At 39.5% G+C, this 72,089-nt stretch overlaps 3 protein-coding genes and 1 pseudogene across 7 annotated transcripts; 3 read left to right on the top strand and 1 right to left on the bottom strand.

Annotated features, from left to right (window-relative positions):
* Positions 1–22,969: 22,969 nt before the first annotated feature.
* LOC122023228 lies at positions 22,970–29,864 on the bottom strand (annotated as a pseudogene).
* Positions 29,483–46,084, top strand: LOC122023426 (SPX and EXS domain-containing protein 1-like). 5 transcript variants are annotated; one of them, XM_042581525.1, is made up of 14 exons: positions 29,483–29,748; positions 30,177–30,303; positions 30,447–30,529; positions 31,218–31,256; positions 31,357–31,449; positions 31,542–31,658; positions 33,471–33,566; positions 41,209–41,322; positions 42,708–42,761; positions 43,150–43,197; positions 43,913–44,063; positions 44,336–44,501; positions 45,448–45,517; positions 45,587–46,084. In XM_042581525.1, the coding sequence occupies exons 2-14, from the start codon at positions 30,225–30,227 to the stop codon at positions 45,842–45,844; spliced, it is 1,368 nt and encodes a 455-aa protein (XP_042437459.1). In that variant the 5' UTR covers positions 29,483–29,748; positions 30,177–30,224; the 3' UTR covers positions 45,845–46,084. The 5 variants fall into 5 exon arrangements, with proteins under 5 accessions (XP_042437459.1, XP_042437460.1, XP_042437461.1 ...); XM_042581526.1 differs by lacking the exon at positions 30,177–30,303 and having other exon boundaries at positions 29,484–29,748; XM_042581527.1 differs by lacking the exon at positions 29,483–29,748 and having other exon boundaries at positions 30,177–30,363.
* A 1,538-nt stretch (positions 46,085–47,622) lies between these two features.
* LOC122024841 (transcription factor TCP20-like) lies at positions 47,623–49,176 on the top strand. The gene is made up of 2 exons (XM_042583561.1): positions 47,623–48,982; positions 49,078–49,176. The coding sequence occupies exon 1, from the start codon at positions 47,905–47,907 to the stop codon at positions 48,829–48,831; it is 927 nt and encodes a 308-aa protein (XP_042439495.1). The 5' UTR covers positions 47,623–47,904; the 3' UTR covers positions 48,832–48,982; positions 49,078–49,176.
* A 17,691-nt stretch (positions 49,177–66,867) lies between these two features.
* Positions 66,868–67,318, top strand: LOC122023227 (zinc finger BED domain-containing protein RICESLEEPER 3-like). The gene is made up of 2 exons (XM_042581301.1): positions 66,868–67,127; positions 67,246–67,318. The coding sequence occupies exons 1-2, from the start codon at positions 66,868–66,870 to the stop codon at positions 67,316–67,318; spliced, it is 333 nt and encodes a 110-aa protein (XP_042437235.1).
* The last annotated feature ends 4,771 nt before the right edge of the window (positions 67,319–72,089 follow it).

Genomic DNA, 72,089 nt, shown 5'->3' with positions numbered 1-72,089 from the left:
AAGTGCAACAAACACAAGCAATAAATGTATATGATGCCAATAACATGTCCTGTTCACCCCTGACGCCAGTCAGCCATCTCACACACGATGGTGAGACTGAGTGGGTAGGACTGTGACAACCGTGCACTCTGCTATCACTGCTCCTGATGAGTGACCGAGTGGACGAGATGCTGTCAGAGTACACCTATCCTCCTACCTCAAACATAGTGAGGGAGCGCAATGCTCTCATCTCCTGGTACACGATGACGGGGAGGGATCCCTGCCGGCTACCACACTACGTCACACTACCCATGAGCGGACCAACGGAGCCAAACAGAGCAACCTGTTGAACACACCCTGCCTGAATAAAAAAAAACCACTAACCCATGAGTGGTTGTGTGTAGACCCATGTAACTAGCGATGCGCTCAACAATAATGGAGTCATCTATCGCACAGCATGCAATCATGCGAGATGGTGCATGACACTAAGCATAGAAATATCCTGATCCTATCTACCCTCCATATAATGTGTACCAAATACGTGGATCAAATAATACGATCTAGGTACACAAGTCAGGTATGGTATCTAACTAGTCCGGTATATCATAAAGCAGGGCATGTCACTACCTCTATAACATAAATAATAAACAGGTAACAAACAATACATGTTCGGAAATAAATAGTGACATGCTGATGCAGATATAAACATAATTACTACTACTTGTTAAAATCTACTAAACATATCAACAAGACGTATCAATTAGATAGGTCAAGGTACCCACCTCCAATAGAAAGGTCCAATCCAGTCCAAATCCGACGTCGAGACGCCTGTCTCGAATCAAAGTCATGTAATTTCAAACATATTATTTTAGCTAATTCCAAATGTAACTAGCTAAACTAAATCCTATTTGCATTAGGAACCTTAATTTAGATTGTCCTAAATAATCCAACCCAATTTAGCGAAACCCAAATTGGATCCATCATACTCATAAATGAAACTCAACATTTCCATTAAACACACCTAATCTAATACAAATTCGATTTCACAAATTCATTCAACAACTACTACACTTACATCAACAACTAAGCATTCAAATAAGCTATTAATCTTTTACTGCTAGTACCCTCACCTCCTCTTCAGCAGCTAGCAAGTGCCAAGGATCAAGCAGAGACAGCAGCAAGCTATCGACGCTGTGATAGCCGGAACCAAAATAGGTCACTGCCTTCCAAAAATCAATCCATAATACCAACCAATTAGGAATCCTAATTATAATTTTCCCTACATCCAGATTACTATTGAAGTTAATAAAAATCCTTACCTAACTGTTGGATCGTGATCGTTCGATAGAGGGGGGGTGAATATCGATTATAAAAATTTTAAAAAGAGTAAGCGCAGCGGAAAAGACAAAGTCAGAACAATGCTAACACAAGAACCAATTTTACTTTGTTCGGAGCCTTTAGCGACTCCTACTCCAAGGCCCGCACACAAGGGTGCTTTCGTTGGGCAATCCACTAGCAATTCGAATATTCGATTACAAACAGTTAACTACAGAAATGCTAGAAAAATAAATACCGACAATAAAAAGAAATAGAGCAGAGAAAGAAAACTTGTCGGAGATCGCGGCGTTGCAAGAGCACAAGAGAGCAGTTCTTTAGTTCTAAGTTGTTGTATTGAGCTCTGCCTTTGACCCTCCTTATATAGGAGGCTCGGGGCGCCCCGGATCCCTTCCGGGCGCCCTGGTGTGACGTGGTAGTCCCAACCAGCGAGCTCCACGTGTCAACGTTGTGCCCTGGATAATTTTTGCCTCCGGGCGCCCGGATCCCTTCAGGGCGCCCGGACAACCTTTCTTCAGAAAGAGTCCTTCTCTTGCAAGACAAGGTTAGTCCAAGGCAAATATAATGAATTTCCTGCAAAACAAAGTGTTAACACAGTTTATAAGTTCAACATAAAGAGTATGACTTATATTCCGTCTTTCCGAGACTGGAATCTATTCACGATCTCGACTTAGATATCCGAAATGGATCTAAGTCGGATCGACGCCTAATGTTCCCTTCCCGGGAACGCGTCCTCACAGTCACTCCCCTCCAGTAACTTACCTTAACTTACCCGCCAGACGTCCGGTCAACCCTTTGACCCGTCTGGACTTCTCGCCAGCTATCCGGTCAGCCCGTTGACCTAGCTGGACTTCTTGCCAGCTATCCGGTCAGCCTGTCGACCTAGTTGGACTTCGTGCCAAGTGTCCGGTTAGCCCGTCGACCCGCTTGGACTTCGTGCCAGCTATCCAGTCGGCCCGTTGACCTAGCTGGGCTTCGTGCCAGACATCCGGTCAGCCCGTCGACCTGTCTGGACTTCGCCTGCACACTCGGTCAGAGTGTTAGATAACGACAAACCTAACTTAACCTAATTTGTCATTCATCAAAACTTGGGTTGAACCGTTAGTACTAACCGCACCAACACTAACCTCCTCTTCTTCGGTGATGGCAACACAACAAGAAATCAAATGCTGGTGGTGGATCAGAACTAGGGCACAGTGTTGGTGCAGGGGGGATCGGGAGTAAGGGAGTCTCGGCCGATGTTGCTTGGCGCGAGGAGATGAACGGATCGGAGGGGGCAATCATCGAACAGAACTCAAAATCCAAAGAAGAGAAGGTTGCTCGGTTGGCTGGCAACCGGAGCGTGCAGTGGAGACACGATGAAAAGGGCTCGGGCTCCTTGTTCAGGCCGATAGCACCACTTCCTACGACGACCGCTGCGTTGTTGGTGAGTCTCACATGAAGTGGTGATGATGCCCAGGTGATCGGATGGAGCGGCCGGCGGCAGTGGCGAAAGGGTGACGGCGGTGGCAGACTGCAAAGAGGCTAGGGCACAACCTCGGCAAGAGATGGCTCGACGACGCTCGACGCTGCGATGGGAAGGAGCAGAGGCGAAGAGGAATTGAATCTGTTAGAGTATATACTAAAAGCTTAGCTTTTGTATAAACATTTATTTAGAAATAAGAATCACATTGGTCAAGTATCTACATTTATATATACTGAGTGTAGTCGTTCAATTAATTTATATTGTAGATAACACGGTGTGTGGTGTCACACACAGGAGATCGTGTTATCGGTTCTTTATAAATTATAATCAGTAGCTCACGACTAAGATGGAAAGGAACAAACCATTGGAATAGTCGTAGTGTAATTACGTATTAGTTTATCTTGACTAATAAATTACACTAGTACACTCTAAGTGTATTGAGCAGGACCATTTAAGGAAAGTTCTTTTTATACTGACTTAATAAAATAACAAGTCCTTAGTTATTATGGAAGTGTGTACTCTTAATCCTAATATAATAACAAGCACATATATTTAGTATTCATTTCTTTAACTTATCAAAGGGTGAGATTTAGCTTGATAAATCAAAAGACCCGATAAGTTGGGAAATGATATTACTTATAGTTTGTGTTGTTGATTATAGAAGGAAACTGTGTCCTAGTAATCTAGGTTGATAATGTCCCCAAGAGGAGCTCATAAGGATTGTCATGTTAAACCCTGTAGGTGGACTTAGTCCGACATGACGATAAGGTTGAGTGGTACTACTCTTGGACTAAGATATTAATTAAAGAGAGTTGTCGGTAACTCAATTAATTAGTGGGCATTCGACATCTTAAACACAGCGAGACTAACACACTCATAATAAGAAGGAGCCCAAAATGTAATTTGGAATTGGTGCGGTAGTTCAATAATAATTCTTTAGTGGTATGAATTATTATTGATGAAGTTAAGTTGTGTGTTCGGGGTGAACATGGGAAGCTTAATTTCATCGGGAGACCAAAACCAATTCCTCCTCTCGGTCCCTATCGTAACCTCTTGTATATAGAGATTTATACCCACCGCATACCCACTCCTTACCCAACCCAAAGGGGCCGGCCAAGCAAGCTTGGAGATAGGCCGACCAAGCAAAGGGTTGAGCAATGATGGAGGGGTCAGCCAATGCTTGGAGCCCAAGCATGATGTGGCCGGTCCTAATAAAATCAAAAGGATTTTATTTAAAATCTTTTCTTATGTAGATAACATGGTTTTATAAAAGAGAGTTTAAAATTTAAATCTTTCCTTTTATAGTGTCTACAAAAAATTAAGAAAAGATTTGAAATCTTTCCTTATTTGTAGATTGAAAGAAAATTTTAATTTTGATAAAACTTTCCTTTTTTGTAATCATGTTCATGATTTAAAAAGAGAGTTTTAAAATTAAAAATTTTCTTTTATAAGTATCTACAAAAGATTAAGAGAAGATTTGATATCTTTCCTTATTTGTAGATTGAAAGGAGATTTTAATTTTAGATAAAACTTTTCTTTTTGGAAATCATCCACATGTTTAAAAGAAAGATTTTAATTTATAAAATTTCCTTTTATAACCTACCATGAAGGGAAAAATTATTGGAGAATTTTTTTTTATAAATTTTCGGAAACAAATTAGGAAGTTTTAATTCTTGTGTTAATTAAAACTCTCCTTGTTTAGAGCTTATAGGTGACCGACCATTATAATTAAGAAGAGGAAATTGTTTTTAATTAAAAAAGTTTTCCTTTTCATGGAAAAGGAATTAAGGAAGTTTTTATTTAAATTTCCTTATTTGCAAGGCCAAGGATTATAAAAGAGAGGGTAGAGGTGCCTTCAAGGGGAACAACTCTATTCTATTTCTCTCCCTCTCTTCCTTGGTGTGGCCAGCCCTTCAAGTTCTTCCCTCTCCTTTTTCTTTCTTCTCCTTGGCCAAATCTCTTCAACCTTTGGAGCTTGGAAGGTGGTCGGATCTTGCTTGGAGAAGAAGGAGGAAAAGGATGCTTTATTTCTAGCATCCCTTGGAGCTTGGTGGTGGTGGCCGAATCTCATCTATTCTTGGAGTACTTGTGGTAGCCGAATCTTGCAAGGAGAAGAAGGAGCTTGGGTGGTTCTCATCTCGGTAGATCGTTGCCCACACAATGTCCGGGATAAGAAGAGGAATACAGTAGAAGATCAAGAGGTTGTTGCATACAAAGGAAGGTATAACTAGTAATTATTTTTTGTATCATACTAGTTATTTTTCTTTGTAAGAATTCCAAATATAAGAGGTATTAGATTCTAGTTTTTTGAATTTGTTATTCGAGTTTGTGTTTTTTTTTTGTTTTTTCAAATTTGTGATTCGACTGTTCCTCTTGGTTAAACCTAGAGTTATATAAGGAAATTAAATATTAGTTTTCCTTAAAAGGCTTTGTCTAGGCGATGGTGGATGCTCCCATACCCAAGAAGGTCATGTGCCTCGCCATGCAGTCCTAGAAGCAAATTTTAGAAATTAATATTTAATTGAATTTATAACATAGGTGGATTTGGATCAATAGTGTTAAGTTCCACTTGCGACCCAAGTCTAAACCATTAAGAACAGATAAGTTAAAATTGGAATCAATGATGTTAAGTTCCGTTTGCGATTCTTAATTTAACTTCTAAAGAACACAATAGGTTATTAGGAAAGGTTCAATACTTGTACAAAATTTTTATACAGTGGAACTGGTACGATCTTCCTAGGACTAACCAACAGAATTGACATAGGGAAATGCTCGAAGATTTTGTACTGGAGGAGAAGAGAGGAACCGACGCGAGGGCGGCGTCGGCGCGGGCGCGTCCGTTGGGGAAGAGAAGAGAAACGGCTGGCGCCGCGTGAGGCTTGGGGGAAGAAAAGAATCGGTTTGCGTTTAGGGGAGAAAGAAAAGAAAATGAAAAGAAAATAAATAAATATTTTCCTCATTTAAATGGGGTAGCCTAAACAGGCTTTCCCGAGACCCCGTTTTATCCCCGTAACCTAAGCCATACGAGCTCTGAAAAATTCCCAGAAAATTTCTAAAAATTCAAGAAATTTCTCTTATGGTTATTTGCCATTTTCGATATTTTACATTCTCCCCCACTAATAAAAATTTGGTCCATAAATTTTGTTATCTATTATCAGCAAGTATTAACAACAGATAGATAGTATAAATGCCGAACAGAAAATAACTCACATACCTCATGTGAAAAGATGGGGGTATCGAGCTCGGATAGTATCCTCGAACTCCCAGGTAGCCTCCTCGTCAGAATGATGCCGCCATCCGACTTTAACCAGTCGGATAGTCTTATTCCGCAGCTGACGCTCCTTCTGGCCCAGAATCCATACCGAAACCTCCTCATAAGTGACATCAGGCTGAATGAGAACTGAGATATCTGTCAGCACATGTGTCGGGTCGGATATGTATCTCCTCAGCATAGATACATGAAATACTTCGTGCAGACCTGCTAGAGCCGGTGGTAGCGCCAGGCGATAAGCTACTGCTCCAATCCTCTCTAAGATCTGGAAAGGTCCAATGTATCTTGGAGCTAGCTTACCTCAGAGGCCAAATCTCTTCACCCCTTTTGGTGGGTGAGACTCGCAGAAAAACATGGTCGCCAGTAGAGAACTCCAATGGTCTGCGTCTCCGATCAGCATAACTCTTTTGGTGATCCTGTGCCTCGGACATCCTCCGTCTAATAGTACGGACCAACTCTGCCTCCTGCTGAGCTCTCTGAGGTCCTAACAGCTGGGCCTCCCCAACCTCCTCTCAGAAGGCGGGTGTCCGATAAAGCCTATCATACAACGCTTCAAACGGTGCCATCTGGATAACCGAATGAAAACTGTTGTTGTAGGCGAACTCTACCAATGACAAATGGTTCTCCCTACTGCCTCTGAAATCCAATACCCAAGATCTCAGCAAGTCCTCTAGAGTCTGAATGGTCCGCTCTGACTGTCCATCTGTCTGCGGATGGAAAGCTGTACTGAAACAGAGCTGAGTGCCCAAGGTCTGTTGCAGACTCTGCCAGAATCGAGACGTGAACCGAGGGTCTCTATCCGAAATAAGACTCAATGGGACACCATGCAATTTGATGATCTCCCGACAATACAGATTTGCCCATCGATCCAGGGAATCAGTCTTCTGGATCGCTAAGAAATGCGCGGATTTAGTTAATCGATCAACGATTACCCAAATCACGTCATGACCTTGTCGTGTCCTCGGCAAACCCACCACAAAGTCCATGGTAATATATTCCCATTTCCACTCAGGAATATGAATCCGCTGAAGTAACCTGATAGGCCTCTGGTGCTCCGCCTTCACCTACTGACAGATAAGACATCTAGCTACAAATTCCACGATGTCTTTCTTCGTGCCGTTCCACTAGTAGGAACGCCTCAAATCTCGATACATATGGGTCCCGCCTAGGTGAATCACAAATCGAGAGTGATGAGCCTCCTGAAGTAGCTCCTGTAAGACCGGGTGAGACTGAGGTACGCATAATCTGCTTCGGAAGTATATAATACCCTCCTCATCTCGTGTGAACTCAGTCTGCTGCCCGGAAGCTATCTGGCTGCCAATAAACTGCAAGTATTTATCACTGGCCTGGGCCTCTCGTAGGGATGGCAATTTTCCCCGCGGGTTTGGGGCCCCGCGGGGAAAACCCGAAATGGGGATGGGGATCCCTAATTTTTCGGGGATGGGGCGGGTATGGGAATACTATCCCCATCCCCGAACCCGCCCCGAATATTATTATTATTAATATTAATAAATAATAATATGATTTTTTAAAAAAATATTAATAATAGTGTTAATATTAATATTAAAATTTTTGAAAATATTATTAATAATAATATTATTGATATTGATATTAATATTAATATTATCATTAATAATTATTATTACATAATAATAATAATAATATAAATTAAATTTAGAAATGGGGCGGGGATGGGGAATCCCCGAACCCGAAAAAATGAGAATGGGGCGGGGATGGGAATGGCAAACCCGCCCCCGCCCCGCCCCATTGCCATCCCTAGCCTCTTGGATCCTCGTCTTGATCGACGACTGAGCAACCATGGTAACCAACATACCCTGCTCTGTCCGTCCCTGCTCCTGAAGGCCCAACTCTAAAAATCCCTGAATCAAGTCCGCGACTGAAGCTCGATAGCAAGCCAAAGTCCCTCTGGACTTCCTGCTGAGTGCATCGACAACCACATTAGCTTTCCCCGGGTGGTAGCTAATGGTACAATCATAATCCTTCAGGAACTCCATCCATCTCCTCTATATGAGATTAAGCTCCTTCTGGGTGAACAGATATTTGAGACTCTTATGGTCAGTGAGAATCTCAAAGGTGATGTCGTACAGATGATGCCGTCAAATCTTCAGAGCAAATACAATGGTGGCCAACTCCAGATCATGTACTGGGTAGTTCTTCTCATGCTCCTTCAACTGTCGAGAAGCATGGGAGACTTCCCTGCCGTGCTGCATCAGAACAGCGCTCAAATCCTGTAGAGATGCGTCGGTGTAGAGAACGAATCCGTCCTCTCCGGAGGGTAAAACCAAAACCGGAGCCGACACTAATCTCCGCTTCAGCTCCTGAAAGCTGGTCTCGTAATCCTTGGACCACGTAAACTTCACGCCTTACCTGGTCAGGCGTGTCAGCGGCATAGCAATCCGGGAGAAACCCCAGACGAAACATCTATAATATCCTGCTAGTCCCAAGAAACTACGGATCTCCTGTACTGATTTCGGCTGCTCCCAACTGGTGACAACCTCGATCTTATGAGGGTCTACTGAAATACCTCTGCTAGAAACCACGTGCTCCAAAAAGCCGACTGAGGCTAGCCAGAAAGCACACTTGCTGAACTTTGCATATAGCCGGTGTCGTTGAAGAGTCTCCAAGACTATGCGAAGATGTTGTGCATGCTCCTCCTCGGAACGTGAGTAGATCAAAATGTCATCAATGAAAATGATAACAAACTGATCAAGATAATCCAGGAAGACGCGGTTCATCAAATCCATAAATACCGCTGGAGCATTGGTAAGCCCAAATGACATTACCAGAAACTCATAATGGTCGTATCTGGTACGGAAAGTTGTCTTCTGAATATCAGATTCCTTGACTCTCACCTGATGATATCCAGACCGCAGATCAATCTTAGAATACACTGAGGTACCTCTTGTTAGAGTGTATACTAAAAGCCTAGCTTTTATATAAACATTTATTTAGAAATAAAGAATCACAATGGTCAAATACCTACATTTATTTGTTAAGTGTAGTTGTTCAATTAATTTATATTGTAGATAACATGGTGTGTCGTGTCACACACAGAAGATCATGTTATTAGTTCTTTATAAATTATAAACAGTTGTTCACGACTAAGATAGAAAGGAACAAACCATTGGAATAGTCGTAGTGTAATTAGTTATTAGTTTATCTTGACTAATAAATTACACTAGTACACTCTAAGTGTATTGAGTAGGACCATTTTACTTTTTATACATACTTGATAAAAGAACTAAACCTTAGTTATTATGGAAGTGTGTGCTCTTAATCCTAATATAATAACAAACACATATATTTAGTATTTATTTCTTTGACTTATCAATGGGTGAGATTTAGCTCAATAAATCAATAAGCCTGATAAGTTGGGAAATGATATTACTTATAGTGTGTGTTGTTGATTATAGAAGGAAACTGTGTCCTAGTAATCTAGGTTGAGAATGACCCCAAGAGGAGCTCATAAGGATTGTCATGTTAAACCCTGCAGGTGGACTTAGTCCGATATGACGATAAGGTTGAGTGGTACTACTTTTGGACTAAGATATTAATTAAGTGAGTTGTTAGTAACTCATTTAATTAGTGGTCATTTGACATCTTAAACACAGGGAGACTAACACACTCATAATAAGAAGGAGCCCAAAATGTAATTTGGGATTGGTGCGGTAGTTCAATAATAATTCTTTAGTGGTATGAATTATTATTGATGAAATTAAGTTGTGTGTTCGGGGCGAATACGGGAAGTTTAGTTTCATCGGGTGACCAAAACTAATTTCTCCTCTCGGTCCATATCATAGCCTCTTGTATATAGAGATTTATACCCACCTATACCCACCTTTTTACCCAACCTATAGGGGTCGGCCAAGCCAAGCTTGAAGCTCAAGCTTAGGGCCGACCAAGCCTAAAGGTTGAGCCTTAAAGTGGCCGGCCAATTGCTTGGAGCCCAAGCTTAGGTGGCCGACCACATCATATTAAAAAGGGATTTTTATTAAAATTATTTCTTATGTAGATATCATGGTTTTAAAGAGAGTTTGAAATTTAAATCTTTCCTTTTATAGCTTTCTACAAAAGATTAAGAAAAGATTTGAAATCTTTCCTTATTTGTAGATTGAAAGGTAGATTTTAATTTTGAGAAAATTTTCCTTTTTTAACCATATTCATGATTTAAAAGAGAGTTTAAAAATTAAATATTTCTTTTATAAAGCTTCTACAAAAGATTAAGAAAAGATTTGATATCTTTCCTTATTTGTAGATTAAAAGAGATTTTAATTTTTAGAGATAACTTTCTTTTTATCCACATATTTAAAAGAAAGATTTTAATTTATAAAATTTCCTTTTTACAAACCACCATGAAGGGAAAAATTATTGGAGAAATTTTTATAAATTTTCGGAGACAAATTAGGAAGTTTTAATTAATTAAAACTCTTCTTGTTTATAGCTTTAATATGGCCGGCCATGTAATGTGAGAAGAGAAAATTATTTTTAATAAAATAAATTTTCCTTTTCATGGCAAAAGAATTAAGGAAGTTTTTTATTTAAATTTTCTTATTTGCCAAGACCAAGGATTATAAAAGAGGGGGTAGAGGTGCCTTCATAGCTAACGACTCTATTCTATTCTTCCTCTCTTTTCCTCCTTGGTGGCCGACCCTAGCTTCTCCCTCTTCTCTTCTTCTTATGGCCGGCGGCAACTTCTCTAGGAGCTTGGTTGGTGGCCGGATTTTACTTGAGTAAGAAGGAGAAGAAGGAGGCTTTGTTTCCTAGCATCCCTTGGAGATTGGTTGATGGTCTAAGTTCTTCATCCTTTGAAGAAAAGAAGGTGGCCGAAACTTGGAAGAAAGGTGAAGGCTTGGGTGGTTCTCATCTCGGTAGATTGTTGCCCACACAACGTCCGAGATAAGAAGAGGAATACGGTAGAATATCAAGAGGTTATTTGCTTACAAAGAAAGGTATATCTAGTAATTATTTTCTGCATCATACTAGTTTTCTTTGTATAGTTATTTTTGGAAATACAAAACACAAGAGGCATTAGATCTAGTTTTTCGAGTTTGTGTTTTCTTATTTTTCGAATTTGTGATTCGATTGTTCTTTTTGGTTAACCTAGAGTTATTTAAGGAAATTAAATATTAGCTTTCCTTAAAAGGCTTTGTCTAGGCGGTGGTGGTTGCTCCCATATCCAAGAAGGCCATGTGCCTCACCATGCAGTCCTGGAAGCCAATTTTGGAAATTAATATTTAATGAAATTAATAACATAGGTAGATTTGAATCAATAGTGTTAAGTTCCGCTTGCGATTCAAATCTAAACCATTAAGAACAGATAAGTTAAATTTGGAATAAATGATGTTAAGTTCCGTCTACGATTCCTAATTTAACTTCTAAAGAACACAATAGGTTATTTAAGGAAAGGTTCGACACTTGTAAAAAAAATTTTGTACAGTGGAACTGGTACATTTTCCTAGGACTAACCAACACCTCTGAGTTGATCAAATAAATCATCGATCCACGGTAAGGGGTACTTATTTCTGACGATCACTGTATTCAACTGTCTATAATCTATGCACAACCTCAAAGTACCATCCTTTTTCTTGACAAATAATACCGGAGAACCCCATGGAGAAGCACTAGGGCGTATAAATCCCCGGTCTAAAAGCTCATGGAGTTGAACCTTCAGTTCATTTAACTCTTTTGGTGTCATACGGTAGGGAGCAATCGATAGTGGCATGATATCCTAACAAACAATCCATGTCAAGAATAATATCAAAGTCGACCATTTCCAATATTAAAAGATCTATCTTGAGTATCATGTTGCCAAAGTCTAACGGGCAACCTCTGACCTCCTGGGTGACGTCCAAGGTATCACCGGACGATAGAGAGACGGTCAATCGTTGTAGTTGAAGAGTCAGTAGTCTACCTATGTCCCTCATAAAAGCACGGGAAATAAAAGAATGCGAGCTACCAGTATCTATCAGCATATCAGCGGATAATGCGTAAAGGAAAACCATACCGCGGAAAATGAATCCGTCGACCCGCTGTGCATCCTCTCTGGTAACCGTGTGAATATGTCCGGTCTCTGGTGGTGGTGGAGGTGGTAGTGCTGCCAAAGGCTGTTGCGCCTGAGTTTGAGCCTGCCACTGTGACAATGTCGGGTACTGAGCCAGAGACGAATAGGTAGACTGAGACTGATACTGGATCGACGGTTGGGGCTGTGACTGGTACTAGACCAGTGGTTGTGGTTGATACTGCCCCTGAGTCAGATATTGTGGTCCCGGAATAAAGCTCTATGGTACTATGAGGACACTGGAGTGCTCCTGTCCATGCATGTCATAAGCAGCTGCTGTCGGGGGAGCTGTCCTCTGTTGACATTGCGAAGATTAGGCTCTGTGCCCTCCTCGCTGAGTCCCTGTCTTACTGAGCTGAACTCCATGACTTGAAACTCCGGAAGCAACATGTTGAGCCTTCAGCGAACAGTCTCGGCTCAGGTGCTCGGGCAGTTTGCAATAATAACAAACCGACTATCTCAGGGAGCAGGTTGTGGTGACGTGGTCTCTAGACCCACATCTGGTGTAGTGAGTGTCATTGGCAGACTGTTTCCGGTTCTGCTGAGAAGACTGAGAACGTCCTAATAAAGATTGCCCTGACTTCTGAGGCTGACCAGATGCCCCAGAAGTACCCTGACCTAGTCGACCGTGACCACTCTGTTGTTGTCCGATAGCCTGTGCCTGCTGGATCTGTCCTGATGTCTGACCCGTCTGCTTCCTCTTCCTGTAAGGAAACGCTCTTTGCTGAGCTGACTCAATCATGAGGGCTCTGTCCAATGTCTCTAAATTGGATGAACTCCCTAAACCAGCAAGCTTTACTTATAGATGTCTATCCAGTCCCTGGATAAACTGAAGCATACGGGACCTGTCCTCAGCAACGAGTTCTGGACAAAATCTGGCCAACCGATTAAACTCAGCATTGTACTCTGTCATCGAGCGGTTGTTCTATCGCAGACTCAAAAAATCCTGCCGGCGAGTCATCTGATATGCCCGTGGGAAGTAGCGGCTCTCACAAGTCTATCTGAATCGGGTCCAGGTGATGTTCTGCTCACCTATGATGGAACGCTGTGTATCCCACCAGGAGTCGGCCTCATCCCGCAGATGGAAAGCATCTAGCTCTGCTTTCTCCCACTCGGAGTAAGCCATGTAGAAGAAGGTTCGCTCCATGGTCTCTATCCAGGACTGAGCCACACTCGGATCAGTCTCTCCTCGGAAGAGTGTGAATCAACTCTTCATCGACTCTGCCAAGGTTGGGATCCGGGCTCGTGCCGCGACAATATCTGTGAGGTGGGTAGGGACCGACGCGGAAACTAGCGAAACCACTGGAGCTGATACTATAGGTGGTACCACTGGATAGACCGGGGGTGGTATCCTGGTGCTGCCGCATAAGCTGGGGCAGGTGCCGCTGGTGGCAATGTAATTACGGTAGGGGTAGTTACAGTGGGTGCAGCCGAGGTGTGTACCTCTAAAGGAGCCATCGGCGCGCCCGCATCACCTTGAGTTTGTCCCTGACCGACAAGCTCAAACCTAGTAAGGATCTCTGGAGAGTCCGCTGCCAGAGATTCCAAAGTCCTCTTATGTGGTCGTCCAGTACCACGTCTAGACACGGAAGCACGTGCACCTCGCCTCATATCTGTTAAGTTATATTGCAAACATTACTACAAATATCACGCTATAAAATTAAACATCATACCTATATGCCGTCTGGAGATGTTCCGTGCTATCCAACCCCCCTTTATGACCTCGGAACTCTGAACGAGAAAATCAAGGGAAATCCATACAAATTAGAAAATAAATACCCAAGTTTATTAGCAGACTTGGGTAACCCAAAAATCCAGAACACCAAAATCAGGTATCGTAACTTGGCTCTGATAATAAAATATTGTCACGCCCTAGGTAGTCCCTGCCAGAGAAAATTTCGGCAACATCTCCCCTGTATGAGTGACAATATGCAACTTTCTACATCAATCTAGATACCTCGGCCAACACGGCCGGAACATATGTATAATAAAACAATACAACAAACGAGCATCCACGCAGTTTAATAGTAAGCAAACTAAACTAAGCCAAAATAAGGAAATCAAGTCAACAATCCTACTCAACTACACCCATAAAGCATAAAACCGAAATCCTATTCAACTAAACCCATAAAGCACAAAACTCCAGCATACTTCCAAATGAAAATCCATCGCCAAATAACCAAAATGTACAAGATCCACATGTCAAAAGCTATAAGTTTGGAAACATAGTCTAACATAATAAGAAAACTCAAACTGTGCGAACTCGTCACGATGCGCAGTGATGGGGGACTAGCGACTGGAATCACCTGAACAACCTCAACCTAAAAATAGTAATAATGGGCTGTGAGTCCAACACTCAGAGGATACCTAGTTGACATGTATAGTAAATAATAACCAACAGTAATTTCTATGCGTACAATCTCCTATATATAACATATGGAAAGTGCAAAACTGTAAGATAAAGAGTAAATGTACTAACCAGAACCTGGGTATAGGGATATCAAGGCCGTTAGACCCAGAGTATCATGAATCCTGTATGCATGTTAAACAATGCATCCATCCAATATGCAGCATATAAAGTGCAACAAACACAAGCAATAAATGCAAATAATGCATATGATGTCAATAACATGTCCTGGTCACCCCTGACGCCAGTCAGCCTTCTCACATACGATGGTGAGACCGAGTGGGTAGGGCTGTGACAACCGTGCACTCTATCGTCACTGCTCCTGATGAGTGACCGAGTGGACGGGATGCTGTCGGAGTACACCTATCCTCTTACCTCAAACATAGTGAGGGAGCGCAATGCTCTCATTTCCCGGTACACGATGACGGGGAGGGATCCCTGCCGACTACCACGCTGCGTCACACTACCCATGAATAGACCAATGGAGTCAAACAGAGCAACCTGCTGCACACACCCTGCTTGAATAAAAAAAACCACTAACCTATGAGTGGTTGTGTGTGTAGACCCATGTAACTGGTGATACACTCAACAATAATGGAGCCGTCTATCGCACAACATGCAATCATGCGAGATGGTGCATGACACTAAGCATAGAAATATCTTGATCCTATCTACCTCCATATAATGTGCACCAAATACGTGGATCAAATAATATGATCTAGGTACACAAGTCAGGTATGGTATCTAACCAGTCCAGTATATCATAAAGCAGGGCATGTCACTACCTCTATAACATAAATAATAAACAGGTAACAAACAATACATGCTCGGAAATAAATAGTGACATGTCGATGCAGATATAAATATAATTATTACTACTTGTTAAAATCTACTCAACATATCAACAAGACGTATCAAATAGATAGGTCAAGGTACCCGCCTCCAATAAGAAAGGTCCAATCCAGTCCAAATCCGACGCCGAGATGTCTGTCTCGAATCAAAGTCCTGTAATATCAAACATATTATTTTAGCTAATTCCAAATGTAACTAGCAAAACTAAATCCTATTTACATTAGGAACCTTAATTTAGATTGTCCTAAACAATCCAACCCAATTTAGCGAAACCCAAATTGGTTCCATCATACTCATAAATGAAACTCAACATTTCCAGTAAACACACCTAATCTAATACAAATTCGATTCCACAAATTCATTCAACAACTACTACACTTACATCAACAACTAAGCATTCAAATAAGTTATTAATCTTTTACTGCTAGTATACCCTCACCTCCTCTTTAGCAGCTAGCAAGTGCCAAGGATCAAGCAGAGACAACAGCAAGCTACTGACGCTGTGATAGCCGGAACCAAAATAGGTCACTGCCTTCCAATAATCAATCTATAATACCAACCAGTTAGGAATCCTAACCATAATTTTCCCTACATCCAGATTGCTATTGAAGTTAACAAAAATCCTTACCTAACCCCCTCTTCTTCGGCGATGGCAGCATAACAAGAAATCAAATGCTGGTGGTGGATCAGAACTAGGCACAGTGTTGGTGTAGGGGAGATCGGGAGTAAGGGAGTCTCGGCCGATGTTGCTTGTCGCAAGGAGATGAACGGATCGGAGGGGGCAACCGCCGAACATAACTCGACAATCCAAAGAAGAGAAGGTTGCTCGGTTGGTTGGCAATCGGAGCATGCAGTGGAGACACGATGAAAAGGACTCGGGCTCCTTGTTCAGGCCGACAACACCACTTCCTACGACGACCGCTGCGTTGTTGGTGAGTCTCACACGAAGTGGTGACGACGCCCAGGTGATCGGCTAGAGCGGGCAGCGGTAGTGGCGAGAGGGAGACGACGGTGGTGGGCTGCGAAGAGGCTAGGGCACATCCTCGACAAGAGATGGCTCGGCGATGCTTGGCGCTGCGATGGGAAGGAGCAAAGGCGAAGAGGAATTGAATTGACGCAGGGAAAGGCTCGAAGCTTTTGTATTGGAGGAGAAGAGAGGAACCGACGCGAGGGTGGCGTCGGCGTGGGCGCGTTTGTTGGGGAAGAGAAGAGAAACTGCCAGCGCTGCGTCAGGCTTGGGGGAAGAAAAGAATCGCCGTGTGTTTAGGGGAGAAAGAAAAGAAAATAAATAAGGGGGCGTTTGGTACGCGCGTTTTCCATTTTCATTTTCTGGAAAACGCGCGTTTTCTGAAAAACGGTGTTTGGTTTGCGTTTTTCGCCCGCGTTTTCTAAAAAATTGGCTATCGTTTTCTAGAAAAACAGAGAATGACAAAAAGTCGTTTTCTGTTTTCTAGAAAACGCGCGTTTTCCAAAAAATGAAAATGAAAACGGTGAAAACCAAACGCACCCTAAATTTTTTCTTCATTTAAATGGAGTAGCCTAAATAGGATTTCCCGGGACCCCGTTTTATCCCCATAACCTAAGTCATACGAGCTTCGAAAAATTCTCAGAAATTTTTTAAAAATTTAGAAAAATTTAGAAAAATTCCCTTATGGTTATCCGCCATTTTCAGTATTTTACAGCTTTGGTTGGCAGCCAAGCCACTGTCATCATCAGTCGTTGCTCCAACTGATGGGCCACTGCCACCAAGCCTTTGCCGTCTGCTGTGCTGTTGTGCTGCTAAAGAAGAAGCTGTGAATCCGCTTGTAGGGCAGTGATCACCCATTGGGAAGAGGAGAAAGGGGTAACAAATATCTTGAACTAAGCTTGTTTGACTTACGTTACTTCCGATTGGAAGTTGGAATTTAGATATGGAGATATTAATTATGTTTTAGGATTTGTTTGGAGATCCATGGTTGCACTGTAGCTCTGACCATGAATCCTCGACAGCAAGTTCTTCGGCTGAATTAACGACGAAGTCTTTGGATTTGGGTAAGTTTGGATAAAGTTTTATACTTAGATATAATGCTATTTATTTGTATTTTGATTAGGAACGTTTTCATTTGAAGGGTTGTATAGTCACGTAGTTCCGACCATCTTGTTCCTATAATGAACATCCCCGACTGTGAGTCGATGAAAGAGCAATTCGAAATGAGGTAAGTTGTGTATGGAGATTGGTTTGTATTTTATGATGGATTGGTTAATTTGGATTGATGGTGTTAGGTTGATATAGCTTTGTATCAGTTTGGGACTTTAATATGTTCTATCGTGGTTAATGAGTAATTAGTTGTGTTGGTTGGATTATCAGAGGTGGTGGTTAGCAACTGATTATGTGGATGAATTATGGATGTTTAATTCGTAATGTTTAGTTGTTGATGGAATTAAACATGATTGGATAAGTTGGATTGTTAGTTCAGGTTTTGTTGGATTTGAAGCATGTTAATAAGAAGGGTTAACTAATTGAATTGGATTAAGTCATAAGAAGATTAGCTATGAAGGAAGTGTTGGATTATAAAATGGAATTTAAGTACAATTTCCTAATTAGATTAGGATTAGGTTTAGCTATTTGGTTTATGATAAAACTTAGCTATGTTGTATATGCTATGTGCAGGACTTTGATTTGAGATGAGCGCCTCGATGTAGGAATTGTATTGGCATGATTTTTGCAATGAAGGCGGGTACTTTTTGCTTTATATCTTTAGTACATTGATCTTAGTGCATGAGCTAAATATTCAGATAGTTACTGTGTTTATCTTAACTCCACCCGTATTTTTCTTGTGCTTGATGCTTATCCACTCGATCTTTGAGCTACTCGTTTCTATATCTATACAATCTTTCATTGCTATCTATGATATTTAGCAGATACTAGATACCATGCTTACTTGCTTGAATGTTGTTTGTTTACACATCTTACTGAGTATGCTAGCTTCATGTAACATACCTGATTTCTATTTATATACATATGATGACTGCTACATTTTACACTTCATGTCATTGCATGCATGCCGACGACCATGTCTCCCTTGTGGTTGAGAGGGTCGTTGGCCAGGGGTCGTACGCTCGACCACTCATGGGTAGTGATAGCTGGAGCGTGCCACTTGTCCTATCGTGCTCCCACTCGCTCACTTATGAGTAGTAATTGCTGGAGTTACGAGTAACAGGGACCCCGTCACAAATGTAGCTAGTTAGCTACTATATAATTGCCCCCTTAGCCACTCGAGAGTAGTGGTAGCTGGAGTGGTGTACAGTCTGTCATTGACCCGACCTCTCGACCATACAGGGGTCATGGTACAGAGGGGTGGGCGGGAGTGACCATCTGTGCATACACAGTTATTATTATACTTGTTGATATTGTTGCTTACTTATGCTGATGTTGCTAGTTTATACTGTTGTTGCTTACTTATGTTGATATGCTTACATAGGTTGAGATATATACCTGTGATATGTGTGTAGACACTGGCTTACTTATTGTTAATATGTATATACCTCATATGTTACTCATGTAGTTATGAGTAATACAGTAGCAGGTCTTTGCTACACCTGACCTTCTATTACTAGCCTACGATATGGTTTCAGGTATGAACACTTAATATGATATCACTGTAGTATCTGTTATTTTCCCTACGAAACTGTATACCTTTGTATCTCTAGTTCTTTACTATACTCATGCACTATCTGTCTATTACCCGCTGAGTCTTAGTACTCACCACCCCATGAAATGGTTTATTTCGCCAGGTAGCAGGTAAAGAATTTATCGAGTCGCCTGAAGATCCTGTCTGCCAATCCCATGTCACATCGAGCTTCTCCTTCTGTTAGTGTTTCCATTCACATTATTGGTTTTGTACTTGTTCTTGTATTTGTATCTTTTATATGGAGTTTAGTTTTGTGATATCTTGTGCTTGATTTGATGTAGTTGTCGTGTCAAGCCGGGCTGGCTCGCAATTAGTTGTATTGTGATTTTGTGATCATTACTTGTGATTTCCGTTGTGTTTTGTTTCAGCCATGTGGGTTGACTATAAATTGCATGGTTGTGTTTACTTTCAGCCGTGTGAGCTGCTTATAAACTGCGTGGTTGTTTTTATATTCAGTCGTGTGGGATGATGTTGCTTGTGAGTAGTCATATGGTAATGTATTATGCTTCATATTATCATTGTTACAGGGAGGTGATGTCCGATTTTCATCGGACAACCTTACTCTAGGGGCGTGACATCGATATTTCCTACTAAGTCATTGCCAGTATAACCTGTTGGTGTAGAAAGCACCAGATGATTGAATCCAAGTTTTGATAGTGACAAAGGGTTTAAAGTTAAGGATTATTGTGGTTCTAATAAGTCTGATTAAGTGTGCAGGAAAGTTCTAAGTGAGTTTAAGCAAGGTAAAAGTCCTAGTATACTAGGCAAGTGGAAAGCCCTAGTTGCAGCTAGGTAAGGAAGTATTGGTCCAAGGGACTGGGTAGAAGTCTTAGCAGGTCGTGGATATTAGGCAAAAAATCCTACTGGTTGAGGACAATACGTAAAAATCTTGAAGGTCACGGACACCAGGTGGAAGACTGGATAAGTCGAGGATTGGATGTCCAATAGAAAGTACTAAAATGTCAGATGCTGAGCAAAAGTTTAAACAGTTTGGAGGACCGGTTTGACATTAGGTTATCTCTCCTAAGAGGAGTAGGTGAGGACGTATTCTCCATTGAGAGAAGAGTAGACGTCGGATCGACCTAGGGTTTCATAAAAATTTGAAAGTCAGAACTAGACAATCCCGAGACTTTCAAATTAATTAATTAATATTATTTTATATTGTGCTAACTCTGTTTTGTAGGATATCTTAGGTATTTGAACTAACATATTTTGCAGGAGCTGAAATACATAAGTTAGCCTCAAGTTAATAGTGCTCGAGATGTCTCAGAGTTGCTCGGATGTGCCTCAGAGCTGCATGAAGGCGCCCTAGATAGGGTAGAGGCGCCCTCGAACAGATAAACTTTGAGGATAAAATTTACATTGCGAGGAGGCACCCCTAGAGTGATGGAAGGCATCTTGGAGTGCATTGGAGGCACCTCGGAGCACTTGGAAGGTGTCTTTGGGCGAATAAAGAGTGCAATCTACGAAACTTATCGAGTCTGAAGCTAAGGGGATAAATTTTGCAACTGGAGGCACCTCAGACGAGGATGGAGGCACCTTCAACACCGTATAAAAGTATTGTTTAGCCAGAATTCAGTACAACACTCAAAACACAACAAGCTACAACTTCTACACTCAATAAATCATTTATCGACTATATTCCACAAGTCGAATATTTTCAACTAAATTTCAAATCTACTTCTCCAATAATTATAATCTTTTCCGTTGAAAGTATATAGAAATAGAATAGCAACATTTCTAGATGTCATTTTTCTTAAGTCTCACCTCGCTCTGATAGCAATTAAAGGGGGAGAAGATATGATATTTAGGGATAGAAGAGAAATATAATTAAGGAAGAAATGTAATTTTTTATCTCAATATATATTCTATCATACAAGTTAGCTTAAATAGCTATGATAAAGGAAGTCCAATAATCAATATTGTTTTATTGAAATTGAAATTTAAATTATTTTATTTTATTTTATTGCTTAAGTATTTTGCTTTTGTAATTTTGGAATGATTATGACGTGTGAATTGGCATATTGAGTCCGGCTTCAAACGGAATAGAGTTGTTGATTTTGATTGGATGCGTGAATTACAATTTTATTAATTTATTTAAAAGTGGAGACAGACAGATTCGAATTAGCCCGTGGATTGAGAAAGAAAATAAAAATAAAAAACTCAAAATATACTTTTAAATCAAAAATTATTTATTAAATGATCAAATTTAATGAATAATAATTTTTTCTATATTTTTTATAATTTGATGGACTAACCTGTCTAATCTATAACTCATTGTAGATTATACTGGATACGAATTGGAGATTTTTCAACTCACTAAGTGACCTATATATCCAATCAAATGATGAATTTTTAATGGATCGATCTATCCGACTCGATACAGACAGTCGTGTTACAGCTTAAAACAGAATATAATAACTGTCATGGTGTGCTTGTCCAATATATATAAAGCTACGGACTAGTCTGTATAACTCAATATTTATACAAGTTTATGTTAGCGGACGTTGTGCTGAGGACTACGTCTGCGACACTGCGACAATGTCCGCAGTTTTTTTTTTTATTTGCTTTTATTATTTATTTATTTTTTTTGATGATTTTTTTAGAGAGATAGAGTAGAGGATAACATGAGCATATATGCATACATACCCACCATTTAATGCCCTTTTCTTTACGTTTCTTTCTAAACCTGTAGATTGTTGTTCTATCAACAAAATAGAGAGAGGATAACACGAGCATGTATGCATACATACCAACCATTTAATGCCCTTAGCTTATCTTTACGTTTCTAAACCTGTAGATTGTTGTTCTATCAATAATATCAATCTTTGGGTATGATATCCGCAAGTATAAAGCGTAGAGCACTGATACCTCACAACCATCCTACATCCTTCATCTGGAGCGTGGACTGCTACATCCTTCGTCTGGAGCGTGGACTGCGTTAACCTTTACAACTACAAATACAAATACAATGGTTCAAAGAGCATCTCCTTGTGTTTCATTAACTGTGTTAGCAGTCGTATGCTGCTTTTGTTGTACCTCTGGAGCAAGAGTGCTGCAGGTAGTTCCAGGTGTCTCGATAAATCATGGGGAGCAAGGTAATGGTGGTGTTAGTGCAATGCGTAATGTACCAGGTGGCCCTGGCCCAATCCATAATGGAGTTGAATTTGGTGTCCAAGACATTGATGCTACGCGCACAGTTGGAAGTGGTCCAGAACCAATACAACACAGTGCTGGTTTTATTGATAGAAAGGATGTTGGTGCAATGCGTAAGGTACCAAGTGGCCCTGACCCAATCCATAATGGTGTTGAATTTGGTGTCCAAGACATTGATGTTGGTTTTATTGATAGAAATGATGTTGAGACAATGCGTTTAGTCCCACAAGGCCCAAATCCAATACACACTCCTGATCAAAATGCCAATGATGGAATGGTTTAACAATGTATGAGTTTGAACATGAATAAAAGTTAAGTCTAACTTTATCTTGATTTTATTCCTCTCTTTGTATGTTTCTATTGATCATACGAACAACTCTTAGCTTATGAGAAGTGTCTTTATACAGAATTAAAGAGAAACACATGCACTAGATTCTTATCCTCAACATAATGATTTTATGAGCTTCAATGCACTTCAGATCCATTAATATTGGAGCTGCAGCCATATGAAGATGAAATGGAAAACTTCTAATTGCAATGGGATCGTTAATCAGAAACTATATAATTAAATGTAGAAATGTTTTGAGTTTGACACAATCAAATTACAAGCATAAAACAGAAGGGATACAAGCCAATGCCTCAAAATTATTGGTTGCTGGATCAACATAATCAATATACCAGAAAACATTCAAGATGTACCCTTCTCTAAATACACAATTTAGAAACACATAATGAATGGTTGATGGCAGTCACTTCTTTCCCAAAGGGACGAGGAACCCTTTTCCGAACTATTTGAGAGTTCTACTATAAAGGTTTCGGTACACAATTCTAGTTCTGTAAATGAGAATCAGACTCAGAACAACAGCGATGGCACAAAGTCCCGACATTATTAGTGAGCTGAGGAAGAAACAGATGGCCCCTGTGCATTTCATTGTTACCTCCCCACTGAATGAAGCAACTTCGAATAATCTTCGGATTCGTAGAAGTGATTTGTGGTGTTTCTGGGCTCGCTGCGATGCTTCATAATCGTAGATTACGCTGGCAATCAGGCCAGAAAAGATTAGTGAGCCTGCGGGATTAGCTACTGTGAGGAAATTGTACAGAGCTCCAAAGTTCTTCAAGCCAAACAACTCAGATGCTGCAGCAGGAACAATGGCCCAGTGAGCTCCATATCCAAGTCTAACTAAAAGGGTTCCTAGCTATGTACATTGTTCCAGGCCAAGCCATGGCAAAGAATAAGTGTCCAATTGCCATTACAACCTGAAAGACTGCCAAAGCCACTGGCCTAGGATATGCTTAGTCCCTGAGAACAAATTTTTTGTTAGCATCAAATCATCTTGAAAACTTTTGCAAGTAAGTGGCACCAAATTCGTACCTCACAAGAACCTCGGACAAATAGCCTCCACCTATTCTTCCAAGAATGTTCCAAATACTGATCATGGATACGAAAATATGAGCTTCATCATAGCTTAGAGATTCACTCATATGGCGAAGGTTATCGATGACCGTCATGTTGGACCGTAATGAATTTAAATATCTCCATAATTATATGATATTGTCCACTTCGAGCCTAAATCTTCATGGTTTTGCTTTTAGACTCTTCCCAAAAGACCTCGTGCCAATGAAGATATCTTTTCTCTTTATAAACTCATGATTTTTCTCATGTGTTTTACAATGTGGAACTATGTTTACAACCTTGCAAACCCAACAATCCCCCTCCAAATAAAGGACCACATGCTTCTCGAGTCCGATCCTTCGACCCACTAGGTCCTCTATCCTTCAGTCTATCCGACCTACTAGGACTTCCTTTATCTGTTATCTGTGTTGGAGCAATCTGGGTACCCTAAGTTTTGATGTTTGGACAAAGGTTTAAGTTAGGTTTATTGTTGTATTTGATATACATTGTGAGTGTGCAGGATACAGGTACAACAAGGAAAGCCCAGGTGTGATCTTGGCAAAGGAGGAAAGTCCAAGGATGAGTCTTGGCGGTGTAAGTCCAAGCATACATTCTTGGCAACATAAGTCCAAGTGTGACTTGACAATGGATGAAGTCCCGGAGGCGCGACCTCTTGGCAAAGGAAGACCCGACAACAATGATAAAGCCGATGGAAGCTCCAGAAGGCAAGACGTGAAGGATGGGGAGGCATCCGAAGGACGCAAAGCTAATGGAGGAGGCTAGAAGGCTAGGTCTAGGTTGGTCGGGCGAGAATGAGTGTTGAGTGAATGTACTCAGGGTAAAATTTTAGAATTAGGGTTTACTGTAGCGGTACTGTAACAACACTGTAGCAGTACTGTAGCAGTCGACTGATGCAGTCGACTGGTACAGTCGACTGAGAGCGAACAGAGGGTTGATATCGAGCCGTTGGGCTGTAATAGTTGAATTTTCACGAAGGGCAGTCGACTGTATGTTTTGGTAGTCGACTAGTAGGAGGGGTTTTTCAACCCGTGGCCTATATAACCAATCATTGGAAGCTTGGTTAAAGTTGACGAAATAGAGGTGGTTAACCCCTATTAGTAGTCTACCAGTGCCCTAGCTTCTCAAGAGTCCTTGGTAAGAGTTTGTGGCGAGGTTTCTCCACCCACAAAGAGCTACACGAGTTAGCTGGAGGTTTTCCGGGGAGTCATCCACCGACAGATCAGGATCGTCCACCTTACGGACAACTATGGAGTAGGAGCTTCATCTCCGAACCACGTTAAACAACGTGTCATTGGGTTTGCTTCTTATTTATTATTTTCTAGGGTTAGCTTTGCTTTTGTTTGTTAGTATTTTTATTTCCGTTGTGCACTAACAAGCGTAGGAAGCGACGATTTGGGTGAGACGCTATTCACCCCCCTCTAGCGAACATCAAGGTCCCAACAAGTGGTATCAGAGCACTTGAAGAAATGGGAAAAGAAGAGGAGCACAAGTCAAGGGGGAGCTTCAAAGGTAAAAGGGAAGGTAATCCCTATTTTGAAGTTTAATCTCATCTCCAATTCTTATATGCTTGTTAGAAATAATGTAGATTATTTACCTAAACATAATCATGGATTTAGGTATAATGATAGAAATAGGGTTAACATGGTAGATAACCCTAAGAAATCATACACTAAGGGAAGACCTAATAAGACCCAAACCACTTTGCCTAAGGGAAGGAAAGTGGGTGAAAACCTAAGCATTAATCCCAAGAAGGGGAGACACATGCCTAGGAAGGGTAGGTCTAGAAATGTCCATGATGGACATGTTGATTCTAGGGTTAGAACCCTAGAATTGGAAAATCAAGCCTTGAAGACAAAGCTTGAGGAAATGGAGAAAGTCCTAGAGAGGTTCATTATTGGACCTAAAGGACTTGACATGTATTTGGATGGTCAAAGATCCAAAAATATCAAATTAGGTCCCTCCAAGACCAAAAGGAGGTCAAGTGCTAAGGTAGCACATGACATTGGTAAGGGAGGTGTGACCAAGGACAAGGGAGAGTCATCCAGGCTAATAAGAAGGAATATGCTAGGGTGACATATAATTATGGCAAGGATGGGATGTCCAAGGTTAAGGACAAGAAGAAATTAACCAAAGACAATGTATCTAAGGTTAAGAAGATGAGTTTTGTAGGCCAAGTGTCACCTGAGGTGCACCGAAGTGGCCTAGCCATAGTGGATGAGTCACCAAGGGAGGTGACTAAGGTTAAGATTCCTAAGGTTTGGAAGAGCCTTTGGGACCCATGGTAGATGGATTATCAAATGTACCAAGTGGTTAGGAGACAGACTTAAGTCTCTAACATAGTGGGTTGACACAATTGGGATGTATTTCATGCATTGAAATGTGAATTGGGTTCATATTGCATGAAAATTAATTTTTGATGTATAAATGCCATATAAACTAATGCTAGGAATGCATTATGGTTTAGTATGGGCAGATGCATTAAGAGGAACCCAAAATTAGGACTTTAGGTTAAGGTTCAATCGAACCATTTAGCTAGTTTTAAATTTTGTGTCAATCTTGGGATCTATGATAAATATATTTATATATATATATTTTTCCAAGTAGACATGGATAAAATAGACCTCTCAACAAAATTTGATATTTTTTTGGAGGTCTGTGAAATTTTTGGCGCATTTTTGAAAGTGGGTAAAAAGGCTGATTTTTGCCAAAAAGAGTACCAGTCGACTAGTACAGTTACCAATCGATTGATAATAGTAATTTTCAGCACAAAGGACCTCTATAAGCTCATTTTAATGAGGTCAGTCGACTGATGGTTTTACCAGTCGACTGGTAGCACTGTTCATGAGCACAGAATGTCTCCGTAAGCTCGTTTTAATGATGTCAGTCGACTGGTACTTATAGCAGTCGACTGATACGGTCTGAAAATGTTTGTCAGCATTAGAAAATGACCAAAAGAGTGGTGAACATGTATGTAATCTTATGAGGGATTAATACATGATGTTTGTGGTCATTAGAGGTCAAAGAGTCCAATAATTGGGATATTGTTGGAGCTCTTTTTGATGTATGACAAAGGGGGAGAAATTTAGGTTTAAGTGGGAAACCTACATACCTTTGCAAGAAATCCTAGCTCAAGGAGGAGCTTAGGTGAAGGGGGAGCGATTGCTTATTTATTAGCAAAGGGGGAGAAGTTTATCTTTCCAAGAAATCCTAGCTCAAGGGGGAGCTTAGGTGAAGGGGGAGCCTAGGATTAGGTTCCATGATTTATGCATGTGTAGATTGTATATTTATTTGCATTATTATTGTTATATTGTTTCCCTAACTTAAACGGGTTGCCAAACATCAAAAAGGGAGAAATTGTTGGAGCAATCTGGGTACCCTAAGTTTTAATGTTTGGGCAAAGGTTTAAGCTATGTTTATTGTTGTATTTGATATGCATTGTGAGTGTGCAGGATACAGGTACAACAAGGAAAGCCCAGGTGTGATCTTGGCAAAAGAGGAAAGTCCAAGGATGAGTCTTGGCAGTATAAGTCCAAGCATGTAGTCTTGGCAACGTAAGTCCAAGTGTGACTTAGCAATGGATGAAGTCCTGGAGGCGCGACCACTTGGCAAAGGAAGACTCGACAACAATGACAAAGCTGATGGAAGCTCCAGAAGGCAAGACGTGAAGGATGGGGAGGCATCCGAGGGACGCAAAGCTGATGGAGGAGGCTAGAAGGCTAGGTCTAGGTTGGTCGGGCGAGAATGAGTGTTGAGTGAATGTACTCAGGGTAAAATTCTAGAATTAGGGTTTACTGTAGCGTTACTGTAGCAGTCGACTGGTGGTTTCATCAGTCGACTGATGCAGTCAACTAGTGCAGTCGACTGAGAGCGAACAGAGGGTTGATATCGAGTCGTTGGGCTGCAACGGTCGAATTTCCACGAAGGGCAATCGACTGCATGTTTTGGCAGTCGACTGGTAGGCGGGGTTTTTCAACCCGTGGCCTATATAACCAAGCATTGGAAGCTTGGTTAAAGTTGACGAAATAGAGATGGTTAACCCCTATTAGTAGTCTGCCAGTGCCCTAGCTTCTCAAGAGTCCTTGGTAAGAGTTTGTGGCGAGGTTTCTCCACCCACAAGGAGCTACACGAGTTAGCTGGAGGTTTGCCGGGGAGTCATCCACCGACGGACCGGGATCGTCCACCTTACGGACAGCCGTGGAGTAGGAGCTTCATCTCCGAACTATGTTAAACAACGTGTCATTGTGTTTGCTTCTTGTTTATTGTTTTCTATGGTTAGCTTTGCTTTTGTTTGTTAGTATTTTTGTTTCCGCTGTGCACTAACAAGCGTAGGAAGCGACGATTTGGGTGAGACGCTATTCACCTCCCTCTAGCGAACGTCAAGGTTCTCTTAATTCGAACATAGGAGCTCCCACTTTCTTTGTTCGAGGTAATATTGTACCCACATGGCTTAATCAGACCATGACTCTAGTGCACAGTCTGCGGTTAAACCTTCTGGCAGTCCGGACTCTGATATCACTTGTTGGACCGTAATAAATTTAGATATCTCCATAATTGCATGATATTATCCACTTTGGGCCTAAGCCCTCATGGTTTTGCTCTTGGGTTCTCTCCAAAAGGCCTTATTCCAATGGAGATATCTTTGCTCTTTATAAATCCATGATCTTTTTCATATATTTTACAATGTGAGACTATATTTGTAATCTTACAAACCCAACACGTCAACCCTGAACCTAATCCTAGTAGAAGCGAGGTGAACATGAGCTAAAAGTCTTTTGCCTTTATAGTGCCTGCATCCGGGTGAAGTCCTCTCCCCTGTGAGGGCCTCTCCTCTTCTTGACCAGCTCCATCAGTAGCCAGGAATAACTTTACCTGCAAATGAGCAATTCTCTTCTGCCTTTCTGATGCCGGGAGAAGGTCATCTCCCTTGGGCATCTCGTCCTCGAGCTCACTGAGGATGACTTCGTAAATCAATAATAATTTCAAAGTCCAAATCAATAATATTATTGAGACTCTTATCATAAAGAGAATTTATTTTATGAAATCTAAAGATTTCTCCTCTAATCTACTTACTGGACTAGATTGGAATTTTAATCTACACTCAAGCATGAAACCACATACTTTACAACCAACCGAATCTAGTATATATAAAGATAGACATGGTAAATCTTTAGTAAGATTCCATAATTACAAACATTCAACATCACAGGAAGAAGATCAAGAGGAAGCCTAACTTAGTATGAACTTAATGAATAAAGAATGTAGAATCATTCCACAAACTTATGTTTATAACCTAACTATTTATTTTATGATGACTTAAATGAGTACGTATACCTACCATTTGAAATATCTACCTATTTTACTAATAAAGATTTTAAAGAATTAAGAACCTTTGATCCTTTACACCATATGCTAGAAGCAGACTGGATGTTATACTTTGATGAAGATCATAATATAATTGCTAAAAAGAATGATTATTTCTCCAATGTTAATTTAATGAATCTTGTCTAATCTAGTGCCACTAGTACATCTAGACGACAACTCTTACAGGTAAGATACTCAGAAAATTTTATACGGACTATGGACTATGGACTATGGACTACGGAAAAGAACATTCTCTAGGAAAATAATTACATGCTTACATTAATAATAATTCCTTATGAACCATAGGGAAAACCAGGCTTTTCATTTGATGCGTATTAATACGGCAAGGTCGGAGATAATCCAATGGCCGTAATTTAATATAAACGATAATGACATTCAAAATCCATTGGCTACGAATTAATGTGATTATTGCTAAGCCAGCACCATTTATTTTATTATTATTTTTTTTGACAAAGACATTTTTACGAAGAAATGGGACTGCAAGCCAAAACGAAACTGGTATCGAGATCCACACTTACCGACGTTTGTTACTCTTCCCGTCTCTTCACTCCTCGCGTTCTTGACCTTCATCTGCTGCTCGTCCCTTCCTTCGCTGTCTCCGAGATTCGTCATCCGCCGCCCGTCGAACTCGATTTAAACTGCCCCCTGCATCCGCTGCCTTGCTTCCAATTTGCATGGTTTGCCGCCACCAGAAATTCGGAGGAACAGCTTTCTCCCAGAGCTTCCGCCTTCTGGTTCGCTCCTCCCTTTCTCCTCCTTGATTATCGATAGGATTCAGACGGATCCCAGCGGGATCCGTCAGATCTGGGGGGTTTCCGGCATATTCCAATGGTGTTCCCACATGTGTCATAGGGCTGTTATATTTTAGATGAATCTAGTATCGTCATCGGTCTTCCTGATCTAGATCAGCCAATTCCCTAAACTGTTATTCCGTCGTCATGTTATTGATTACTATCTTTTACTGGTTACTTTAGATAATTTTGTTATTTTCATTGTGTTGCATCACTGTTAGGTCTGCTCTATCTTGTTTTGACTAATGTTATTGATATCTACATGAAAACCATAACATTGTGTTCTTGCTCCTGGTTATGGGCGGCCTTTTTGTATGGGCACTGGCGTCATCATTGTGCTAACTACTAACAGTATTATATTGTGCTTGCAGACAAGCAGTAATGATGCTCATTGTCAATGACCTGAACTAGTTTCACTAATGTTTGAAGTTCCTTTAGCTTCTGGTAGTAGTCCTCATCTTCGTCGTGCTGGTAGTAGACCTACTTTTACAGATCAAGGTGGAATGAAAATCAATTTGAAGCCAACTCGTGTTCTCTCCATTTTTGCATGGATTTCATGTGCATGTCATACATTTGACTTTGCATGTTTTAGTTCCAACTGAACCTGGGAAGAAGTTGACACTGGTTACTTTTTCTCACAGAGGTAGATGAGATGAAGGGTCCAAGCATAGCAGCCTCTAGTGTTGCAATGATGCCATCGCCAATTTTTTTGTGGAGATTCAAGGTTATTTTTTCTTCTTAACTTTTCCAATTTGTTCTACTTGCTGAGTCAAAACATGCTTTTTCTTCTGATTTGAAAGCAATATCTCTGTATGCCCAATTTCTTTTCTTTGAAATAGGAAACTATACTTATTTCTAATGTAGCTTAATTATTTAGTTACCAAATTCACACAAAAAAATCGTATAAAGCTCCATAATTTAAATTTGTTAGTTTACCAGAAAAAGTTGATATGATAAAGGATCTATTATCTAATTTTCCTCTTTATCATCTTTCTATATAAGTCTCTTTTATAGGCACTTATACTTAAATTTTGAATAATTTTTGAAATTCCTCAGTAAATAGATTAGACTCTAAAGCATTTCTCAAAGTATCTTTGTATGACAGGACCTTCTTGATGATCTATGTTTCCTTATACCAGTGTCTTTCTTTCAAATCCATGTTCAATAAGTAAACTTTTCCAATTATTTAATTGATGTGGCAGAAATGGTTAAACCTTATATGTCCAATTATCTTAATCTGCATCCATTATGGCATGGCCATTATATGCATAGACTTGCACCTCACATGTTTGTTCCTCTCTCAGTTGAGATCCTGAAGGGTTATGTGGCTTATGTGTACTTTTTGGAAGATTCTGGAATTGCTGTATAAGTTTTTAAGTTTGCTATTTTGCTAACTTGGGAGTCTGTTTCAGGTTGTATTATTTCTATTGTGGGGCATCACATGTTGCAAGGTCAGTTCTTAACCTTATCTGAATAAATATCACACTTGACCTGTATGATTAAATAGTGGAAATATATCTCAGGCCTGTGGCTCACACATGTTGTCTGCAGATAGGCTGGGACTCTGTAATGCGAATGAATGCAGATAAAAGAGATTTGTTTCTTTATGAGGCCTTTTTATATTTTAATCCGCTTCTTCTTGTGGTAAGTAGTCATGTAGCTATGTTACTTCAAAGGCCATTTGCATTAGAATAACTCACTTTCTCATTCAAAATCTTTTTAATTTGACACTACAGACTTTGATGGTTTGGCTATGGGGAGTGAATCTATGGGTTTTTTCTCAATCATCTATTAACTATGCAAAAGTATTTGATCTTGATCACGCCCATCTCACACATTGGGAAATATGGAAGGTATACAATATGGATTTCACATCTCAATGTGCAATCCTTGTTCACGCCTTGTGTTTTGCATACCATCTCTTAAACAAGCACGAGTCTCAGGTGTAGCAACCTGCTGTTGATTTCTTCACTGACTTATGCATACAGAATAACAATTATATGCTAATTCCTCTGTGTGCTCAATATTTCTAAAACTGAATATCCACAGCATAGCATCCTAGTATCATGCAGGATTTTAATGGAGATTTAAAGAATATTCTAGCTTTGTAAATTTTAAGTGTTTGACGCTGAAACATACACTTAACAAATGGTTTTATGTGTTTGAAGGTAACTAAGTGATTTTGAAGTTTGACAAGATGAATCAATTATAATTGAAGGGGGGTAGAGGGAGATCAAAGTAAATTCTAGTTACTACATTAAAAAACTAAATAACCTATTTTATATTAATATTTAATAGTGTATATCAAGCTCAAAAGAGGGATAAGATCTAGTAACTGATCTCAATAGTTTGGACAAATACAACTTGGTTATACGATAACAATTATACTTTAGGTCATTTAATGTGTTGACAGACATTTTATAAGATGGCCATGTGTATGTTAAGTGTGAAATAAATTATATGTTTCCTTTTCTTTCTCCATTCTTTTTGGTTGAGAGGATGGTAGATTCATTGAAAGAAGAATGTTAACAAGGTGCAAGGACTTTGGATCCAGTCCAAGTTCCATTGCAACAAAAATTGCAAGACATTGTTAGAGAGAGTAGCTTACAGGTGTGACTTTCAACCTACTGATTGAGTCTGGCCTTGTGACAACTTCGGTATTAGAGTAGTTGACATCATCTTGGTATAAAGCTAAGTTTGTTTGCAAGTTTTTTATGTTAAATTTGTTGGTTCTCAACTTTTCTACATATTCAATCTATTCATATGAATATCAGTATAGAAATTAAGACAAACTAGTACAGTTAATTCCTAAGACAAACTGATACTGTTAATTTATCTTATGATTCAAGCCAATATTAAAACACAACAACTATAATTAATTTGGATTGCTTATTTCGAGGAATATGAAAAAATATTTAAAACCATCAGAAAATTTACGGACAAGGGTATGAGCAGGGGAAATGAGAGTGGATCCAGTGTTTGCCATGATTATATCTGAAATTTTTACGCATGATCAGTAAGGATGTTGTGGGTCCCCAGAGTGTTCGTGCTAGAGTTCTGTTATTCAACATGGCTAAAAGGGGGTAGATAAAGAAACTAATAATGATCTATCAGCACAAGAAACCTTTTCCAATTCAAATATCTCACCTAGCTAAGGACTAGGTATGCTTTGGTATCATATGCCACAACCTACCTAATCAAAAGATAAGTTTGTGGTAGTTCACTTTTATACTGACTTAGAGTGTTGAAACCTGTTTATTTTTTGTAGGTCTTACTCACCCAAGCCTTCTTACTTAAGCTTCACTAGTGATCCCAAATTCTAGGCTATCATCTCTAGACTTGTCTGTATTCATTCTTTTGTTATTAAGTGTCTAAAATAGTTGGGACAATCTTGGCTTATGATGAGATGCTGTTGTTAGGCAGTGAAGTCCTGTGCATGTCAACCCATTAGTTGAAACAATTACTTCTATATGAAATTCCTACAAGTCTATCTTTTTATCATGAGAGCGTTGCTGCAAAGTATGTTATTGTTTCAAGAATATTAGTTTTAGTTACAAACTTTTAAATCTATTACAATGTCGAAAGAATGCATTCTTGATCAATGAAAGATGTAAACATAATAAAACAGGCAAACCTTCATGCTGATTGATTTCTTCTAATTGCAGTGTGCAATCTGGATGACCATTGTTGTTCCTACAAGTATGTCAGCTTATCTTTATCTGTACTCACATGGGGAAGTATCACTGGCTGCATCACAACCTGTATTGTACCTGTGCCTCTCTTCTATATGTTCACCTCTTTTTGTGTGTTTCTGTAAATTTTTACTGATTGTTTCTTTGGTGCAATATAGACATCCTACTCAAACTTAATGAATACACTTGTTGCTTGGAAAATCATTATGTAATTGGTATTAGACTATTAGCGATTTAGCAGTCAATTTGATTGGCAGTCTATGGAGTCTATGGTGCTTGTCATAAAACAAGATTGGTTATGCTTGTTAAGGAATCTAACATACTGCATGGATTTTAAAATTGTATTATTGTCCTGAAACCAAATGGATTTAGAATTGGGTTAATTACTATGCCCTGTATTTTTTAAGGTTGTAGAAAACTTATCCTGTATTTCCATTCACAAAATTTCTATGATTTTATCCACACTTCTTTGGAACTTTTATGGCTTGGCCTCTGAGCTATGACACAAAATAAGCATGATTGATGTTTTAAAGTTCTCTTGGCTGAGTTGTGAGTTGTTGGTGTAGCCGAGCTGGCAAGAGGGGAGGGGTGAATTGCCTGCAAATTAAGAATACTCTCCTCAAAACTTTCAACTCAAAAATAATAGAAACAATAAAATAAAATAACAAGAAAAAGAAGAGACAAGAAATTTAACTTGGTTACAACCCAGGGGGTTGTTAATCCAAGGCAGTCGAACAGCTCCACTAGAATGCCTCCTTCACTGTAGGCGGAGAAGCCTTTTTACACACTAAGAATGCTCAGAAGTTGCTAGGAACTGAATACAGAGTTGATTGAATAATTCCTAGCTCCAGAGGCCTTTATATAGCTCATGGAAAACTTATCTCGAGTCTTGAGAGCGCCCCCAAGAGGGTTGAGGGCACCTCCAAGGGGTTTGATCGGATAAAGCTTTATCTGCTTCGCAAACGACCATCTAGATTGGGTTTGAGGCGCCTCCAATGCCCTTGAGGGCGCCTCGGACAAGGTTGAGGGCGCCCTCAAGGCCATGAGGGCGCCTCTAGCACTGCAGGCAGCACAGGCGCCTTCAACACTTCGTTGAAGGCGCCTCCAGCTAGTTTTTCCAACTCCTTTTGACTCTTTTTCTTCTTCCGAAGCTCCGATTGCTTGGGTGATTGCGGCCAACCGAAATAGGGCTCACCCGAACCCAATTTCCGGCCTTCTCCTCGAGCAGGCTTCCGTCCCGGCTTCTCGTCCCTCGAACGCCGCGCACGTTCTTCTTGTCCACCGGTGTACTCTTCCGCAGCTCTTTCGTCCTTCGGACGCACCGAGCCCGTCGGCTCTCTTCCCGTGCCGTCCTTCTCGCTAGCTGCGTCTTCCGCTCGACTTCCTGCGCTCCTAAGCTCCTGCACACTTAGACACAGGATCAGATAACAAACAGGACCTAACCTAACTTGGTTGATCACATCAAAACAACCACGGGGTCCAACAATCTCCCCCTTTTTGATGTGCATCAACCCAAGTTCAAGTTAGGGCAACAAACAAACAAATACTAATTTAAAGAAATTACTAAACTAACATTTTAGGCAAAAAGGTTGCAATAAAAGAATTTGCAACACTACAACAACAACAACAACCAAGCCTTTTCCCACTACGTGGGGTCGGCTGTATGAATCCTTTTACGCCATTGAGCTCTATCTCCTATTATATCATCATCTATATTTAAATAAATTTTATCTTGTTTTATTGTTGCTAACCAAGTCTTTTTTGGTCTTCCTCTTCCTCGTTTTATATGCATGTTTATCATAGTTTCACATCGCCTAACTGGAGCATTTATTGGTCGTCTAAGTACATGTCCGTACCATCTTAAACGTGTCTCTCTGAGTTTTTCCTCAATAGATGCAACTCCTACTTTCTCTCTAATGCTCTCATTTCTTATTTTGTCCATCCTCGTATGTCCACACATCCACCTTAACATCCTCATCTCTGCAACTCTCATCTTCTGCTCATGTGCTTGAGTCATAGCCCAACATTCAGCTCCATATAACATAGCAGGTCTAACTGCTGTTTTATAGAACTTACCTTTAAGTTTAAGAGGTACTTTACGGTCACATAAAACACTCGACGCTCCCCTCCATTCACCCATCCTGCTTGTATTCTATGTAAGACATCTCTCTCAATCCCTCCATCATTTTGTAAAAATGATCCTAAATATTTAAATTTCTCGGTTCCAGGCAACTCGTCCTCTCCTATCTTAACAATTGTTTCATTACTTCTAATATTGCTAAACTTAAATTCCATATATTCCGTCTTTAATCTACTAAGTTTAAAACCTTTCCCTTCTAGTGTTTCCCTCCAAGATTCTAGCTTAGCATTTACTCCTTCACGTGTCTCATCTACCAAAATAATATCATTTGCAACACTAAGTAAAATTAAAAATTTTAAAAATATTAACTCTCCTAAAACTCCCCCTAAACTTGTCCTATCTCTCCCCCTTTGATCACATCAAAAAAATGGGATTATAATTATTAAGTTAAAATTTTCAAGTTTAAGAACAATTTTTATAAGTAAATATTCAAGTTTTAAGATAAATCATCTAAGTTAAAAAAAGAATTAAGAAAAAGAAAAATGTTCTAAGTAAAATTTTTCAAGTTTAAAAGTAATTTTCTAAGTAAAACTTAGGTAAGACAATTTTATGAAAAAAAAATTTAAACAAAAATTCCTAATTTAAGAAGAAATTTTAACTTAGGCAAAAAAATATTATTTGAGAATTTTTCTAAGTAAAAATTTTATGCAAGAAACATTTTTCTAAGTATAAAAATATTTTTGAAGAATTTAAAAAAAAATGTTTGAAAAAACTTTTTAAAACATTATTTAATTCTAATTTTAATGTTTTACCAAAAAGTTAATTAAACATTTTATTTCGATATTTTGGCTTCCAGGTCGTGGCGAGGCACTAGGCCTTCTTGGTTATTGGAGCAACAACCACTTCCTTAGACAAAGCCTCATAAAGAAATTTTAACGTTTAATTTTCTCGCTGAAAGCTTTAACAAAACAAAAAAAAAATAGTTTAGAAAAGATTTTGGAACCCAGTAAAGGTTCCTTCCTACTGGATTAATCAAGAACTTAGGGGGTACATAACTTTTGGGAACTTTCCTAAGTTGTCCCTGATGTTTTCTAATGTACCAGTTTAATTTTTCATATAACTTGAGTTTTGATTTTGGAAATTTATTTAAGCATGCATAATCATTTTTCAATTTTTTCAATTTCATTTTTTAATTTCTCATTCTCTAATTTTAAATTATCGTACATTTCTAGTGGACATGCTTTTGCTAAGTTTAACTTCAACTCATTATTCTCCTTTTCTAATTTAACTAAGTCTTTAGTGAAAACTTTTATGAATTGAAAAGACTGCTTGGGAGTTAGATTACGTACCTGACTTACCTCTATTTCTGATGCTCCCCCTTCATCGCAACTTTCTTCTTCTGATGATCCTCCCCCTTCATCTATGCTCATATCCGAGCTGGTTTCTTCGAAAAGATGGTTGGCCATCAGTGCTAATCCCGAGAAGGTTTCGACTTTTGACTCGGAGGATGAAGATTCATCTCACGTAGCCTTCAGACTCTTGCGCTTCGAGGACGTCGATCTTTGAGACTTCTTTAGTTTTGGGCAGTCATCCTTGATGTGCCCTTCCTCGTTGCAGTTGTAGTATCGGACCGTCCTTCTATTGCGTTGATGCTTTCTTGTTTGTGATCTAAATTTGTTAGTTTTAATAAACTTATTTAATTTCCTTACCAATAGCGCCGCTTCAGTTTCATCGATCGACGCTTCAGAGTTGGGATCGCCATTTTCGTCTTGTAGGGCAATATTGAGATTTGGCTTCTCTACTTGTTTAGGCTCTGCAATTCGAGACTCGTGAAGTTCGAATGTAGAAAACAGATTTTCTAAAGTACTTACCTCAAAGTCTTTAGAGATGTAGTATGCATATACTAAGGACGCCCATTCTGGAGACCTTGGGAAGGCGTTGAGCGCATACCGGATCGAGTCTCGGTTTGTTACCGATTCTCCGAGGTTGTTCAGTTGCGTTATCAGCTCCTTAATTCTCGCTTGAAGTTGCGCTACCTTTTCGCCGTTGTTCATCTAGAGATTCCGGAAGATGTCGCGCCTTGCTAATTTCGCTTCTGAGGTGCCCTTCGTGGAGATCCAGGAATTTTTCCCAGAGGTCTTTAGCGGAGTCATAACTTCCGATCCGACTTACCTCCTGGGGCGGAAAAATGCTGAGCAGGTGGAACTTCCCCTTTCCGTTGTTCACGAAATTGGCTTGCTCCTTCGTCCAGTTGTATTCTTCCTTGTCTTTAGGGGCCGAAAAACCATATTTCATGATTAGAAGTATATCAAATTCAGTCTTAAAGAATACCTCCATTCGGCGTTTTCACGTCGCGAAATCTCCGTCGAATTTCGGGGGATGAATGCTTGTTTCGGCCATCGTCTTGATCTTGATGCTTCAGTCGGCGGTCAGTCCTTCTGAGGCGGTCTGACTTTGATACCACTTGTTGGTGTAGCGGGGCCGATAAGAGGGGAGGGGTGAATTGCCTGCAAATTAAGAATACCCTCATCAAAACTTTCAACTCCAAAATAATAGCAACAATAAAATAAAATAACAAGAAAAAGAAGAGACAAGAAATTTAACTTGGTTACAACCCAGAGGGTTGTTAATCCAAGGCAACCGAACAGCTCCACTAGAATGTCTCCTTCACTGTAGGCGGAGAAGCCTTTTTACACACTAAGAATGCTCAGAAGTTGCTAGGAACTGAATACAGAGTTGATTGAATAATTCCTAAATTCAGGGGCTTTTATATAGCTCTTGGAAAACTTATCTCGAGTCTTGAGGGCGCCTCCAAGGGGTTTGACCGGATAAAACTTTATCTGCTTTGCAAATGACCATCTAGATTGGGTCTGAGGCGCCTCCAATGTCCTTGAGGGTGCCTCGGACAAGGTTGAGGGCGCCCTCAAGGCCACGAGGGCGCCTCTAGCACTGCAGGCAGCGCAGGCGCCTTCAGCACTTCGTTGAAGGCGCCTCCAGCTAGCTTTTCCAGTTCCTTTTGACTCTTTTTCTTCTTCCGAAGCTCCGATTGCTTGGGTGATTGCGGCCAACCGAAATAGGGCTCACCCGAACCCAATTTCTGATCTTCTCCTCGAGCAGGCTTCCGTCTCGGCTTCTCATCCCTCGAACGTCGTGCACATTCTTCTCGTCCACCGGTGTACTCTTCCGCAGCTTTTTCGTCCTTCGGATGCACCGAATCCGTCGGCTCCCTTCCCGTGCCGTCCTTCTCGCTATCTGCGCCTTCCGCTCGACTTCCTACGCTCCTAAGCTCCTGCACACTTAGACACAGGGATCAGATAACAAACAGGACATAACCTAACTTGGTTGATTATATCAAAACAACCACGGGGTCCAACATGAGTCTCTTGATATTGTGCATCTAGTCATCAGTACAATTTCATTTATGATGACCAACTGTAGGCATACAATAAGGTTCAGATTCTCATTGGAAAATGTTTGCGCTTACCCATCTTTTAGAAAAAAATCCACGCACGCACAGAGAGATATATATTCATTTCTACAAGTTATTTATCATCAACATACCTATAGGTGATATATTTAATAATTGCATAAGATTTAATTGATATAAAAAGTCCACACAAAGTAGTTTGTAGTTTATACTTCACATATCCAACATAATCATTAACAAAAAAACAAACAAGATAGATTTTGATATGAATCAGTTAGATGGTAGATATTAAGCTTAAACATGTAGTGCTTATGCAAAAAATCTTCAGAGATCGCCGAATTGATAATCCATTTTCGATGCAAAACAATATTGAGCTTTAAAAAATCATCACAGTTAATCTCTTAAAACAAGTTAATAACTCCAAATATTAAGATATGAACCATACTATTACAATAAAAGCATTATTATTGTAATATAAATATAAATATAAATAGGAACCTGATCACCTCAGTTGCTCAACTGTTTGAAGAAGCTCAGATGCAAATCTTAACTTTAATGTAGCTTTTAAATTTTGGCTTTCATATTGGGAGATAAGGATCCAAAAAATTCTTTCATGATTTTTTTCTTGTAATAAAACTAATTTGCGAGACAAGGATTTACTTGTTGTTTATTTAAATAGCTAATTTACAATAAGAAAATTGGGTTATATTAAGGATGTGTTCTCTTGTTCTATGTTTCTACCTAATAATGTTGATCATACCAGCTAGGCAAATACTTGGAACCATAATTATATTGCTAGCTTCTTGTGTCAGTTTTCAGTTTGCCTTAAGTGAGTGGCTTACTCCTCCCTTTTGTGTATCTTTGTTCATCTTGAGAGCCATCCTCGTCTTAGATAATTGATCGAAGACACACCACCTCTTCATGTAGTGCCAAATTTTGGGGAAAAAACATGTGAATTTTCTTTACAAGATTCAAATTGTTTTATCTTTCTTGAAATATCTATAGAAGAAAAATGATAGTGCCATGTCGCTTGGACTGAGAGAGGTTTGGCGGTGATAACATGTGTGGAAAGAAGTCATGCACAGGAATCTAATGGCTTGCAGAAGGGAAGGTGTGCCAAGGGGCCTTTGGACTGTCGGCGGACATACGTAGAAGAGAATGATGACGGACTTCCTGAATCAGGAGCATGGATGGTCTGAATCTGGATGGAAAAATAATTGATGAAAGGGTCGTAGGCTTTGGCAGTGATAATGTTGAAATTTCTCCCGGAGAAGGTGCAACACATGGAATTTACTCCAATAGAAGAATGATGGGAGAGGGTCGATGCGTGGGAGCCTCATTACTATGAACAATTAGAGAAGAGTCATGCAAAGAGGATGTTTGGGAGAAGGCGTCTGATATCATGTTACATTAGGTAGAATTATTCTAACACACACAATCTTAGGTAGCTTCCCTCTACCTATATATGGATATTATTACGAATATAAAATAATACAAATGCACCCCTATAGTTTACACGTTTTCATATGAGCCCATAACTAAGGTAACTTATTAGGTCTTAAGCTTTTTTGCAATTGAATCTCAAGTAAGCATGAGTTTTATTAATCTGTGAGTTCTCTTATGAACTATCAAATAGTCATTCCTTTACAATTATTACATGACAAGGGATCTCTTTTGTGAAGGGGCGTAACGGTAAATTTGTTGCCATGTGACCTTGAGGTCATGAGTTTGAGTCGCGGCAGCCTCTTGCAAAATGCAAAGTAATGTTGCATATAATAGACCCAATCTGGTCTGATCCTTCCTCGGGACCTGCACTAGAGGGAGCTTCGCCGAGTTGCCCTTTAATTATTTTTATTTGCTTTATAAGCAAAAACTAGATCATCCATCTTCTTCATGATTAGTATTTGATTAGCATAATAGGGGATAGTATGGGCTGTATGAACCAAATGTTTACAAATCTGTCCTCATAATAATAATGCAAATGGAATTGTGGGATTTGATAACTCTCATATACGCATGCAGTTGAGTGGGCCATTTTTTCAATTTAATGGATTGCCTACTTATGTCAGCATATATTGCCATGTGTGGATGTGGGCCTTGTGCTTATGTCCTGTTCATAGGCATGTCTTTTACCCTCTGTGTACATATTCAAATTCTCTTACACTGTTATGTTGAATTATAATAAGCTTTTGTTTTAACCGCAGGTTATTCTGTATTCAGTCATTCTAATGGTTCTCATATTTCCATTTGAAATTTTTTACTTGCCATCGCGCTATTACTTGTTGAGGACTGTATGGCGTATCATATTACCATTACAGGCAAGTGTTAGTTTTCATTTAAACATCACACTAGATTTTCATTGACTAAATTTTAGCTTAAATAATTTGGTGTAAAGTTTGTCTTATCACTGTCTATGTGTGAAATTTACTTGGATATCAATGCCTTGTTTGTTAGGGCCAAACATAGTCAGCACTTCTGTTGAATGAATTTCTCTGTTAGCATCCTTGCGTTCTTTGGTTTAGAGGTAAATTGGACCTAACATGCTTGCTGGCCAAGGATAAATGCGCACCAGATGGATCTTTGAGAGATTATGTAGTCAAGGTAGGTTGTTATTTGAGTTGTCGCTTCGATATACAGACTCTTACTAGAAATGATATGAGTGGTGGTTTCCCAGCAATCTAGCCTCCTATGTACTTTTCCCCTATGATACATAGTACATTGTGCTATGCTCCTTTGATACATTCATACTGTTCACATATTTTTATTCCGTAACTTAAGTCTCTTGGTGCTAGTCCATGGGAGCTTTCTGCTTCTTTAGGTTTGCTCAGCTTAGTGGAATTTCAATATGGTCTCTTGGACTAAAATATGCTTGGTCTTCTGAGAATCCAAGTCACTATCTTGGGCTTTTGGGTTCACTGGTAGGGTTCCAGACTCATCTCTTAATTTGGGGCCCTCTTGAGTTGGTGATGTTCTATGTCAATGTTCTCCTGAGCTTCAAGGCACCCTTAATTTGGTGAGACCCCCCATGTTGATATTCTGGTTTGTAATGGTATGCCCTCTTAACTTCATGGGTTTCTTTGCCATGATTTGGTGAAGTTTTAAATCATTATCTTGGCTTTAGGCTTCTTAGCATGGAGGGGTTCCATGCCAATGTTTTGAGTTGTTGACATGGAAGAGTTTCCTGGTTGTTATATCAGGTTTTAGACGTTGTTAGCCTGATGGGGTTCCAGGTCCAATCTCTCAGGCCTTGAGGCTGCTGAATATGTTAACTTATTCTGTATTCAGGGCCTTGCTTGGGATTAGGAAATTGAATCTCAGTCATATTTAATTTCTTATTTTGTGGAGTTTTGAGGATCAGTATTCCCTTAACTTTCTGAACAAAACTTCTACATGCACAACCAGTCCGTCCTTTTAGTTTGGATTGATAGTTGAAGTTTACAATTCTGGGTTTCTTCCGGAACTTCTACTTCACAACTGAGCCACAATTCAAGATTATTTTACCCATTTAATACTAACTTTTTATGTGATATTAGCTGTTCAAGTTTGTCAGTGCACAAACATTGAGCACATAAAATATTTTACTTTATTATTCATAATGGCTTTAATTTCTGTATTATTCTTATTTTATCTGTATAATGGTCTTATGTTATAAAACCTTCACAGATTTTTTTCCCTAATTAAAGCTCTGTCAATGCAAATGCAGGCAATCACATTTTCTGATTTCTTTGTGGCAGATATCATGACATCAATGTCAAAGGTATGAGTTTTGTCATTGTAAATTATTGTCGTGTCTATTAAATCATCTCCTCGATTAGAAGTTGTATTCAGAACTTTTTGTGAGCTGTTATCATGTTTGAAATAGAAAGAGATGGCCAACATAGCCTCCAAGTTTGCTGGAAGATGAACTGGGTTTTGTCTATCACCTAGAAATGCATTCATCAATTCTAGGTCTGGTTCTTTTGTAATAATTTTCATAATTTCATATCACTACAGACCTATTCAACAAGTTTCTGCAGTGTTATCTACCAAACTCTAACTTGTGATTGTTCAGTCAAATAGACAGCTGTTCCACTTCCACCAATTTGCCTATCATGATTCTTTTATTAAATATGATATTAACTGCTGTAATCGTTGTTTTTTTCTAGGTATTCTCTGATTTGGAGCGCTCAGTGTGTCGGATGGTGAATAGGCAGGTTAGTAAACATATTCTTCTATAGAATATAAAGGCTATGGTAAACTTTTCTTTTGTGTTGGGTAGTTATCAAATTGAATGTGCAATTTTTACCATTTGACATATTCCATAGAATGTGCATGGTGTCATATCCACAGTTCCATATTGAATATTTTCGATTAAGGTAAAGTAAATAGACAGTTCCATATTGAATATTTTGGATTAAGGTGAAGTAAATAGTACTTTTGAAAAATGAGTTTGCAGAACATGGTGTTTGCATTAGTTAATGTTGTATGTAGATGGAGAGTAAAGTACATCTAATCTGTCAGAACTGAGGTATTATAATCAGCTTGTTCCAAAGGTATTGGAAAAGCAATCAGCATTACATTATGAACCATCATGAGGTACTCATTCCTTCTTTATCGTAGTCATAGTAAAATTTAATGATGCCTTGTGCAAGTGTTGAGATTGTCGTGCAAGTGTTATTATCTAGAAGTTGAGTGGTGAAGAAAAAGTTCTATAACTAAACAAGTTAATGACAATTAAAATGAAAGTGTGAAGGTGAAAAAAGCAAAAGACCTAATATAAAACACTTTAATAGAGTTACAAAAGATATCCATATAACAGATCTAACATGGTGGGTTGTTGTAGTTAATATTAAGCTTATAGATAAGCTAAACTGGTGTTTTTTTCTTTCTTCCTAAATAAGAACTTTATATGGATTGCTTTGCTTTCAGGTTGCAACAATAGCATGGTTTGAAGCAGATTCTGTATGTGGAAGCCACTCTGTTGCAATTCCTATAGTGCTCGTCTTTCCATATCTGTGCCGTTTTTTCCAATGCTTGCGTCAATATAAGGATACTAAAGAAAGAACTTGCCTTTTTAATGGTAAATGCACGTGTTCAATGTTTTTACTAGTTTTTCTCAGCTTATATATTATGTTTGTGATGCAAGTTGCAAGTTTATTGATATAGATTATTAAATTAACTAAGACATGCTGTAGCATGATGTACTATTTAGTTGTTTTAATGACTACAGATTATGCAATAATCAGTTCATCACTGTTCAATGTGCAATTGTAGTTTCACTTTTTTTTTGGGTGCTAACTGCAAAAAATTGACTGGAGTGAATGAGATGGTAAAATTCTATTGTCTGTGCAGCATTAAAATATGCAACTGCAGTCCCCGTGATTTTCCTTTCTGCTCTGAAGTATCATGTCTTCCCTGACAGTTGGATCAATTTTTACCGGCCACTTTGGCTTGTTTCTAGTGTCATGAACTCATTATACTCATTTTATTGGGATGTGACTCGGGATTGGGACTTAAGGTATGCATGGAATCTTCTGCCCCTTCTGTTCTTTGACCATTTCATTCTGTTCTTACCAAATTACACCTTTTGTGTTTTGCTTTTTTTAACCAAATCATGCCCCCCAATATTGATTCTTACTACATCGTCCTGCAACCATTATTCTTTTTACAGTTTATTGTTGATTTTCAATTTTCCTCCAATACTAAGCTAATTTATGAACTAGCTTGTTGCATTAACGTTTGAAATTTAAACAATATTTGAGTTTCTTCCAACGGTAAGAATCTCACATTTTAATTTTCATAAACGTGGGGTTTTGATTCACAAGTTGATTTAAAATAATGATTTCTGGATAAAAAGTAGTGATTTAAGTTCCTTCCAACCTAAGAAGGTAACAAGGCATCGTCTTACTTTTATATAAACCTAGGGTCTTACCCGAAAAGCTGATGTGCACATTAGCTCGCATCGTGAAAATGACGCCAAGGTGAGTATAAATCATCTTGTGATTATGTCAATTTCCCAACAATAACTAGATATTTGAGGCTCTTCAACCTAAAATTGTCATTTTGGGCATCTCTTATCTTAATTTTTACATAAAGTTGGGGATTTGACCTCGGAAGTTAATATTTAAATATTATTAAAATCTTCCTTTTGAGGTTAAAATTATAAGTTTATACCAAATTAAAGTGCAAATGACCCTTTAATGACCATCTTAGGTTCGTAGAAATTCAAATATCCAAGTTTTGTTAAAAGTTATGCTAGAAGCTGGATTTTGATGTTAGATTTTGAGGAAACTTGAAAACCAAAGGTGATCTGAAACAATAAACGGTCAGGGAGTGATTTAATAGTCATTGTAAAGGCCGCTGACTGGTAATAAAACCAATGCAAAATGCATGACTTGGTCAAATTTCCTTAATAAATCCAACTTTATTTTATTGACTTCCTCTTTGTCCCTTTGGCCTTGCAGTGTATTTACTCGAATTTTCAAGTTTAAAAATCCACATATTTGCACAGATGTTCTGTATGGGCGAATATGGGTAAGTTTTCATTTCATCAATTGTTTAGCGCCTTGTCATTGTTTTAAAGCCCTATTTATGGAATTGCAGGTCTATTATTGGGTGATAGGAAGCAACCTAATACTTCGATGCACCTGGACCTACAAACTCTCAGCTCATCTTCGGCACAACTATTTGACAGTTTTTACGATTACTGCATTGGAAATAATGCGGCGTTTCCAGTGGATTTTCTTTCGTGCGGAGAATGAATGGAACAAGATGACAAGCAAGGCAAGCTTGGAACTTTCTGCAATGGATATCCCTATGGAGGAAGATCGACTACTTGGTTCTGCCAGCCATAATGGATAAGAGGATTGTGGTTCAGTAACTGAGTAATTGTATATGGCCGCATGAAATTACCAGCCATTGCCATTCTTCGTTTCTGGCAAGTCATTTTTTGTTACAAGAACCCAGAGGGTTACACACCACAGTTATGAACTCGGGAAGTTCCCAGTTAATATAGATAATATTTACAGCATTCTTTCAACACATCACAGATGTATCTAACATTGTTTTCTTTCCTTAATTGTATTGGGGCTGCATTTAAAACTCTTGTTTCGATCCATCCAAGCTTATCGTAGCTGTAGGATTGGGAATTGTTAGAGCTCTAGTTTATCTTGAGCTAGGCAAATTATTGTCAGCCGCGACCTTTTATTGTATATGATAAAATTAAAATCAGTCTTCTTGAAATTTTATTGAACTCGAACTACAACATTTGGTTATCGAGCCAACCAAAAGTTAATTTGAGTTTATTTTCATGTCGTTACTCAAGCTCATTGAAGCTTATGCTAAACCAAGCTCACTGCTCTCAAATCTGGTACAATACAAACATCCATCTCATAAATAGTCATTACAATGAAAAAAAAAGTTTTTTATACATGATCTTAACATTGGTTGGTTCTAGAGCACAATCAGATTCACATAGTTCTATACTAATTTACCTCGAATTGACGACATTTTTATTGAAAATCTATCTTTATCTTGTAACCATTTAGCACCTGTTTAATCATTTACGCAAATTCATGTCCTCCAAGACTCCAAGCATTATTTGTTCTTATCTAAGAGGAATTAAAATAAGACTGCGGTTATTGTAGATATAAGGATTGCTAGTATATTAGAAGTCATGACAGCTATGATAAGGGAGATGACACGTTGTCTTTTCACTAATGTGGTACGTCTAATTTTTTTTTTTTTTAATAATTTTCTCTTCGCTCCCTAAAATTTACAAGAAAATTTAGTCATCAACCTCACAAGGACAACGCCACCCAAATGAAATAAAAATGCCTCTGAACAAAACACACCCCGTGGAGCAAGCAATAGCAAGTTAGCAACTCCCAATAAATATTTTAAGATATTAAAAGCCATGAGAAGTCCCTCACAAGGACAGCGACTTATTCACATATATAACCAAAAATCCTTCGTTTTTTTTTTTTGTTTTTGTTTAGCATACTTAATATTTTCAAGTACACCAGCACATGCAAGCTGGAATCCTTTTCATATTTAGCTCCAGGTCTATTTTTCTTCTCTTAAGTTCTTTACACCAAGTTTGAAATCGACATCTATAACGGACACAGCCTCAAGGTTCAGCTTCAAATCATCAGCTTCCTATTTTGCCTGAAGCATAGCTGAGTGTGGAGGGGTCCGACCCTAATGTTCGGCTTCAATTATTCCACTGTTCTCGGGACGACCAACTGCACAAGGCTATAAAAATCTCCCTTTCAAGCAGCAGCAGCAGCAGCAGCCTTGTGGTATAATAAATATCTATCCGGTAATCCTGCAAGATCATGTTTAGGAAGGAGCATCTGCAAAGAAAAAAATGTAGTGGGAGCAATTATGAGTTCCAGGGTGTAACAACGACGGCAGAGGGGAGAGGAATCATGTAAAGGAGAAATCCGGGAGGAATTCTATTCATGGAATTGCCATCTTTTGAGCAGGTCGTGACACGGCACCAATTAGGTCAAACAGTGGAGTGGAGGAAGCAGACAAGAGAGACCCACCAAGCGAGAAGCAAATCATGGAGTAGATCAATGAATGATCCTGGGGCATCTCCATTCTCCTGTTTACTTTTGTGTATTTATATCTTTCACATTTCTCCCCAATTATGATACAATGACATTCCAATACCAAAAAGTCAACATTGGTATCAAAGTCCAGCAGCTGCACCTCTCTCTCTCTCTCTTCCTCTCAATTCCTCTCTTCTTTAATCGATCAAAACTGCAGTCTTTACAGCAGAAATTGGTTCTTTCTCTTCTTCCTCATTCGGAGTTTCGAAATCGAATCGAAAGATTGTTTTTTTTTTCTTTTTTTTTTTTTGCACTCTTCTTCTTCTTCTTCTTCTCCAATTCTGAGAAATCCAAATTTCCTGTCCTATGAATCCCAAAGCATCTCCGAAGGAACAACCGGAGGATCCCAGTTTCCATCCGGCACAGGCTCTTCCTCGGTATGACAAGAAGGAAGCTGATCTCCGGGAAATCAGACAAGCACAGCCCAACAGGGAGGCGCAGCAGGTGGCGACGGCGGAGGAGAAAGGAGGACAAAGGCGGCAGCTTGCGCCGAAGCGGAGCTCCAACAAGGACCGGCACACGAAGGTGGACGGCCGCGGGAGGCGGGTCCGCATGCCGGCCCTCTGCGCCGCTCGGATCTTCCAGCTCACCCGGGAGCTGGGCCACAAGTCCGACGGCGAGACCATCCAGTGGCTGCTCCAGCAGGCGGAGCCCTCCATCATAGCCGCCACCGGCACCGGCACCATTCCGGCCTCGCTCCTCGCCTCCTCCGCTGCCACCAACCTCACCTCCTCCTCCTCCTCCACCACGACCTCCGCCGGCCTCCACCAAAGCAAGCTCCACGAATTAGGGCAGGAAAGGGCCAACTGGGCTGCGTTTGGCGTTAGGTCGCACCCGGAGCTGTGGCTGCCGCCCGTCGACGGGTTCAACGCGGCTTTGTTCCAGTCGGCGGCGGCGATGGGGGCCATGCCCTTGGCGGCGAGTTTTCCGAGGGTCGGGTTTAACGGTTTGGAATGGCCTGGGAGCAGCATCAATCCGATGAGCTTCACGTCGCTTCTGAGCGGACAGAAACAGTCACTGCCCGGATTGGAGCTCGGATTGTCACAACATCCACAAGTCGGAATTTTCAATCCTCATTCCTTGAGTCATTTCTATCATCATGTAGGGCAGGGCAGCGCCGGTGCCGATGCCGGTGCCGGCGGCGATCACGTGCAGCTGCCGCAACAACAAGAAGAAGATCAAAGGCAGCAATCTCTCACTCCTAATGAGAATTCAGAAGCGTCAGAACAGTAGTCACTTAAAAATATTGAATCTGTTCTCTGTGTTTTATTGCAAGTTAATGGTCCAAGAGAGGAATGTTGCCAAGTATTGTTCTTCGATTTGGATTTGGATTTGGTTTTAGATTTTGGTTTTGGACAAAGAGTTAAGCCGCCATCCAATAATGGTAACTGCTTCTTTCGATATTACAAGTCAAAAAACATTTTTCATTTAGGAATTTTCATTGTTGAATCAGTTCAATTATATCGTGTTTGGTTCCAGGTACAAGCAGAATTGGAGTTGGCTGATTTTGAGGTTTGTCTATAAATCCTAGTTAGAATCCAAATATACCATAAATTTTACTATGTTTATTTTTAAATCTATTCACTTTATTTTTGTTCTCTATTTCTTTGATCTCTGGAGTTCTTCCCCTCTACTTGTTCGCCTGACTGATTCACAAGGATTTCTCTTATCTCATCAGTTCAGTAATTAAGCAAAACTAGGAGCCGACAGTTGCATCAGCGGCCGTCGGCGACAACCGCCGTACGTGTGTGTCGAGTTGATGCCTAGAACTATCGACGATGCCGGCGTTTTTAAGGAGGTGGGCGAGCCTGCGCCGCCGCGGTTCTCCGAGCAGAGCAGCTTTGCTCGCTGGACGCCGCATCGTAGTCGACGAGCGTGTCGAGAACCGGCGCGCCAGCGCCGTCACAGCTTCGGGAAGAGAGGGCAATTTCGCGCTGTTTTCCGTGAACGATGGCGTGGCAATTTTGCTGACTGGGATGGATGCCACGTCAGCATTTGATGCCATCTTCGGGATGGAGGTAGCTAGTTTCCATCTTCCACCTCGCATTGATATGCGCTTCTAGTGCTCTAGATCGAGTCTCTTATAACTGTGAAGTCTTCCTCGAATAAGCATTGCTTCATCCTTCGCCAGCCCCACTCATCGGCACTTTCACAACATTACGGGTCACGGTTCGAGTCACGAAAATAACCTTTTGTAATACAGGATAAAATTACGTATAATAAATTTTTCTCCAAAATTCTGCACTAGTATTGACAATTCTAGTGGGTAAGAAACTTCCATGGTTGAGTGGCAAGATCAATAGCCCTTGGCAAAATGTCCTTCCAAATTAAGACAATCTTTGCTCAAGCTTTTTGAGGATAATTGTCTTCTTCTTTTTGGCCTGGTCCTCCATTAATCTTGATGTTTCTTGTCCCATCTAATTACAAAGTGGATGTTTCTCCTCTGTGAGGAATCTGTCCATATAAAACTCCTTGTTATAATTATCCTCTCAATTTCCTTGCAGGCGTGGGATCACTTCTTTGTAATGCCCATTTTGTTTCGCCTTTTCGCTAATACCCCTTAATATGCTTCCTTCGATGATCTTCCATGTGTGAGTTTGAATGCTATGTAGCTTCTCTTCTCATTAATTGAATTTAAACTCTAACAAATTCTTAATATCTCTCCCTAAAAGTGCTTGTGTATACTTTTTAAGTTAAACCTTTTATTTGGCTCTCTTAATTTGCTTATTTGATGGTTGACTCTTTTTTTTTTTAATGTGTGGTCTCTAGTATAATTCATACTAAATCAACTCCACATCATTTTCTTTAATTAGGCTTTATATCTCCGTGGGACCGACACTAGGGGGGCCGCTAAGATAGCGGATCTATTTTTTTAATTAGGTTTTATATCTAGCGACAATTAGCCTTTATATCTAGGGGCCGCTGATGTGACGATTCCATATTTTTAATTAGACTTTATGCAAAATTGCTTGATAAATGAAGAAGAGGACACTATTGTTGAATGCCCCTTGACAACTTAAAAAATTTGCATTCCTTTGTTATTCCAAAGAATCTCAAAACTAGAAGAGGAGAGGTAGTACTTAAATGCACGTGCCAAGAGAATGTTGGTTTAATAGCTCAAAGATTCAGATTTAAAAATAGACATCTCTAATGATTAAAATTCTATATGAGCTTTTTTATAGTCTTCAATATGCTACCTCAATACTATATCAAAAGTATAAAATTCTATCGCTCTCTCCACAATGAAAAAAACTTCTATAATTTTTTTATGGATCATCATTAATTAATATTCCATCCATATTTTTAATTTTGAGATGAAATAGCAAGTCTGAAATTTTACTATCGTTCTTAAACTATAAACTTCAAATCTTGTATCGATAATATTTTTTTTGTTAGTTAGAGCCCTAGAGCCAATCATTTGATGATTGTATTATGGATTTGTTGTATCATATTCTTATATAAATAAAGACATTTGTTATTGGTTATTATACTTACTTGTATTGGTGCCAAATAAAATAAGTATAATAGCGTCCTTGAGTAGAAGGTGTTGGGATCTCTTCGTACGGCTAGAGAGGGGGGTGTGAATAGCCGACCCCAAATCTTTGCTCGTTTCTTTCTACAAATTAGGTTAGCAGCGGAAATAACAAAAGGAAACGAAAACAAAACAAACCAAACCTCAACTCGTCGATGTAACGAGGTTCGGAGATGAAACTCCTACTCCTCGGCGTGTCCGTAAGGTGGACGAAGCCTATCAATCCGTCGGTGGATGAGTCCCCGGAAAACCGGCTAATACAATATACTCCTTGTGGGTGGAGAAACCTCGCCACAATATTCTTGCAACAGCAAGAAAGGAATACAACAAGAAATACAAGAAGACAAGAACAATAAATGTAAAAACACAGGTTTTCTTGCCTCCTCGCCGACTGGATTCGTTGAAGCAGCAGCTCCTCAGAACATGACGAGATATCCACCGAGAAGCTCACGCGAAGCTTGTGAAGAAGAGCTCAACAAAGCTCAAGCACCAGGACAATAAGAAGAAGAGAAGAGGAAGAAGAAGTAGTGCACGCCTCGACCCTTTATACCGCAAAGAAGACAATGAAGAAACTAGCCGCTTGCGTGTAACGTTAACCCCGATCGGCCCGCAGACCGATCGCCCAGCGCGTGAAGCTTTTTGTCACCGATCGGTCCCCGCATCGATCAGGTGTTGCGATCAAGCCCGACGGCCGTGGACCGATCAGGAACCTCCCGATCGGTCCATAGACCGATCGGCTTCGCCTCACGCCATCGATCTATGCCGATCGGTCCGCCGATCGATCAGCGATGGGTGGATCGGTCGCCAGACCGATCCACGGCTTCTTCGCAGTTGCGTTGCCTCCGATCGGTCTCCGCATCGATCGATTCAATCGATGAGCCATCGATCGATTACGATCGGTCACTGCACCGATCAGGCAATCACCGGATCGGTCACCGACCGATCCATTCTCGACCCTAAACCTAAGGCTTCCACACCAACATCCGGCCAACCTTGACTGTTGGTACATCATCCCTAGCATTTGGTCACTCCTCGACCGCTAGCACTCCCGCTAAGTGTCCGGCCAACTTTTCGACCCACTTAGATTTTTCCCCACCGGATGTCCGATCACCCTCGATCCATCTGGATTTTTCCTGCCCGCTTCACTCACCAGGACTTTCCACACCGCCTAACATCCCAGTTAGGACTTTCTCATTGCCCGGCTTCACTCACTGGGACTTTCCAACTGCCTAACATCCCGCTTAGGACTTTCCCATTGCCTAACATCCCGCTTAGGACTTTTCCACTGCCTGGCTTCACTCACCGGGACTTTCCACACCGCCTAACATCCCAGCTTAGGACTTTCCCTCGTGCCAAGCTCCTGCTTGGACTTCTCCGTCCAAGTCTCCATACTTGGACTTTTCCAATGCCAAGTTTCCATGGACTTTTCCGTGGCAAGTCTCCATACTTGGACTTTTCAAGCTCCCTGCTTGGACTTTTCCAGTGCCAAGTCTCCATACTTGGACTTTTCAGGTCAACCAGGTCAATCCTTGACCTAGAGTTGGACCAATAAACTCCCAACCATCTAATCTTGTCTCACATCAAGAATAGAACTCTCTCACGAGTGTCAAACATCAACATGCAACTCAACTAGGTCAACCTTGACCTAATGTTGCATCGACAATCTTCCCAAGTCAAACATCAAAATACAACTCGAGTCAAGTCACCTCGAGTCGGGTCAACCAGGTCAACCTTGACCTAAGGTTGCACCAACAATCTCCCCCTTTTTGATGTTTGACAAAACCCATAATCAACTTAGGTTAACCCGATAACCTAACTTAGGTTTTCCACTCATCTTCCAATGTCCAATGTTCTTTCCTTGAACATTCTCTGGACATTCTCCCCTTAGGTTAACCCGATAACCTAACTTGGGTTCTCCAATAATTCTCCCCCTTTTTGACACACATCAAAAAGATAAAGGAGGGTATCAAGGTCAAGAGTTTCTTCCTAATGAAAGTCCCATACCTTTCATTTGAAACTCTTAATTTCCCCCTTGATACTAAACTCAACAATCAACTTAGTGATAATCCCATATCACTAATCCTTAAAAGTCTTTTGGAGTAAAAATTCCCCCTAAAAGTCAACTCCCCCTTGACAATTAGGTAAAACTTCCCCTAAAGGTCAACTCCCCCTTGACCATTGCACCAACAATGTCTTGGCGAGTTTCAAACCCAACTTCCAGCTGAAATTTCAGACCAACAGCTGAAAATCAGAAACTGGCACGCACTGATCGGTCCCCAGACCGATCAGAATCCCCCTGGATCGGTCCCCAGACCGATCCACGCTTCACTGATCGCACTGGATCATCACTGATCGGTCACCAGACCGATCAGAACTTCCCTGGATCGGTCCGGTGACCGATCCACACTCTGAAATCAGAGATTTCTGATTTCCCTTCCCGGAAATTCAGAAACTCCTAATAAATTCCAGAAAATTCCAAAAATCGTAAAATTTTGAGGATACACTCCTCATACCATATACTATCACGGAAAAATAATTTTCTATGAAAATAGTTTCCATTTTTCAATCTTGATACAAAGTTCAAAAACTTTGAAAAAGTTCAAGTTTAACTCAACTTTGTATCACAATGTTCAATGATGAATGCTATCACTAGGAAAGCTTCATCAAGGTTTTTCAAATCAATTTTAAAATGCTTTTAAAATCATTTGAATTTAGGACCATAATCTTAGGGCTAGATGTACATGACTTGTACACAAGCTTTCCTATGATCCTCCTTTTCTTGAATTAGGCTCATCTAGGTACAAAAACTATGCACCTTGATCCTAACTCATGATCCTAATATCTCACACACATCTAAGGTGTATCAAACCACATTCAAGTCAATTTGATGTGAGATATGAGTTAAGGTCAACTTAGGCTAAGTTCTCATGCATTTTCTAAACATCAATTTGATCTCAATATCAAATTATATGTTTGTCCTTAAATCAATTTTATTGATTATAATGCAAGAGATGATGACATGGCATATAATGATATCATAAGTAAAAACATGTGCCAATGTCACGATGTCATGGCATAAAGTTTGAAACTAAACTAACACATGACATATAATAACCTAAGCATTATCATGGCATTTCAAATGATCATAAATTAAATATGATGTCATGACATGGCATATGGCAAACAACCATGGTAAGTTAACACAAATAAAATACCTAGATTACCTATCTAAGTATCCTTAATCACTTAGCTAACTTAAATTCTAATCCTAGATTGCCCAAAGTGCTCCAAGAAAATGTCACAACCCAAATTGACATTTCTTGATCTCTTGTTTGATTTATACCATTTAAAATTCTACAAGAGTAGCACTTCTAAGTTAAGGCCCGGATTGCCTTGATTACCTAAGAGAATATCAAAATCCCAATTTGATATTTCTCTAGGTTTTTCCAAATTGTGTCAATTTAAAGTAAGATTAATATATTCTCACTTTGGCACAACTTACTCTTCCAAGGAGTGAATGACAAAGATTATTCCATTTCATTTTCAAAGGTTCCCAAAAACCTTGAAAATGCTCCTTGAGTGTCAATTTCCTCAAAGTTGGGTTAACTACCCTTCTTATTGGAGTTGACACTCTCTAACCCATCTATGGGGTAGAGAAAATGCTCCTAGGAACCCAATACCTATTAGAGCTCATTGGGTTCACTAAATATTCACTAGGGATGACTTCCTTAGCAACCCTCCTAATGACCCTCTTAGGCTTTAAAGCCTTGGTCATTTGGGTCTCATCAAGGTCAACTATAGGGGTGACTTCCCTTGTGACCTTGGTGGTGGTCTTCCTAGTCCTAGATTTTGTTCCATAATCGAATGGAACATTATGGTAAGTGGGCTTGACCAATTGGGACTTAGGTTTGTGACCCAAACCTTTCTTGTCCTTGGGCTTTGAATTTTGACCCTTAAACCCTAGAGATGACTTCTCCAAGTTCTTAAGAGCCTTTTCCAAAGTATCAAGTCTTGACCTCAAGACTTGATTCTCCTTCTCTAATACCTCAATTTTTGATTTGTCATTTTTCTTTGAGGCATTCCTAGGCATGTGCCTAGTTGATTTGGGATTCCTACCTAGGTTCTCCTTAACCTTAGATGAGGTAATTCTAGGGTTGGCATTCCTAGTAGTATCCCTATCTAGGTTGACATGTTTAGCACCTAAGCACATGTGTTGATTTCTAGTGTTAACATGCTCATCATTATTTGCAATAGCAATAAAACTACTAGCATGTTTCTTATTTGAATTGCAATAGTATGCCTTAAAAGGTACCTTAGGGTTTGCCTTAGCTCCCCTTATCGATGTGCATCCCTTGTCCTTGTGAGGTTGCCTCCCCCTTGGACAATGGCTCCTATAGTGTCCCCTTCGCTTGCATTGGAAGCACACTACGTGCTCCTTGCCTTTGCGTATCGGGACTCCGGCTTTCTTGACCTTTGGTGCCGGTGGAGTCTTTCTTACCCTCTTTGGACACTTACTCTTGTAGTGCCCAAATTCCCTACACTCAAAACACATTATATGCAATTTACTTGAAATTAACATGTTTGAGTTACCTAGGTTTGAAGATGGATGAATGCTCTTTTCTTCATCCCTTCCGGAGGTAGATGCTTCTTCTTCTTGCTCCAATCTTGAAGAAGTGCTCTCATCCTCTTCTTCCTTAGATGTTGAGTAACCCTCAACTTCTAATTCCTCTCCTCCATGGTGTGAGCTACTTAGCTCACTTGACTCCTCTTCATGGCTTGAAGTGGAGCTCTCCTCATGGAACTTGGCCAAGTTGTTCCACAATTCATTGGCGTTGTTGTACCTATCTATCTTGCACAAAACATTATTAGGTAACGCAAATTCAATAATTTTTGTTACCTCGTCATTGATTTCGGATTGTCGGATTTGCTCTTTCGTCCACTCCTTCTTCTTGATAGGTTTTCCTTCCTCATCCATCGGAGGGGAAAACCCTTCTTGTACACAAAACCAATTTAACATATTAGTCCTAAGAAAATACATCATCCTTACCCTCCAATACGTGAAGTTGTCGTGAGACTCGTAGAAGGGTTGAATCGTGATATCTTTTCCATAGAGATCCATCTCTAGCCCGTGCTCCCCCGGGTGTTGATCCGTCGAAGAGCGGACCTTCGCTCTGATACCACTTGTTGGGATCTCTTCGTACGGCTAGAGAGGGGGGTGTGAATAGCCGACCCCAAATCTTTGCTCGTTTCTTTCTACAAATTAGGTTAGCAGCGGAAATAACAAAAGGAAACGAAAACAAAACAAACCAAACCTCAACTCGTCGATGTAACGAGGTTCGGAGATGAAACTCCTACTCCTCGGCGTGTCCGTAAGGTGGACGAAGCCTATCAATCCGTCGGTGGATGAGTCCCCGGAAAACCGGCTAATACAATATACTCCTTGTGGGTGGAGAAACCTCGCCACAATATTCTTGCAACAGCAAGAAAGGAATACAACAAGAAATACAAGAAGACAAGAACAATAAATGTAAAAACACAGGTTTTCTTGCCTCCTCGCCGACTGGATTCGTTGAAGCAGCAGCTCCTCAGAACACCTACAACAGCAGGATATCCCAGTCGAGAAGCTCACGCGAAGCTTGTGAAGAAGAGCTCAACAAAGCTCAAGCACCAGGACAGCCATGAGAAGAAGAGAAGAGGAAGAAGAAGTAGTGCAGCTCACCCCTTTATACCGCGAAGAAGACGGTGAAGAAACTAGCCGCTGCGTCAACGGCTAGAACTCGATCGGTCCGCACCGATCGCCTAGCGCGTGAAGCTTCGTTTGTCACCGATCGGTCCCGACCGATCAGGTGTCGCGATCGAAGCCCGATCGGTCCGTGGACCGATCAGAACCTCCGACGGTCCATAGACCGATCAGCCGCCTCACGCCATCGATCTATGCTCGATCGGTCGCCGATCGATCAAATGGGTGGATCGGTCGCAGACCGATCCATGGCTTTCTTCTCGCAGTTGCGTTGCCTCCGATCGGTCTCCGATCGATCGATAACCGCGAGCCATCGATTCGATTCCGATCGGTCACTGACCGATCGTGGCAACCGCAGATCATCCGGATCGGTCACCGATCGATCCAAACTTCTCAACCCTAAACCTAAGGCTTCCACACCAACATCCGGTCAACCTTGACTGTTGGTACATCATCCTAGCATTTGGTCACTCCCTTGACCTGCTAGCACTCCCGCTAAGTGTCCGGTCAATCCTTTCGACCCACTTAGACTTTTCCCCACCGATGTCCGATCACCCTTGATCCATCTGGATTTTCCCTTGCCCGCTTCACTCACGGGACTTTTCACACCGCCTAACATCCCGCTTAGGACTTTCTCACCGCCTTCAATCACCGGACTTTCCAACCGCCTAACATCCCCTAGGACTTTCCCATTGCCTAACATCCCGCTTAGGACTTTTCCACTGGCTTCACTCACCAGGACTTTCCACACTGCCTAACATCCCAGTTAGGACTTTCCCTCGTGCCAAGCTCCCTGCTTGGACTTCTCCGTGCCAAGTCTCCATACTTGGACTTTTCCAGTGCCAAGTTTCCATACTTGGACTTTTCCAGTGCCAAGTCTCCATACTTGGACTTTTCGCGTGCCAAGCTCCCTGCTTGGACTTTTCCAGTGCCAAGTCTCCATACTTGGACTTTTCAGGTCAACCAGGTCAATCCTTGACCTAGAGTTGGACCAATAAACTCCCAACCATCTAATCTTGTCTCACATCAAGAATAGAACTCTCTCACGAGTGTCAAACATCAACATGCAACTCAACTAGGTCAACCTTGACCTAAGGTTGCATCGACAATCTTCCCAAGTCAAACATCAAAATACAACTCGAGTCAAGTCACCTCGAGTCGGGTCAACCAGGTCAACCTTGACCTAAGGTTGCACCAACAGAAGGTTCTCACCTATATCAATCGGTTAGTTGAACCGATAGTGAGATGATATAGGGAACACTACTCTTAATCATTCCTAGTCGAGTATTAACATTCAGGGACAATGTTAATGCAATAAGACTAGCATGTAGGTCAACTCGATGACTTGATCTCACAAGTCATGGATATAGAGATATCAAGTTGACACATGGGTATACATTGGAGAATGTATACTGAATGACCCGCCATGAGAAAGTATCATGGATCGTTATATGAATGTCATATACTTTCTCATGTGGCTATTAGTATGACTACTAGTCCTTAGACCTGAAGTCACCATGGATCCCTACATAAGGAGTTATGTACTTTGGTTTCGTCAAACGTCACCCGTAACTGGGTAGACTATAAAGGCGATTACTGGGTACGTAACGAATTATGCAGAGGTATATGAGTGATGTAGATGAGATCTATCCCTCCTATATGACGGGAGAGACATCGATATTCTTGATAGAGTGAGACCACTAAGTGCATGGTCATGCCCAAATGAGTCAATATGAGATATTGAGCTCATTTGATCGAGTGAGTCTACTTGGAGTTCAAGATTTAGATTGGTCAGAGGATGATACGGTCTATGTCTCACATTGATCAATCTAGATGTCTAGGATAGAAGGACACTTGTCATATATTGTGAGGAGTCACAATTAGTAGTCACAAGGTGATGTTGGATCTCAACATTCTTATAACTTGGGTAGTAATGATGTGTTGCTAGATACCGCTCATTACTTATGCTTCTAAATGAGTTTTGTCACGCCCCGGAGGAGTCCCTGTCCGAAGAAATTTCGACAGCATCTCCCCTGTACGGCGGACAATCTGAAACTTTCTACATCTCCATATACCTCAGCCACATGCGGCTGGAATAATAACAGAAAATAAAATACAACATACAGACATTCCACGCAGTTTAATAAGCAATGATAAGAAGACTCAAAATCCACCCTACTCAACTACACTCATAAAACACAAATCCGACGATAAGATCAATTTACCTCTTCTACCGTCTAGGCAGACATGTAGTAAAAGCAAAACCAAACCAAATCCATCGACATTACAAAATCCATATCATATCCATACCATCAAACAAAACAAATTTAGCATAGTCTATGTAAGAAAACCAAAAGACCAATAATATCCTCGAGGTCTATAGGGACTAGCAACTGGAACTCTCTCCTGACAGCATCAACCTGAAAAATAACAACAGTGGAGGCGGGGTGAGTCCAACGCTCAGCAGGTACAACTGATATGCAAATTAGGGAAATAACATCTAGCACTAATCATGCGTACAGTCTCCTGATATAAAAGGATGGAATGCAACTGAAGTAAACAAGAGAAAAACTGTACTAACCAGGACCTGGGTATAAGGACAAACAGTCCAAGTGGTATAGAAATCCTGTATGCATGTCAAACATAGGCGTCCAAACAATATACAGCATATAAATGCAGCAAGCACAAACACAAGCAATAAATGCATCATGCATATGATGCCAATGATGCGTCCTGGTCACCCCTGACGTCAGTCGATCATCTCACACACAATAGTGAGGCCGAGTGGATAGGTCTGTGAAAACCGTATACTCTGTCGTCACTGCTCCTGATGAGTGACCGAGTGGACGGGATGCTGTCGGAGTACACCTATTCTCCTACCCCAAATCATAAATGGGGGAGCGCAATGCTCTCAACTCCCGGTACACGATGATGGGGAGGAATCCCTGTCGGCTAATACGTTGCATCACGCTACCCATGAGCGGACCAACGGAGCCAAACAAAGTCCCTGCTACAACACACACTGCCTGAATCGACCACTAACCCATGAGTGGTGGTGTGTGCAGATCCATGTAACTGGCGATGTGCTCAACAATAATGGAGCGGACTATCGCACAACATGCAATCATGCAAATAGTGCATGACACTAACCACAAAATATCCTGAGCTAATCCATATAAATATAAAAGTGCACCATAGGTCAACGAATCAAATCAAAGGTACACTGAAGGTATAAAACCTAGGTCCTGAACATGGTGAAGCATGGTATATCACTACCCCTATAAGCATGTATAAGCAGGTAAGGAATACATGAGATGCAAAACAAGCAATCAATCAATCATGTAACGGGTATCGGGTAGTGATTAACCGAAACAAATAAGAGAACATAATTATTGCTACTTGTTAAATTCACTACTATGCATGTCAAAGACATAAAGTTAAAAGTACCCGCCTCCAAATCGAAAAGTCCAAACTGGTCCAAATACGACGTCGAGATACTCGTCTCGCGTCAAAGTCTTGTGTCACGAATAGAAATACATTTTATTTAGCTACAATTCTTCTAAATAGCTAAATAAAATCTCAAATCCTAAATTAGGACAAAACCCTAATGATATTACCATCATTCTTCCCACAAGAATTAATCTACACATCATCATCTATCTAAAATAATAGAATCAAAATCATGACCTATAGCATATATTAAATGCTTTACACCCTACCTTACTTCTTACCTAGATTCACAGCCGTTGTAGTAATCCAGTAGCTACGGAATGGTGTGGCTGCCAAAATTGAGGTAGCTGCTGGAAACCCAAGTAACAACCTCACAACAAATCCTACTTCACCTCACATCCTTGATTAAATATTCACAGCACAACCTTGCTGCAATCTTTCCCTATAGATCAGATCAAGTTGGTATCATTAAGTGGGGATCACAAATCAAACAATAACCTATCTAACGACATCTAATCAACATAATTCCAAAACTCATCTTACCCCAATCCAGAGACACCCTTGTTGACACTCAGTCGAAGAAGGTGCTGGCTACAAATTACAGCCGGAGTTATGCGAAGCTGCTGCCCTCTCCGATGAGGCTGTGGCTCATGCTTGTTGGCGACGCTAGAGGGCAAATCGAGGGATGAGAAGACCAGGCAACACTAGTAGGTCATGTGTGGCGTTGGCTGTAGCAATCGTCCCAGGGTTCGTTGTGGTGGCACGAAAACAATCCTCCGAATCGGAAGAGGGCAGAGAGGAGGCAGCCGACGTTAGGGCAGAAGGCGCGGCGGTGCTGCCCGGGTCGAGAGGCGACAAAGAGGGTGCGGCGGCGGTGGAGAACTAGGGCACAGGGGAGGTAGCCGGCTCTAGGGCATAGGCGACGGTGGCTTGGCGTTGCTCTCGTCTGCCGACGTCGGCCGTGGCGATCGAGAGACGCAAGAGGAAGGAGGCACCGGTGGTGCGGCTCGAGAGGGAAAGGAGAGTGAAGTGCTCGATGATGAAGAGGAAAAGAAAAGGGGAGAAAGGAACCGTCGCCTGCGGTTTTGGGAAGAAATGGGCGTGGAGAGGAAACGGGGAAGAAAAGAAAACAAAAATAAGGAAAATAAAAAGAAAATAAAACATTTCCTCGTTAAATTGGGGTAGCCTAAACAGGCCTTCCCGGGGCCCTGTTTTTATCCCCGTAAACTCGTTCATACGAGCTCCGAAAAATTTTCGAAAAATTTTGAAAAATTCCCTTATCATGATTCGCCATTTTTCCGGTATTTTACAGGTTTAGGAGCATTGCCAACGTTATAAGAACCTATAGGGTCACACACAAAGGGCAATTAGATGGAGATTAGGTTCATTTGATGAACCTAAAGGATTATGTTCATGTGATGAACCAAATTGGATTAAGAGTAATCCAAATTATGCTAATTGAGTTGGACTCAATTTGGTTCATGTGTTAAATGAGTCTAATTTGGACTTAGACTCATTGAATCCATTTAATTCAATGAATAGAGATTCATTAAATTAAAATTGACTTGAACCAATGATTAGATTTGATCAACCATGGGAGAGAAGTGGTCAAGTTTGACTTGACTTGAGAGGAAGATGAAGAGTCAAGTTTGACTTGACCATTTGCCACCTCATTGGTGAGTTGGCAAGAAGTGGACCAATGATGATGCTCCACATCATCATGGTTACTTAAATGAGATGGCACCTCATGGGTGTGACTCTTGGTATCCCATGGAGGTTACAACCTCCACTAAAGTGGCCGACCACTTTGATTTTATGTCGTGAGTTTCATTTTTTTATGGTAACTCCCATCTTCTTCCTCTCTAGCTTTCTTCTTGTTCTCCCTCTCCTCCATTAATGATCTCTAAGGTTGCTAGCACATCCTTAGAGATTTTTCTCCATCTCTTGCTTGTGTGGATACACATAGAGAATTGTCTACTTTGACACTTTCGAGATCCGGCGAACCGAGGACGAGCGGGATTGCGAAGGACTTCACATCGAGGGTAACACTCTTATCTAGTGTAGATCTAGACTTTAGAAACTCGTACTCGTATTTTGTTTTATTTTCTTCGCACAGATCCGGTGGCCGGGGGTTTCCGGGTTTCCATGACACGGAAAAGCGATTTTCACGGCCCGAAAAACCCAACATTTTCTAACTTTTTTATTTCACATATCTTTTGAAAAATCTCCCATTGGAGATGGCCTTAAGGGCAATGAGCATAGTTGGTATGAAGATTTGAAAATGCAGATTATAAGTGGATGCTATTTGATCATATATTAGATAGATATTTTTTTATTTAGGCATATAAAAAATTTAAAAAAAATAGGTGTCTTCGGTCAAAGTTAATAAATAAGCTAGAAGTTGAATAGATTTATTTGAGTGAAGGTTTTCTTAGTTAACCAAATAGTCTAATCGACTATAGATGTTTTGTTTGTGAATAAAAATATTATATTTTGGCTTAGCCAATTGAATTACAATTCGTTCGACTGAAATTACGTGAGTCAATTGCTTAGTCGACTAATTTAAGTTGAGTTGATTGAAATTGCCATGAGTCGACTCGGGACTTATAATCCATAGTATAAGATTTGTTATAACAAAACTTGAGTCAACTGGGATGAATGAAATTAATTGGAGTCGAGTCATTAATTAGCATAAAGGATACAAATTTCTTTAGGTGAGTCGATTGGCTACAAATTCGATTAGTTGAAGACAGTTAATTATCGGACAAAAGGATTTTTAAGTTCTGATTGAACACAAAGTCACTGGACAAAAAGGTCAATGATTATCTAATTGAATTGACTGATGAAGATTCAAGTCGATTAGTTAGACTTTAAGTTGATTAAAGAGAAATAGTCATGTATATAAAATTTTAATTTGCATTTACGATTCAATCAACTAATGAACAATTTGAATCAACTAAGGCCACCTAGATTGCAAGGGAACTGAGACAATCTCAAAGGCAATGAATCGTATGCTCTAAAACCTTCCTTCTTTAATCTATTTGATTTCACTTAAAGATGAATATGTTTTAGGCGACCTAAAAAGATATTCATATCTAGAAAAAATTATTATTTTGTTTTCAATTATTATTATTATTATTATTATTATTATTATATCTCAACTAGGGATGGAGTCTCAAATTTCATATTGAGGGGGTGAAAAGTATGTTATGTGATGTCGTTATGATCGGTGAGTAGTATTCCTTGCCGTATTCGCTGTCGTAGGTAGAGCAAGAGGTTTTTTTATCGCTCATCGAGCCTGTCAATGTTGATAATATATGGGTCATTTGTTCTCGGGCCTCCTTGTTGGGCTTCCTCTCTACTTCTTGCAATGCCACGGCTACTAGGCCCAGATTGTCTAGTGTCTCCTGTTTCGACCATTCTGCAAGAATAAGAGAATTAATTAATCTTGAAAGGGCATCAACAAGTTGGTTATCATTTCCTTCAATATGTTCAAAACTAATGTTTATGTCCATTACAGTGATGTAATCTGTGAAGGCTAGCCATTTGACTCGGGAGGGTTTATTTGTTGTAGATTTTTCAAAGAAACTGATGATTGTTTGACAATCTGCTTGAATGATTAACTCCCTTTTATTTAGGAAGTAGATTTTGAGGGCTTCAAGGGAATTCATAACAACATAAATTTCTCCGTCTATTGTGGATTTTGGGGGATTATATTTGCCACTTGCATAGACACATATTTTTTCTGAGCTTCTTGGGTCATGCTTTTGTAGTTTCCATTTGCATATCCCGCCCCGGTCCTCCATACAACCATCTACTTTGAGGAAGATAAAATATTCTTCTGGGGGTACTTCAAGATCTGGTAGGTTCTTAATAGTCTCCTTAATGTTTCTGACTAAGGCCCAGTCTTGGTCATTCATCCGCTTATTTCCTGTTGGGCTTTTCTTTGCATATAGTGGGCTTAGTATTTTGCCCAGGTTAGGAATGTAGTTTCTTACATAATTTAATAATCCTAACCAAGACCGCATCCCCTTTGTAGATTATAATTCTTTTTCCTGGAAATTAGCAATCTTTGAAATGATGTGGGGTTGTAACTTTATATGTCTTTCTCCGAGAATAACCCCAAGGAATTCTATTTCTGTTACTGCCACCTTCATATTTGTTGGGCTTAGAACTAAACCATTTATTCGGCATATATTTAGCATAATTTAAAGTGTTGTGAATGTTCCTTTGAATTTTGAGAGAAAACTAGAATATCATCAATATCTACCGTAATGAAGTTTTCAATCCCTCTGAAATAATTATCTATTTTTCTTTGAAAAATGACAAGAGCATTTTTCAAATCAAATGACATTACAAGTCATTCATATAGGTTGTCTGGGACCCAAAAAGTAATTCATTCAATAGATTCTAGGTGTATTGCTATTTGATGAAATCTATTTTTGAGGTCGAATTTAGAATAAATTTTGCTATTACTTACCTTCTTTAAAATGATATTAATTCTGAGCAGGCTGTATTGATCCGTATGAGTAATATCATTAAGGCACTAGGAATGACAATTTCCTCCGAATCCGACGGAGAATCCGATATCCGACCCGAATGGAGGAGGGTATAGAGGTAATTTTTATACCTGATTAAATAATCGGATATTCGGGTATAGGTATGGAGACGGATGTTACAAAATTCTACTCATACCCTACCCGATACCCGATTATAATATATATATATATATATATATATATATAATCTCTGTTAAAATTTCGAAGCGTGCTTAAGAGTTGACACTTCTATCTATTTATATTATATTATATATAAAGTTATAAACCCTATAAGGTCATACTTGCACGATTGTGCTGGAATTTTGAAGTCGAAGCGAATATTTCTTTTTCTCTCAAAGTCGGTCGAAGCCTCGATGGGGTGAGAGCAAGGACGGATCTAGAAATTAGAGAAGGGCTGGGCTAAACTTTGAGGGTGGAAAAATGATTTAAATATCAAAATATAATTAAAAAATAAATTCTTTTGGATGTCAAATTATAGACTATAAAATATAATTTATTTTTAATAGGATTAGAGCCTAAAATAATGCTATCTTTATGCGCTGAATTGAGTTAGAATATTTTTTTCTCAATATAAAGACACCCGCTCTATTTTAGACACAATGAGATTTATTTATTTTAATATATATAATTAATTTGACTTATTAAAATTTTCTTATTTTTTTTTTATATTCTACTCATATTTTTTTACCTATATTTCATATTTATTCAAAATTATTTTTGATAAATTTAATTGAAATTGATCGGATTATATATAATATATGATTATCTTAAAGATTAATTTATTTATATATTAGGATTTATGAAAATAAAATTTTTCATTAGCATAATAAAAATATATAATTATAAAAAAAATTAGTAACGTTTTAAATTAAAATTAATAATAATTACATAAGATAACTGAAACCAAAAATAAAACTAATAATAATAATAATAATAATAATAATAATAATAAGATACATGATTAAATTTAAATAATATATTTCTGATTGACAAATTGAGGTAGGGATAATTAATATAAAATCTTTCTCATGCATGATTTGATCCGGGTAAATGAATGCAATATTTTTTTTTTATTTTTATTGGCACGTTTTGTGATTTGAATGGGATGATTTAACATGTAAAAAAAAATTTAGACTAGGCTATAGCCCAGGACGGGCCTAAGGTAAATCCGTCTCTGGGTGAGAGCGAATAAGTGAGACGAGGAAGACGCTGCGGAGGCAGGGATTAAACTGTTCAAGCGACTCAAAAGGTTTGTCCTTGCTTCCAACTCCACCTCTATTTTGGATGAAAAGGAGCAACCATCTCATACTCTTGGTTCGTCGAATACTATTTAGGGTTTAGGGCTGTCAAAGTTTTTTTTAAAATGATTTTGCCTTTTTGATTTTTTTTGAAAACAAGAGACCAAAGATGAGAAAGGTTAATGATTATTCCATTTATATGTAGTTTGAACGAGAAAGTATTATTGTTTACTTTATGTTGTCTTTTCTTTTCATTTTTAACATACATTACAACATCATATTTAGGTCTATAAAATGAACCCAGTAGATCCTACAATAGAAAATAAAGTGTCAGTATCTAACGTAAATCATGATATTCCACAAATTTCTGAAGTAAATAATGAGGTTCCACAAGATCAATCAAATATGACATCTGTTGTTGCTGATGCTTCTCCTAGTGCAATAGGAACGCGAAAGTTAACATCTGATGTTTGGAACCATTTTCGAAGAAAGAAAATTAATGGAATGGATAAGGCAATTTGCAATTACTGTGAGAAACCCCTTTCTGGCAATAGTAAACATGGGACAACACATTTGCGTGAGCATTTCAAAATTTATCCAAGACGAACTGTTAGTGATATAAGGTAGAAAATACTAATTAAAGAGAAAAACAAGGGAGATTTTGTTATTAAATGCTTTCAATTTGACCAAGAATTCTCAAGGTGCATGCTTGCTGAAATGATAATTTTACATGAGTATCCATTAACAATAATGGAGCATCATGGATTTCGTAAGCTTTTAGCAAGTCTTCAACCTTTGTTCAAGGTTCCATGTCGCAATACCATTAAGAGTGATACATTGAATATGTATGATTACGAAAAGACAAAAGTATTGAGCTTGTTGGAATGTAATAAAGGTAGGATTGCTTTAACCACCGACATGTGGATTGAATCTAATAAGAGGGAGGGATTTTTGGCTTTGACAGCTCATTTCATAGATGATAATTGGACTTTGCAAAGTCACATTTTGAGGTATACTTTCTGTTTGTCACTCAAATATGCACTATTTTTCATTTTTTTTTTTATGTTTTTAATTGAACAGATACTTAAATATGTACACTATTTTTTTTTTTTTTTTTGCATTATATAGGTTTGTTTATGTTCGCTCTCCACATACTTCAGAAGTCCTTGCTAATGTGATAGTTAAATCTATGATGGATTGAAATATTGATAGGCATATATCCACCATTACTGTTGATAATTGCTCCACTAATGATTCTCTTATAAACAATGTGCTACATAAACTTGATCATTCTACACTTTGAGGGTCTTTATTTCATATGCGTTGTGCTGCTCATATTTTGAATTTAGTTGTCCAAGACGGTTTGGATGTCATTGCACCTAGTGTTGAGAAAATTCGTGAAAATGTTGCATATTGGAGAGCATCTCCTAAAAGAGAACAAAAGTTTGATGATGTGGCACGGATAGTAGTACACAATATGAATGTTAAAAAATTGGTGCTTGATTGTAAAACCCGTTGGAACTCAATATATTTGATGCTCATAACTGCTATATCTTTTAAAGATGTGTTTGCTCATCTGAGATTTCGTGACTCATCTTATAAATGTTTTCCAACAGAGGAGGAGTGGTTGTTAGCAGAAGAGGTATCTCAAATGTTGAAAGTTTTTTATTTTGTGTCTGAAATATTTTCTGGAAGAAAGTATCCCACAACAAATATCTTTTTTTCCTAAGGTTTGTGAAATTAAAGTTTCATTGTTAAAGTGGGGCACATCTCCTAATAAGGTTATTTCTTCTATGGTTGAATGAATGCTTTCCAAATTTGAGAAATATTGGTCTAATATTCATGGAATTATGGGAATAGCTACTATTTTAGATCCAAGATATAAGTCAAAATTGGTGGAGTATTGTTTCAAAAGAACACAGGGAGAGATTGGCTTTAAAGAACCTCTTAGAAAGATTCAAAAAATGTGTTATGATTTGCTTGAGGAATACACAAATAACAATGGTCATGCTGGTGTTGAAAAAGGATCAATGGAAACTAGATTGCATACAAGTATAGATGATTTTTTGGATAGTTTTGATAAAGAAATAGCACTTGAGCGTGATATTAATACTGATATGAAGACCGAGCTAGGTCATTATTTAGAAGATAAAGTGTTGCCGAGAAATGTGGATTTTGACATATTGGAGTGGTGGAAGACCAATAGAACCAAATATCCCACTCTGATGAGGCTAGCACGAGATATACTTGTCATTCCAATATCGACTGTGGCTTCAGAATCTACATTTAGCACAAGTGGTAGATTGGTCAGTTCTCATCGAAGCAGGCTTCATCCAAAAACCATAGAAACATTGATGTATGTTCAAAGTTGGTTATCAAATGAGAAACAAGGTAATATAATTTGCAAATTAGTTTTCCTTATTTTTTGTATGAAAATATTCTTCTTTTTTAATCTCTGATAATGATTTATTTTTTCATTGAATTTTACAACTACAAGTTCACAAGAAACAAAAGCATATTACTCTTCAGTCAAATATGATTCGGATACTATTGATGTTGATGGGGTAAGTTTTTAATATGACTTAAGTTCAATACATTGAATACTATTGGGTCAATTATTTATATTTTTCATTATTTTATATTTTTGCAGGGTACTACAATATCAAGTGATGAAGAAAGTTATGATTAGTTCAGAGTTGAAACTGATCTATTTTGCTTTTTGAATGACGTTTAAATATGATTAAATCAGGAGTAACATATAGATGCTTAATATGTTTTTGTTGAATTATATTTTTTTGGGATATAATGTGAATTCTAATATATTTTTTTTGATCACAAAGCTACAAGCTTAGTGGATTCCTCATAGTGAAAATTTTAAAATCTTTTCTATTAACTAAAACTTGACACTTTTTGTTCTCATAGTGATTTTATTTGGAATGGGGTGTCATGGTTTTAGCAGATGGCAGCGTAGACTGTATTATTGAATTAGACAAAATGATGCCTAAAGATAGGTAAATGTCTATCGTAATGCACTTAATTGCTTAACTTTGATATCTGATAAATATAATCATCTATTTTGTTCTAAATTTAATGTATCAAGCCTGAAAAATGGCTTGCTGACCTAGAGAAATCCTATGCCATTTTGTCTTAGTACTTTTTGACAATTGATATAGTATAGTAATCGACTCATATTTTATTTCTTGTTATGCAGTTGAGATGGCTGAGGAATGTCTTTCACAAGATATGGATTTGAGTGGATTGTTGCTTCTTTACTCGTTCCCTGGTGATGCTGAAGGGATAATAAAATTAGCATCTCTTGCAAAAGAACAAGGAAATAATAACATTGCATTTCTTTGTCTACTCATGCTAAGTAAAATGGAAGATTGCCTTCCATTATTGGTAGATAAGTAATTTCGTGTTGTGCTAGTTATGAGACAATTTGCTTTCTATTCTATCTCATATTTTTTTGTCCTATGAAAGTTAGCCTTCTTTTATTAAGGATCCATATTTTATGATAATTGCAATATCACATTCCAGAAGCTGCACTAATGGTAAGGTCATATCTTCCAAGAAAAGTATCAGAAATTGTATCATTTTGGAAAAAAGATCTTAGTAAGGCATGTTTCTTTTTTCTTCACCAATTTTTTTATGAATAGCTTGCTTTTGGTTAAAGCATATGGTAGGAAAAGTAGGTTATATTTATTTAGATCTATTAAAGTTTCCTTTGAAATTTCCTTGTTAGGTTGCTAACTCTAGTTCGTAACTCTTTGTTTGTGCGAAGGTCAATCCAAAAGCTGCTGATTCTTTGGGTGATCCTGAAGAAGTACGTACCTGATTTGATGATTAATAAATTGATTTAGACTTATTTCTAATAGCAACTAAATGACAATCACAAGTAGTAAGTCTTCTTCCAAGTAGATTTCATTTTTTTTTTAATGAGAATTGTAGATAGTAATAGGATGATGGGTAGGGTATGGATACTTGATCATCCGATGGGTATGAGGATGAAAGTTAAATACCCAATGGGTATGGAGGTGGATATGGGGATGAATATAATAAATGGGTATGAGTATGGGTACGAAGAATATGAAATCGGACCCAAATCTGACCCATTGCCATCCTTATAAGGTGCTTATAATTGAAAACCATGTGCTCTTTGTCCTTGATTTCTCAGTTTGTTTTTGGATCTATAGTTGAGGCAGAATTAACTATGATAGCAGTAGTTCTGTGACGACTTTTGCTCGGATGAATCACCCCAATATTTAATAATGCTTTGACATGTTTGGAAAAAGCCTCCTTCTGTTGTGGGGTAAAATGTTTAAGTGGTCGATCTTTAATAATAAAGTCTAGATTTTTGATATCCAGATGACACACTACTTGGTTCTTAGACCAGTGTAAGAGAGGATTTTCACCAATAAAGCTTTGCTCTTTAAGTTCTTCTAATGTAGAGTGGAATTCTTCCTTGAATTCTGACGATGATTTACCCGTATAATGAACAATTTCTCATATCTGGATATATTCCTTTTCTTCAAGTTCTAATTCTTCGATGGCTGCTCTAGATGTTACTGAGGGCAAGGTATTAATTATAGTAAGATTTTTATAAAAAGTTACAATGTTACCCTCGATGCGTACTCCACCATGCATTGCTCTGATAAAATTGTAGCCTGTAATCATTTGTATGTTGTCACCCATGATCATGGGGAAGCTATATGTGTAGGGGGTTCTTAATATATTTTCCCCAATATACATTCTGTTGGATCGTGAATTCGCTAGATGAAGGGGAGGGGGGGGGGGGGGTGAATAGCGATTAAAAATTTAGCGAGAGTGCGCAGCGGAAAAATCAAAAGACAACAATGCTAACAAGATTCATTTTACTTGGTTCGGAGCCTTTGTCGACTCTTACTCCAAGTCCCGCACTCGTTGAGTATTTTCGTTGGGCAATCCACTAGCAATTCGAAAATGTATTGCATAATTGAATTACAGAAAATGCTAAAAGAAATTCCGGCAATAATAATAAGGAAAAGAAGAAAGAAGGAAGACACTTTGTCGGAGTAGCCTCGTGGCGTCGCAGGAGCATAGCAGAGCACGTGATAGAAGATCTTGTTGTTATTCTTTTGCTCCAGCCTTCACCCTCCTTATATAGGAGGTTCGGGGCACCTAGATCCCTTCGGGACGCCCTGAATGTGACGTAGCCTAGTCAACCAGGATGCTCCACGTGGCAAAGCTTGTCGGGGATAATTTTTGCATTCCGGGCGCCCAGACCTCCGGGCGCCTGGATCCCTTCCGGGCACCCGGACCCTTGTTTTCCAGTAGTTTCCTTCCTGTAAGAAAACGTTAGTCCGACATAAATATTAATTATATATCCTGCAAAATAGAGTGTTAGCACAGTTTATGATCAAAATGAAATATTAATTAGACTCCGTCTCATCGAGATCGGAATCTAGTCAAGATCTTAACTTAGAGTTCCGAAATGGTTCTAAGTTGGATCGGCGCCTAAGTTCCCTTCCCGGGAACGTGTCCTCACAGTTACTGTCACACCCCAGGTAGTCCCTGTCCGAAGAAATTTCGGTAGCATCTCCCCTGTACGGGTGACAATATGAATCTCAGTATATATATATCTATACCTCGGCCACACTCGGCCGGAACAATACACACAAATAGTAAACAATCCACGCAGTTATATTCAACATTTCTACACAGATATAATATGAACAATCCACGCAGTTGTATAAAGAAAAGATGATATAGAAATCAACGAAGATATACGTACACATCCTACTCCACTACAACGAAGAATACAAATCCACGAAGTAAGGAAAATATATCCGCAGCGGAAAACCAAAAGTAGTAAACCCAAGTGTTCGATATAAAGTCCACAACACAAACCCACAATACAAGTATATAAGATGTAAAAGCAAAATATAATCCGGCAAAGAAAATCCTCGCGATAATGGGGCTAGCGACTGGAATAT

This window comes from Zingiber officinale, chromosome 9B, assembly GCF_018446385.1.
Source record: "Zingiber officinale cultivar Zhangliang chromosome 9B, Zo_v1.1, whole genome shotgun sequence".
Classification (NCBI taxonomy): Eukaryota; Viridiplantae; Streptophyta; class Magnoliopsida; order Zingiberales; family Zingiberaceae; genus Zingiber; species Zingiber officinale.
This window is presented reverse-complemented; position numbering and strand designations above follow the sequence as displayed.

Coding starts and splice junctions, on each gene's coding strand:
- LOC122024841 (XM_042583561.1), top strand. CDS start 47,905: ATGAATCCCAAAGCATCTCCGAAGGAACAACCGGAGGATCCCAGTTTC.
- LOC122023227 (XM_042581301.1), top strand. CDS start 66,868: ATGGAGCATCATGGATTTCGTAAGCTTTTAGCAAGTCTTCAACCTTTG. Junction 67,128..67,245: donor TTGCAAAGTCACATTTTGAG/GTATACTTTCTG, acceptor TGCATTATATAG/GTTTGTTTATGTTCGCTCTC.
- LOC122023426 (XM_042581525.1), top strand. CDS start 30,225: ATGTTTGAAGTTCCTTTAGCTTCTGGTAGTAGTCCTCATCTTCGTCGT. Junction 30,304..30,446: donor ACCTACTTTTACAGATCAAG/GTGGAATGAAAA, acceptor TTTTTCTCACAG/AGGTAGATGAGATGAAGGGT. Junction 42,762..43,149: donor TCATGACATCAATGTCAAAG/GTATGAGTTTTG, acceptor GTTTTTTTCTAG/GTATTCTCTGATTTGGAGCG.